This window comes from Lactuca sativa, chromosome 4, assembly GCF_002870075.4.
Source record: "Lactuca sativa cultivar Salinas chromosome 4, Lsat_Salinas_v11, whole genome shotgun sequence".
NCBI classification, from domain to species: Eukaryota; Viridiplantae; Streptophyta; class Magnoliopsida; order Asterales; family Asteraceae; genus Lactuca; species Lactuca sativa.
Window position 1 is genome coordinate 226,053,586 of NC_056626.2, and position 72,089 is coordinate 226,125,674.

A 72,089-nucleotide genomic window follows, 5' to 3' on the forward strand; every position below is an offset into this window, starting at 1 on the left:
ATCAAAGACATCCTCATATATCCGTAAAAGATTTTTTATCCCTTCCTTCATGATGTCCGGTAAGGCCGAACTGATACTCAAATTCTTATCTTCTCTATTATGGTTCAAAGCTAGTTTCTCTTTTATTTTTTGCAGAAGAAGTACCTTGTACCATTGGTATACTTCTTAGGGTGATTATACCATCATCCGATTGGAATTTGAGTAGAATGTGCATTGTCAAAGGCATCACTTGCAATTTCCATAGTATTCTCCTTCCAAGAAGCATGTTTTAAGGAGATGAAGCCTTTATACTGATGAAATTGGTTAGGATGGTCTTGTTCGTGCTGCTCTCGTAATCAATCAATAAGAATCAAAGGGATATTTATTCCTCCAGCCACACCACTTGGCCCACAAATCCTACTATTGATGAGATAGTAGGTTTCACAAAACCTTTTACATATTACGGAAACTGATTCACACAACGTTTGTATATAATGTTTACCAAACTCCTATTATCCACATGCGGTCAATGGATAAGATTCTTTCCCATCGATGCCTAGATTATTAGTGGTTTGCTACCTTTATGTCCCATAGGAACCTAGCTATTATGGTAGAGCTCCAGGATTAACCATTTCCTCTACTTAGACGCTATTACTTTATCCTTGAATCATATCATCAGCACTTCTGTGTGATATACCACATTATCCTTCTTCTCCACCCTCTTTACTATGTGCCACCATGTAGTTCCTTTCTCCTTTCCCTTTCAAGGCTCTCACAATCCGCCATAGAATATGCTTTTCTCTTATGAAAGTCATAAATTGATTCAGGTCTCGGGATTACCTCTTCATACTCCCTGGTGTTGCATCTTTCTTTTTGATCGTTTTGAGGTCGAACGTTATATTTCTCTTGTTTGTACGGAGCGTATCTTGTTTACCTCCCGCAGTCTCTATCTCCTCTTGCATTCACCCTGTACCTCCCTGGGCGGCTCGTCCTTGAAGGGACATACCTTTCTTTCCAATTAGTAATGTATGAACCTCCCTTTTCTATACGGTGCTTCTCTGTACTCTCCCTACCAACTTTCTGAATAACTCTCCTTCTAGCAATCCATATGTAAAGGCCGCAATGATCATCGGATCATCCCGGGTTGGCATTTTTCAGCTGATCTTATTCAACCTCCTAGAATAAGCATCATTAGACTCCCCTTCCCTATTCCTACAAGCGAATATAGTGTGACCTTGTTGCTGAAAGCTTCACTAATTTATGCAGCTATTGCAAAATTTTGTGTTGAGGTCCTCAAAGCTTCCAACACTTTTAGGAGAAGGCTTACCTGCCAATATCGCGATGACCCATCGAGGGTCCCCACAAAATACAAACTCCATAACTTAGGGTCCAATGGGATCATCTTAGTTGCCATATTGAAATTTGCCACATGGTCATTTGTGACCCTTGAGCCATCATAGGATTTCACCCTAACACCTTTTAATCCTACTGGAATCAGGGTGTTCTTTATTTCATCAGTGAATAATGACTTAAAGTTTGATCCTACAGTCACTGCGTGATGTTTGCTGGTATTCTGATGTTTTTGAGAAGCTTTTCTGCCCTGCTCCTCACTCTTCTTTTCTTTCTTCCTTGCTCTGCTTCGACTACCACCATATTCACTTGATTGATTCGTGTGTATGGAAATGTAATCCTATTCCTTTTTTCTTCTGATGCTCTCACTCCTCACATCTCTTTTTCATGGCCTGGAACCGATTGAAACTCTCAAACTCCCACAACTCCATAGCCTTATCTCAATGTTCGTTTGAAGCACTTGCCAAATCATGTTTTTAATCATGTGAATCTTCTTAACCTTAACAAATGTAGTTAAAACATTATAGAAATCCGACTTCTTTTTCAAAGGATATAACCATGTGAATCTTGAGAAGTCGTCAATGAAGAGAACATAATATCTATACCCATCAGTAGATATGACAGGAGATGGCGCCCATAAGTCACAATGAACCAAGTCCAAAACACATGAACATCGTTTTGAATTGAGGGTAAAGGGCAATTTTTTTACTTTTAGATAACTGGAAAGAACTACAAACACTTGGCGATGGCAATAAAGAAGTAAGAGACAAGCAACCAAGTTTATTTAATAATGAAATAATGTCAAAATTAACATGCCCTAAATGACTATGCCATAAATCATAAGATGCTCGTAGTCTTCTTGAAGTAAGATTTGCGAGAAAAGCATGCTTCCCTTGATGAAGTAAAAATAAACCATCCTTACGTCGCCCTCTTGCTAGTTTTTCCTTTGAAAAGCGATTCTGAATAAGAAAGGTTTTATCAGAAAACAAAACATCAACAGGGTTGTCCTCGGTGAGCTTGCTAACCGAGAGCAAACTTTTAGTTAAATTAGGGACTACAAGAACATCGAGTAAATTGTTTTGTGGAGCCATATGAGAACTACCAATATGAGATATGTGAGATGTATGACCCTTACCAAAAGCGACATGATCATTACCCGAGTATGCAGAGGAAGAATCCAAATGAGATGAAGTGGGCGTCATATGAGTTGAGGCTCCAGAGTCAACAAACCAGTCAGGTGTGGAGTCTGAAAGGTTGCATTGGGCATGAAACGATTGAGCCAAATTCGCATCAAGGGCTGGAGATGGACGCGCAAAGGATTGAAGATCAGGACACTGGTTTGCATAATGGCCTTCTTTACGACATAGATGATAGTGGGGTGGCCGCCTACCCCGACCCCGACCACGAGAGAAGGTGCCACGGTTGGAAGATCGACCACGACCTCGATTAGAGGAAGTGGTGGTGTTGAATGCGACAGGGGGTGTACTCGAACCAAACAGAGAGGACACAAATAATTCATGACTTTCAGCTTGTGATACAAGATCACGAAACGAAGGAGGAGGCTTAATGAGGCGTTGTGCAATTGAGAAGGTCTCAAAGGTTGGACCAAGACCACGCAACAACCAATGGGTTTTATCAGCAACATCAAGAGGATGTCCAATGGAAGATAACTGATCACAGATTGCCTTGTACTTTCTTGCATATTCGGTAACAGTAGAAGAACCCTTGGATATGTGTTGAAGAGAATCCCTTAGAGTATGTAGACGATCAGTAGAGTCATTGCTGTAGATTGCTTCCAAAGCAGTCCAGACTTTGTGAGCAGTTTTGTGATCTAAGGTCTCGGCCATATCCTCTTTAGAGAAAGAGGATTGGATGAGGATAAGTGCATGTTGATTAGAGGCTACCCAGGAAATGTAGGCCGGATTTGGTGAAGGACCGCTTGAGCCAGCAACAGTGATAGTTGCAGAGGGAGTGGTAATGGAACCATCAATGTATCCAAGAAGATCTTGATAGCATAAGAGGGGTAGAATCTGCTTCTTCCAAAGGAGATAGTTAGTGGAGGATAGCTTAATGGTAAGCATATGAAGAAGAGTAGAGAGGGGAAGGGTGGAGTCGGACATGGTGTAATCAGAGATGAAGAGGAAAAACGATTAAGAGAATGGCCGGCCAGGAAGAGATTAGTCCGATACCATATTAGGGTTTGTAAATGTTCACTGTGTCTGGTGGGGTTTGTATTGATCTTTATAAATAATACAAAGATTACAAGATAAGGAAATAACAAACTTTCCTACTAATATAAGATGTACAATATAATTGATATACTTATCATGATTCTATCGAATCATGTCTATTACATCACCTGAGGTGTTTCCTCTGGTGCATCAAAATCTCGCATTCTTTGTATCAGACTTCCCTCTTCAGTTGTATTTTCGATTGTTTTGATGGTTGTGACCACTTGTTTCAAGTCCAACGGATGGTGCCACTTGATGAATTTGGTCCTTCGGAGGGTAGGACCTAACACTCAACAAGGTGAATAAGTTTAATCCTGGAGCCTTAATGAAATTTGAAAAGAGGAAGCAAAGTCAATCGTTCACAGGGTGATAAGCCAGGGAGAGATCTTCGATGCTTACGTTAGTTACACGATTTGGGTTGTTATGATCGAATAGTGAATCTATTGTAATTACTGAGGGTGTACCTATTAGTGAGAAGAACTGACTCGTTTTTATACTACTAGTGCATTGAGGATGTGGGGACGAGGACATGCTAAACAGGTACCCGTATCATTATTAATGCACCCAATGCCAAACGTACAAAAGTGATACTTATGAATTATCAGTAGTCTTGTGATTCTTGTTATCTAAGCTGCATAGGACCGTTAGTCCATGGCAGGCTATTCACAGGTTATTCCTGATGACTAATTGAATTGACACTTGTGAATGCTAGTTCATAACATTTCCCACAAGTAAAGTGGTTTGGCTTCGTCCTACGTGACTCAGTATCCCAACATGCATCATTCAGACCGGTATCAAGGTTTGTTCTATCGAGTCACTTCGGTTCAGATGTGACATACCTAATTATACTTCAAATTTTAAATGCTAAATTTTGTCTAAATTTTAGGATGTTACACTCAAACAATAGTTCTATGTGGAAACCCTTTTGACTTCAACTTATCTATGCCATTGTTATCTTTATTATATAAATGACATACATATATTCCAACATCAAGAAATGGATTTTAGAATAAAAAATAACATAGTTTAATTAACATATGCGAATCTTATTTATATATAAATTATTCCTAATGATATTGTAGAGACAATAATTATTAAAGAACTATACATTGTGACATTTGAATTCCTTTTTAATGAATGTCTAGATGCACTACATGATACCTAATGAACTTTGTCAACAACTATAGTTCTTATAAGTATATTTTACATATTAAAACATAATTATGAAACCTTTGGGAAAGTTTTCAAATATTAAGTTGAGATATTATTTTGAAGATTGCGTCTTTTGGGCTCGATAGTATAGTTATCTTGTACTCCGGTTTGGGCCAGTCCAACCGAGAGCCTTTTATGTTTTGTATATAAGTTTATGCTTGCATGCATATTAGGAAAAGGATTAATAACGATTTTAGCGATTATTCTAGAGCTTGACGATAGCATTGCAGGTTTCTTTAATCGTTCTTGTAACCTTCTAATCCTCTATAGTTGATGTTCTTAATCGAGCTCTTCTGAGGATTTTGTTTAATCATTCGACTCGTTTGATTCAATCTTGTCTTGTTCTTATTATTGCGTTCTTATAGTTTTATATTTACATACTTGTTCAAGATCTAATCGATCTTAGTAGATTAAAGTTTTATTAATCTCATCAATTGGTATCAGAGCAGGAGACTGTGTAATCGATACACATCTTTTCTGTGAAAAGGTTACAGTTAGGGTTTTTCCGCAATTAATAATATTTATTGAGCCGTCATCTCATTATTGACGTATCTTGACATTTATTGGTTTGCCCTAATCTGCTTTATTACAAGTCTGATCTTTGAACAGGTTTTTACGATCATAATGGACGCAACGCAATCAAACCCTATTAATATTTCCAACAGCATCTGTTCGACGACAAAGATTCCAATCTTATACACCCATGACTATGAAGTATGGGTGCATCACTTCGAAGACTACATGATTGGATTTGAGGATCATGGGTACCTCATATGGGAAGTTATCATCAATGGACCATTTTCTCATTCTGCAACGTCCAGAATAGTTAAAACTCAAAAGGAGTACAACGATCTGCTGAAGGATGTGAAAGATATTGCACAAGATGAAAAGGACAAATTCCAGTGCAATATCAAGGCGTTAAGGGTGATCAGATTCGCCCTTCAGTCCGACACATTCAGATTCGTCAGCTCATGCACGACGGCAAAGGAAGTTTGGGATAGACTTCGTGAACTGTATTCTACAGACGAGGATCTTGAACATTCTATCCAAACTTTGCTTTTATCTGAGTTTGGAGAATTCAGGCAAGGGGCCAAAGAAATAGTGACCCAGACGTTTGATCCCTTCAATCATCTTCTCAGCAAGATGATCAAACACGATATTGAAAGGAAGCTTATCGAACAGAAGGTTACTTTCTTGAATGGACTAAGGTCTGAATGGAGAGCAGTGGCTTCCACAGTCAAAGCCCATGAGCAGTATAAATCATACTCTTTGGCGAAACTGGTGGGTATTCTCAAGTCCCAAGAGAAGATTGTGCTGCAAGAGAAGAACATCGTTTCGAGTCTTGGTTCGTTGGCCCTCCTATCTAAAAGTAAAGCTGTGATGGAGGATGAAGACCTCAACTTGGAGGAATATGACCTCACGTCTGAGGATTATGCCATGATGGTGTCCAATCCCAAGAGGTTCATAAAGAAGAGATTCCCCAGCAACAAAAACCAAAACTGGCAGGGTAGTTACAGCTCTGAAAAGGTGAACAATGAACCGAAGGCTGCGGAGCCTAAGAAGGAACCGAAGGTGGATGGCGATTCCGGAGTAAGCTGTTTCTACTGTGGTGGGAAAAACCACTATGCTAAGGACCGTGTTCTTAAGAAGATGGCTGAAAAGCATGATGGAAATGATGAGGAAGCTGTGTTGCAGAAGAGACTGGATGAGTTGAGAAAGAAGAAGTCTACCGCTAACCCTTCTATTAATGCTCTTATTGTGCAGGGTTCGGTTAATGATGACGAGTTCGGTAGCACGGAAGTTTGGTCTACCGACTCAGAAGACGATGAAGTGAGGAAGCCTACCCATGGAAAGGCATATGTGGCTAAGGAGGAAAGCAGTGGAGGAAGATGCTTCATGGTGACTGACGTATCTCAAATGAGGGGATACAACACCGATGGTGGAAGCGATGGACCGAAGGTGCATGAGGACATGTGCTTTACGGCCAAACCACTCAGCCAACAATTCAATGAGCTCGATGAACTGATAAAGAAGGTACAATCTGTTTTTATTTCATCTAAAGTACCACCATCCTCATATGAGAAAGAACTAAAAAACGTTAATACAAGAATTTCTCATCTAGATAGTAGCTTAACTCAAACTCGAGTCACCAATTCTAACCTAACTGATCAATTAAGCAGGGTGGCGTCGAAGAGTGAGGAGCGGAGAATATGGATCGAGTTAAAGGAGTCGGAATTAGTTAAAGTTAAAGACGAAAACATTTATTTGCAAAGAGACAATTTAAAATTGTTAAAACAGCGGAATGTTTTTTGTTTAATTGCTAAACGTTTATATTCTAATATTACTCAGCTTCACTTGGATTGTGAAATAGGCCAAAAGATCCATCGCATGATTTTGCCCTTCCTAGAGTTTAAGGAGGATGAAATCGATGCCGAAGCTTATAACTGTGAGTGTGATATCGTCTGATGATGTCAATCCGACCTACATGTATGGACTGGACAAAATTGAGTCCTTCATTAAATCCAAGGACCATAAGGACATGCTTAAAAATCTTTTGGATGAAAATGATAGACTTAAACTGAGAACCGAAACCATACAAAAATTTGACTCTTTAAACGCCAACGTAAGCTCAAAAAACAAAATTGATGTTGAAAATGCATCTGAGCTTAACGAGGACGAAAACATGAGTGAAATTTCTGTAGAGGACACGGTTGACTGCTCAGAATTTATTAAAAGCGAACCTGAAAACCACAAGAATCTTATTTCTAAAAATTCAGTGGAGTTCGCTCGATTGTCCCAACAAAAGTCCCCGATATTAGTTGAGAAAGCAGTTGTGTATCAAAAGGTCAGGACCACTCCAAATCAAGTATACAAGCTGACTGGAGTAACCGAACATCAAACAGCTGAACTCACGGCTATTGTGAACGAAGACAATGCTGATGGTTGTGATGAGTACTTCTGGGAAGCTCCAATAGATAATGCAAATGAAACTGTTGGCTTATCTGAAAGAACCTCCTGGATGAGTAAAGGAAGATACATACCTGAACCCTTGAATAAGCCGGATAATTTCGATGAGCCAAGCACCAGTGGCACGAAAGATGTTCCTCAGAAGGATGAACGTTCAGCAAAAGAAGACATTACCTCTACTCCCTCAGCTCTAAGTGAAACTTCTTCAGACATTCCCTCTGCTCCCTTAGCTCAAAGTAAAATTCCTTCAGTTCAAAAGGAACTAGCCAAGGAAAAACCAAAAACGAAAGCAAATGTTCATCATCAACCAAAGCAGATGAGGAATAGGAAGAGAGAAAGGAACCAAAGATACAGGAAGAACCTTTCTGAAAGGAAACAATTCTGGCAATCCCAGAATGCATACTTCTCACATCAAGACAAGAATTTGAAGTATGAAAACAATCCTGTAGGAAAACCTGAAAGTCACAACAACCGAAAGCCAAGGTTCAGTTCACAAGAAAATACCAACCGAAGGCAAAGGTTCGGTTCTAAAAAAGACTTCAACCGAAACCAAAGGTTCGGTTCCAAGAACAACTCCAACCGAACGCAAAGGTTTGGTTCTGAAGTCAAAAGAGAACAAGACTCTAAGGTCAGTCCCTCCAATGATCAAAAGCAAAAGGGTCACCTAGAGTCTCCGGCCAGGAAGTCCTCTCAATCCAAATCCACTCATTCTAATTCTTCTCGTTATTCTAATTCTTCTACTTCCACCAATTCATCTCCATCTTGCTCTAAAGCTAATTCTGTTTGTTCTCAAAAATCTCATTCGTCAGCTGAACAAAAGGGAAAGCAGAAGGTCAATGAATCCAAACCAGAGTCCAAACCGAAAACACCCAATCCTAACAAAATAAAAGTTTTTACCATTAAAAAGAAAGATGATACAACTCTCATAAAACGAACATATCTAGTTGACATCTCTCTTACTGTTCCCGTTCCCATGAAAAGCTCATGTGGACCCAAGAAACTTTGGGTTCCTAAATCTGCTTAATTTTTGCAGGTTATAAGTGACGAGCAGTTTGACGAAGAATGGTACATCGATAGTGGCTGCTCGCGTCACATGACAGGGATGAAAAGAGGAGCTCAGGGAATACAGATCTCTTGCAAATGGTGGCAACGTCAAGTTTGGAAATAATTCTTTCGGCACCATAAAGGGATACAGGATGATAACAAATGGCGACTTTACTATAAGGAAGGTGGCTTATGTAGAAGGACTCCAACACAACCTCATCAATGTATCTCAGCTTGTTGGAGGTACAGGTCTAAAAGTCTCATTCGATGATGAAGGTTCTGAAATTGTTGAGAAAAAGACAAAGAAGGTGATTCTCAAGTCAGAGCGAAAGGGTGAAATGTTTCCTCTAAACATGAAACCCATCAAAGGAAACCCAGCCATATGCCTGTTATCAAAAGCTCAATCCAACGAAAGCTGGTTGTGGCACCGAAGACTCTCTCCTCTCAACTTTAAAGATATCAACCGACTTGTCACTGGAGGTCATGTTAGGGGTCTTCCATTGCTCAAGTTCGACAGAGAGCATTTGTGTGCTGCATCCGAAATGGGGAAGCAGAGTCGTCAAAGTCACCCATCTGTAATCAACACAAAAGTTGTTGAACCACTCGAATTACTTCATATCGATTTGTGTGGTCCTTCATCTATCGAAAGCATTGGTGGTAGCAAGTATATTCTTGTTATTGTTGATGACTTTTCACGATTTACATGGGTGTTCTTTCTAAAGCTCAAATCTGAAGCGACTCAAAAGCTGAAAGTGTTTATCAAACAAATTGAAGTACAGCTCAAGAAGGTTGTTCGCAACATCAGGAGCGACAATGGTCTTGAATTCAAGAACATGGAGTTTGAAGAGTTTCTTGCAGAAAAGGGAATTAGACACAATTTCTCAGCTCCCTACACACCACAACAGAATGGAATAGTCGAAAGACGAAACCGATCTTTGTGTGAAGTTGCCCGAACTATGCTAAGTTTCGCTTCCTTACCTCTTTATTTTTGGGCTGACGCTATTTCTGCTGCTTGTTTTACACAGAACAGGTCCTATCTCAACAAGCGATTCACGCTCACACCATATGAGATACTAAACAACAGAAAGCCCAATGTGAAATTTTTCCATGTGTTCGGCTCAAGGTGTTTCATCTTTAACTCTAAAGAACACCGCAACAAGTTTGATGTCAAAGCCGACAAGGGAATTTTTCTGGGTTACTCGCTCACATCCAAGGCGTACAGGGTCCTAAACAAGCGTCCGAGAAGGATTGAAGAGACATACTACGTGACCTTTGACGATAGCTATGTCAAAAAGCTACAGGCCAAAGAAGACACCGCTGGGGAAATCTTTCCTCAAACTGGCCAAGTCACAGTCTCTATCGCCAATTTATATGAGAAATTTCTGGAACTCTTTGACGAACCGGAGAAAGCTTCTCTCTCAGAAGCAGGTGCAGCTGACAACAAAGTTGATCATATGAAGCGAATTGTCGAAGCTGCTGCAAGAAGAATGCATGAAGGAGAATCGCCCACTGATGACTCTCCATCCAACAATGCTTTAGTCGAGGAAGAGCCAAGTTCTCATGTCGAGGGGGAGCCAAGTTCTCATGACGAGGGGGAGTCAAGCTCACAAGTCCAGGGGGAGCCAAGTTCTACAACTTCAACCGAAGGTCCTTCATCAACCGAAGGTGCTTCTCCAACCGAAGGTGCTTCAACGCCTGGAAGCTCAGCACCACAAGAAACCCCTGAACCTCATGTTTCTCAGGGCTCATCAGTTGAGGGGGAGCATGATGATATGACGCTTGATTACGATAGCCAATCTGAGTCAGAAGAAATGATCAATGCTAAACTAGACCCAACCTTTGATCCGAATTACCCTCCTCTTACCAAATGGACCAGAGATCATCCTATCTCTCAAGTAGTTGGTGATGTATCTGAAAAGGTTCTGACCCGATCACAACTGAAGGCAAAACAGACATCCTTATTTTCAAAGGTTAAGTTTTGTATGTTTAACTCATTCGTATCAAAAGTTGAACCGAAGACAGTTAACACTGCCCTCGATCACTCTGATTGGGTTCAAGCAACGCAAGAAGAACTGAACGAATTTGAAAGGAACAAAGTCTGGCGCCTCATTCCAACTCCTCTAGATGCTTCGGTTGTTGGTCTCAAATGGGTTTTTAGGAACAAAATGGACAAGGAAGGTAATGTTATAAGGAACAAGGCTCGTCTGGTGGTAAAGGGATACTGTCAGGAGGAAGGGATAGACTATGAAGAGACTTTTGCTCCAGTAGCTAGGCTAGAATCTGTTAGAATATTTCTGGCTTATGCTGCTCACAAAAACTTTGAGGTTTTCCAAATGGACGTCAAGTGTGCATTTCTCAATGGAGAACTCGAAGAAACTGTGTATGTGGAGCAACCTCCTGGGTTCGTGAACGAAAAGTATCCAAATCATTGCTATATTCTATATAAAGCTGTGTACGGCCTCAAACAAGCTCCGAGAGCCTGGTATGAAACGCTTACAAAATTTTTAAAGATGTCTAAATTTAAACAAGGTTCGGTTGACCCAACCTTCTTTCGCAAAAAGGAAGGTAACCACCTTATGATAGTTCAAATTTATGTCGATGACATTATCTTTGGCTCCACGAATCCCAGCTTAACAGCTGAATTCAGAAAGCTGATGGAGACTAAGTTTGAAATGAGCTCAATGGGTCCTATTAGCTTTTTCCTTGGTTTAAACATAAGACAGGGACCCGAAGGCATCTTTCTTAATCAGGAAGCTTACACAAAGACTCTCCTAGCAAAGTTTGGCATGATGGGAGACTCAAAAGTCAAAGTCCCAATGGCATTCGGCACCAAGCTTACCCCATCTCTAGACAAACCGCCTGTCGATATCACTCTCTATCGTCAAATGATTGGCTCACTGATGTATCTAACTGCTAGCAGACCTGATATCATGTTTTCTGTGTGTTATTGTGCTCGATTTCAGGCAAACCCACGCGAACCTCACATGCTTGCAGTGAAGAACATCTTACGCTATCTCAAGCGAACCACCTCCTTAGGTCTATGGTATCCATCCAACTCAGGCTTCTTCGTTCAAGCCTATTCTGATGCTGACCTTGGAGGATGTGGACTCGACAGAAAAAGCACAACTGGTGGCTGTCAATTCCTTGACGGGAAGTTGGTCAGCTGGCAATCCAAGAAACAAACGTGTGTGTCGTTATCTACTGCCGAAGCGGAATATATTGCCGCTGCATCCTGCACATCACAAGTGATTTGGATCCAGAGTCAACTTCGAGACTATGGACTCAATATGAAGAAGATCCCACTATATTGTGACTCTGAAAGTGCAATTAGGATCTGTCATAACCCAGTGCAACACTCTAAAACCAAACACATAGCACTGAGGTATCACTTCATCAAAGATCACGTGGAAGATGGAAACGTCGAAGTTCACTTCGTAAGAACCACTGATCAACTGGCTGACGTCTTTACCAAACCTCTTCCTGAAGCATCATTCAATAAAATATTGCAAGGGCTAGGTATGATGGAATCAGAGTCAGTACCTCACACTACCTCTCAACCTCAAACGTAAGAAGCGAAACCAACCGAACGTTCAGGTTCGGTTCAACCATCTGACTCGCTCATTACTTCAAAGGTAGTTTTTCTCTGTTGTATATTTCTTGCACAATTTTGTTTTTCTTTGTGTTAAAAATATTTTTCACTTGCATGTCTAAATTCCTTGGTTTCTCAAAATATTTCAAAACCGAAACCTACCGAAGGTTCGGGTTCGGTTTTTCAAAATTTTGTTGAACCGAAACCAACCGAAGGTTCGGGTTCGGTTTTTCAAAATTTTCCTAAACCGAAACCAACCGAAGGTTCGGGTTCGGTTTTCAAAATTTTCTAGAACCGAAACCAACCGAACGCTCGGGTTCGGTTTTTCAACTTTTTCCTAACCGAAACCAAACGAACGTTCGGGTTCGGTTTTTCTTCTTACTTATTTTTCTTTTATCTTTTTTTTAATCTCCAAAACTCCAAAAATATTTTTTTTTATTTTTTTTCCTATTTTCTCGTGTGTTCGTTCGCTTATGGGGATATATTTGATGAATTACTTAAGTGTCCCTAGAAGCATGCTGTTGTATGTGTCCCAAGCCTCATAAGATTTTGAATAATAGCCTTCATGACATGGTACACACAAACCTTGTCTTCCCAATAAGGCTAACACATTTATTCTAATCGTGAGCTACCTCAACCTTTTGTCACATGAGTTAAGGGTTTCCTGCTTGGTCCTTATTTTCGCAGCAGAGGTACTATGTTTTCTCAAACCATCTCTATTTCACTTCTCCATTACATTCGTTTCATCATCGTAACCCTTGAGACTCTCAGACGTTACCACTGAGGTTTATGGTTACACAACATCTGTGTTAATGATCTTAGTTTTGTGTCACTACAAGCTGAGTGAAACCCCAAATTCAACACCTAAGGAATTGACGGTGAACAATTAATTTGCTTAAGTTTTCACCAAAGAATTGACGAATGTACCTTCATGAAATCTCAAATTTTATTTTGCGTGATTCCTATGAAATTGTTACACACCATAACATTTCTTCCCAAGGGATCCAATTTTAAATTTTTATCTGAGATTTTATATTAATCCAAGCCAATACAAAATAAATTCCTACCTACTTGTTCAACAGGCTACACTGGTCTCACAAGTACTTTGTTCATTTTCTCTCTTATATCAAGAATATAATTGATGAATCAAAACAAAGCCACCCTTAATTAGCCTAATTAAAAGAAGCCTTTCAACATTTATTAATAAGTGTTTGATCGTAATTCAACGGGATTCCACACTAACACTTTGAGGTCTCTCTTGACCTTGAAGGAAGAGATTCGTGCCCGGGATCATCAGTTTCGTGTCATTATTGACATCACAGAATATCCTTAAAAGAGTTGCTTTATTTCTTTTTCTTTTACATTCTTTGCACGAAAATCCTTGATTTTCCAAAATTCCGTTCTAATTATTTACAGGCTGTATTATTACTTGGTGGTTAATTATGAAGTTGTGGTAAAAAACAATCCACGTGGCTATTTCATTCAAAAGCTGTCATTTAAAAGGATAAGACGAAAAGGTTGTTGACTCGGCGGGAGTTCAAAGGATTAAAATTCAAACGACGGTAAAAAGTAGGCGCGTGTGAATTTGAAACGGCCGTGCTTTTACTGACACTTGTGGACGCGTGTGCGATATCCAAGCATCATCTCTCTGGCAATTAAAGGTGCGTGCGGATTTGAAGCGATTTTCTTCTGAAACGGCGCTTGTTGGGTAGCGTAATCCTAGGATTCTGACAATCTCTCTCCTACGTGATCATCGCATAGAAGATATGAAACGATTTTTCTCTCTCTAATCCCTCACTATAAAAGACAGTCCACAAAACCTTTTACCTCTTTACTGCCTCCGAAATTTCTCAAGCGCAAAAACTCCTAAACAGCTTCACTGCTCATCATCTTCTTCAAACCTTCAACAATGGCTGAATCCTCTTCCGTCCATGCTACTTCACAGATCCTACCCATTCGTCCTTAGCAATGTCTGGTTATTGACCTCAACCCATTGGCGTACGACACCTACATGTCGCCGATAATCGAGTGCCTCAAGTACTCTCAAATAGCCACCGCTCTCTCAAGAATCGAATATGTTCCCATGGTGGCCCTATCGCAGGTTTACGCAACTGCTTATTATGACAAGGCAGTCGAACGGGTGTTCTTTGAAATTGCTGAACACAAAACATCCGTTTCTCGCCAACGGTTCTGCACAATGCTAGGGTTGGCTGTTGACCCTTCAAGAATAAACCCGGAGACGATTCCGGTTTGGTATCTGTTTAACATGTTTTACAACATGGGGTACACGGAGGTTCTCACCTCCGTCGCAAAGTTCAAGAGGTCCTGCTTGCCGCCTCAATGGAACGACATGTTCACAGTCCTCTTCAAGGGCTTGTCGGAACGGAGCTCAGGGTCCGACGGTGCTAGTCGCCTCTTTCTGTCGATAATGTATGCCATCTACAACGGGGTTAATCTGGACTTTGGGATGGTCCTATGGCAACAGCTCGTCCAGAGCCTTTCTTCATCATCACGACACTCCGAGGTGTCGTTGGCCCGGTTTTGGATTTTGGTTACCAAGTGGGCAATGGACAAGTTCGACATTCCCATTTCTGCAGGTGCATCGATGTCTTCTGTTAGTACATTTCATACCAAGAAGATCGTCGTCTCGGATGCATCTAAATTCTCCTTCGTTGGCTCCATCCCGGAGACAATGTATGGTGACGTGCCCTCTGACAGCAGACTGATACGGACGATCAAGGAGTTCAGGTAACTGGTGGTGTTTCGGTTGACTTCGTTCGCTACCCTACGCCAAAACCTAAGCGACGACAACTCGGCCCTTCGTGCCTCCATCGATGCCCGCCTCGCTAAGCTACAAGAGGATCTTGTAGCTGAAAATTCTTTGATGGACGTTTTGGCGAGCAAAACAACCGCCCTCAAGGTCAAGAGCACGCAACTTTCCAACTCCCAACAACAATTGGAAGCTCTTCGATCCGAAAGGGAGGTGATCAAAACTTGTGTTTCGGATGTCCACGCAGCATTATCCAACATCCTGGAAGCACACGATCCCATTCTTAACCATTCGGTGAGGCGTACCCTCGCTGAAAAACTCTCTCCGGCCATGGACCTTCTCAGCAAAATCGAAGGCCTACCGAGTTTCGTGTCCATTCCGAAACAAGGGGGAGATGAGCAACCCGAATCGAAACCACCTCCTTCCTCCAAAGCTACTCAAACAACCGAACCACCTCCGACTGGTCATGCTTCGGGTTCGGGTGTGAAGAACAAAGGCAAAAACATAGCTAAGGAAGAAGATGAAGATGAAGATGAAGACAAGGAGACCATTGCTGACTTGTTGAAACGAAAGAACAGTCGCAATGCTGACGATGATGCCAGTCGTGTGGCGCGAGAGGCTGAAGAAGCCGAACGCAAGCAAAAGGAAGCCCACGATCTCCTTGAGAGCCGAAAGACTCTTTCCCCTGCCTGGACTAGGGAACGTTTAATTAAAGAGGCCATTGAAACTCCCAACATATTATGGCTCGAGCCGGTTATATCATTCGACTGCAACAATACTGTCGACTCGCAGTTCGACATGCCACTGACTCGAAAGGCGTTCATCTTCCACGCCTTCTCTAACATCTTTGAAGTCCCACATCCGAACGCTGAGCTTGACAGGGAGCTCATTGACTTCATTCTGGCGGCTGCTCGTCCTCAATACCTTACATGGAGCGCCCAAAAGATTGTGAACGTTCGGGTGCTGAAGCCTTATGTCGTAGGGAGGTTCACAAACGTCAAGTTCAAGCTCATTCGAGGATCTGCAAGAACTGCTCATCTTATCTCCCTGGCGGATCTACCGAACCTAAATCCTCATGATTGGATTGTCCTGTATAATATCCTTTTGACTGATGAAGCCGAATATGGTCCCATTATAGACCATGTCAAAAGGATGTTAGCCTGCTACATCATGGAGGTTGCCCTAATGGATCAGGAGGTTGCCACAGTCTTCAAGAAGAAACCGAAGATAGCTCCCGTGGGATCGGCCAGTGATCTCAACCAAATGCAAATGGGCAAGATCGACCCGAGACGCAACTCGGTTATGTTTACTAGAGCCGAAGGACAGAAATGTCTCTTTGCTTTAGCTGACAAACACCTTTACACCACAGCTTGTTTGGAGCATGTGTTATCGATCATCAAACGGTGTAAAGAGAATTCGGCTGATGATGTCAAGTATTTTGATGACATGATCCAATGGTACATCCGGTTTAGACAGACCATTCTCTCCATCACCAAATGTCTGTTTAGCACCGTGAAGAAGAAGGTACCTGCTTCAGCTGCTGGCCCAAGTAACAAGTGAAGGTCTCGCTCCAAATTGACGCAAAGGGGGAGATTGTTGGGCTGAAGATTATTTTGAAGATTGCGTCTTTTGGGCTCGATAGTATAGTTATCTTGTACTCCGGTTTGGGCCTGTCCAACCGAGAGCCTTTTATGTTTTGTATATAAGTTTATGCTTGCATGCATATTAGGAAAAGGATTAATAACGATTTTAGCGATTATTCTAGAGCTTGACGATAGCATTGCAGGTTTCTTTAATCGTTCTTGTAACCTTCTAATCCTCTACAGTTGATGTTCTTAATCGAGCTCTTCTGAGGATTTTGTTTAATCATTCGACTCGTTTGATTCAATCTTGTCTTGTTCTTATTATTGCGTTCTTATAGTTTTATATTTACATACTTGTTCAAGATCTAATCAATCTTAGTAGATTAAAGTTTTATTAATCTCATCAACAAACTAGTAGAACCATGTAAAGCCTTATTGATAATAAAGGATGGTCTAAACATTACTAGATATGGTTTAGTTTCTACTCGGTGGAAAACATTTTCCTTTATTCCTTTGAGATTATGAACAAATCATTATCACTGGTATCTGGAATACAAACACCAATAAATTACACTTTATAAAATTTAGTATGGAAAGGCTCCATCGTTATATTACTTAATGCTTTAAGGATTTGAAGCCTATTCTTGACTAAATCTTCTAAACATAACATCCACTAAATACGTATTTGTAGAATACTCTAAAAGGTTGCTTAGATTATATATACAAACCCACCAAGAATAAGTTCTCTTATTCCTTTGAAAGTTGAGTAACCAAGAAAGCAAGCTTGTAATGACAAAGCAAGTGGGAGCCACATGTAAATTGAAGCAACTCAAGAACAATATGTTGATGTAGCAACAGTTGTGTAACAGCCTAAAATTTCGAAATATTGACTTTTAGTCAAATATTGACCAAAATGGCAACATGGTCATTTATGAGAAAAGGATGACAATATGAAGTTGTAACTTCATGAAGATGGTCAAGACAAGTTTTAGTCACTGTGGGAGGTTAGTTGAGTAAGTTCAAGAGAAAGAATTCATGAGAAATGCATTTTCCGCCAACAGGGTAAAATTGGTATTTTTATGCCTTTCGGGTCATCTTATTTATTTAATAGATTAAGAGATGTATTTGTCAATGTTCGATTTCATTTTTACAAAATCGACATACATATTTTGCATTTTGATGTTTACATGCCAATGGGGCTGAAGTAGTTTCATATCTTTCAATTTAACGAAAACGTGATGATGGGAGAGTTACAGGAGGAAGAGGTGGAAAAGCTGAAGGAGGACGATGTTCAATTCCAGCATTACTCAAGGAAGGTAAAATAGTTTGACATTGACTCGAATGTGGAATACCATCTCCAGATGATTGAGGAGAACCATTTACATAAGATCGAGGAAGACCATTATAATCTTGATTAGACATCTAAAATTGGGAAAAGAGAGAATTCAAGTTAGTTGTTTTAATCTTTAATTACTATCCCCAAATTTAAATTAAGTCTAGAATCCATATACTCATTTCGTAATATGAAGAAGGATGTCGTAGTCATATCACAAAACTATTTTTGGTAGGTAAAAATATTTCACTAATTTCAATCACATGAAACTCCTAGATCTTTTGAGATTTCCATTGAAGCATCAATGGCATGTTTAATCTTGAATTATGCTCTTACCAGTTATGAGTATGATGTCGAGGATCACAATTAAGATGTGAATAACCATGCAAACCTGCTCAAACACCCTGATCGATTTACAATCTCTCACTGGGGTGTCGGTTAACCACACACGCTCAACTAACGACTCATAAATAAATGATGTGTGTTTTCATATATTAGCATACAATTTCACATTTTCCTAACATAACTAGTGTGGTATTTTAAAAGAATTTTCTAGTACTTTAAAGATCATACTTTTAATCTCTTATGTCCTATTGAACCCGTTCGGCTAATAACCTCCTATCACGCCAAGGAGCGGTGGGTGAAAAGGACACCCGTTTAACAATCATTTTATAGGCCATTTCCTTATACCCCTCTTATAGCATGGCTCCTTGAATGAAATATACTATTGATTAGAGTGATTCTTAGTTATATATACAGTAATAAACATTTTATACATGTATAGGGTGTATTTTTAATCTTTTTAAAACAAAAGGTTTAAATATTAAGTATCTAAATTAATCATATAATTAGTTTATCAATTTAAACCTATCATGGACTTATAATTATCCTTTTAATTAATCTTATAATTAAATTGACTATTAAATCGGTAAGGATAATTCAATTTAATTAATCTTATAATTAACTATTATCTATTCAAGATTATCTCCTAATATTTAGGGTGTTATTTTAAATAGCTAAGGCATTCAAAATTTGGATTTTGGCAAAATTAAAACCATATAATTATTAAAATTAAGCATACAAATCAGATTGGGCAGAAAATCTCATTTTCATATTGAGCTGGAGTCACGTCGTGATAGGCAGTGTGTCACGACATGACAAATAGATTTTTCAAAAATTTGATCTTGTTCAGATTAAGTCAGACTAGTTTTTGCTATCTTTTAGCACTGTTAAGGGTCTGTTTGAGAGTTTCTTAGCCTAGTGTAATGTGTGAATAGATGCTAGGATATGTTAGCTTGTGTTCAGGAGGATTAAAGCAAACCAGAAAACCACTCTCAAGGTGTTCATGGCCGCAAACTAGGTTCACGTCCGTGAACCACCTCCTATATATATAGGAATGACCTCATTTTCTTCTCATTTCTCCTCCTCCCAACCATGAACACATCCATTCTCTCTCAACTAACTTCAACCGTGAATGCATTAAAGCTCCAAAAACGTAGTTTTTTCATCCTTAATCTTGTCATACTTGAAAGACTACAAGATTCTAACCTTGATTCTAGCCTTGAATTGTCGTTTTTAACATCATCTTCATGAGCTTGAAGGGATCACGGCCGTGAACACTTCATAAGGGCCGTGAACCCTTCATAGATTCTTATGGTCCGTGAATCTCTCATGGACCGTGAACCCTTCTTATATGCAAGGTTGGGCCATGAACACATCATGCGCTCATTGACCGTGAAACCTCCGATGGCTGTGAACATCCCTTTGTTTGTCCGTGAACTCCTTCAGAACAATCATATGTGATTGCAACACTTCAATCCAAGTGTTTCCTAGTCCTTAAGTGTCACACCCCCGAACCAGACGGCGGAAACGTCTGAGGGCTATTGTGACTCAATTGAATACCATCACAATGAATATACATGAAACATAACATCATTCATCACCATGCATTGAAATATTACAACCGGTATTGTTTACATTTAGTACGTTGTTTCAAAACATTACATTTCCAAAACGTAAATTGTTCGATACTAATTAAACAAACAACAACACATCACTGGGTACATTTTTTCCTTCGATTTACCTGTTACCTGAGAATACAAGTATTTTGGAAAAACGTCAACATATGAAATGTTGGTGAGTTCATAAGTAAGGTTTGAATATAAATGATTTGTATAATTTTAAAAACCACCAGAAAATCCGATATTTTCTGAAAAGATTATTGTAAGTAAGTAAAGTGTGAAGATCCGTAAGTATGCTTCTTGATTAATATGAATGTGAGTAATTGTTAAACTTTGTATATATCACATAATTAAGAGCGTTGAATTTCCCAGGAAAACCCGATGTTTTCCCAATACATTAAATTACGAGGCTGAGTTAGTATTATTCCGATACGAAGTTGTTTTCGATAATTCCAGGTGACATTGGATTAATTACGGGTTGTGACTCGTGATAATCACGCATTAATGAAAATGACTAGTTTACAACTATACAAACGATCCCTTAGGCATCGTCCGTACTACTCACTTAATCCAACCACCTTGACTTCTCATAGCCCCACAACCGAGGAGAAAAGAGGGTACAAAGCCCCCGTTATTTCCATGAGTCGTTCAAGGCTATCGTGAATGCGAAAGGCCCTTGGCCCGACTCGCATATGACTTCTTGACTTTGCTAGCAGTACTAAAGGACCTTTGGGGCCCAACAGCACAATAAAGCTATTGAAAGTCCTTTTACACGAAACTAGGTCATATAAGGCCCAATAAAATGTAAGCGCGTTCCCTTCGGGCCTAAAGATCATGTCATTGGGCTAGCTAGGCCCAACAAGTACGATTTGAAACTTTTGAGCCCAAAGATGGTGTATTGACTTCTTGTAAAGTTTCCGTGTGTGTATTGAAGTATCGTTGTTAATAGATTTGTGATTTGTTATTGATTCGCGACCGAATCAATTCGTTTGGTAACGATTTTTGGGTGTTGAGGGTGTATTTGCTAATACGTTTCGCTGGTAGCCGTGGTACTCGAATTTTTACCTTAAGAGACTTATTGTTAAAAAATAGAGTTTTTCTTTTAGAAGCCCCTCCTTGGATAAAATTTATACTTTTAGCCCTTTATATGAAAGAAATTCCATTTTTAGTCCTTAAACCATTTTTCTTGACACTTTAGTACTAAAATCTTTTGAAAAGACATTTTTAGCCCAGGTTTACTTAATAAACAACTTAAGTCCCTCAAAAATGAAATTTTCTCGGTTGAAACCCCCACTTTCGCAACTTTTACAATTTTGGCCCAAAATAGAAATTTTTTGCATCATTGGTCCCTTTTTAATTTGAAAAGCATTTTTAACCCTTGAAATGGACTTGGTACACTAGTAGTCCCCTGTTTTACAGAAATGTGCAGTTTCAGTCCCTCCAAATAAAAAATCTCGCAATTTGGGCTTTATTAGGCCGAAAAGTCCATTTTCGGCCCATTATGTTTAAAATTCACATTTTAACCCTTCAAGAGTGTAAATTTTCAGAAAATACATACTAGAAACTGTTTTGACTCATTTCAACCTTCAGAATTTATATTTTGTCGTTTTGGGCCCTTTAGTTTTGTATTTTTAGCATTTTAAGCCCAAAAATGGGTTTTTAGCCCAAAAATGTTCATATTAGCCAACTTGGTTATTTTTCTAGACTTGATTTGTGTGAAATGATATAAGCTATGTTTATTTCATCCCTCATGTTGTATGTCTCGGTTTTTAGGTATTTTTAGCTAACATAATCATCATATAACACATAAAATCATACACACAATAAAAAAATCACACAAGACATACATGAACTCATAGATCTACACATTTGCTTGTATTCTCCCCCACAAAAACTTATAAATACAGAAAAATAGGGGGGTATGAAGCTCACCTTGAGTTGTGGTTTCGATTTGAAGAAGAAAAGAGAAGAGTTTGTTGCTATTTTTGGCCCTAGCAACCTTTTGTGAAGAATCCTCCTTGCAAAGTCCTTAAATCTCGAAATTTTTGAAGCGAAAGTGAAGGGATTTGTGGTGTGTTCTTGAGAGTATTTAAGTGAATGATTATGTGTGGGTGTGTGATACTCTAGGCCGAGAGTAATAAAAGAAGAAGAGAGAGAGAACTGAGAGGACATGCATGGAAACATGTGAGATATGCTTGGATGTCCCATAGGTATTAAGGAGGTGGCTAATCCTCCTTAATTCTCAATTTATTCTTTTCTTTCCCCTTTTTTTTCTACTTGGACCGAGAGATAGAGGGGAGAGATGGAGACTTGGGCCTTTGGTGCTTAAATCCAAATCATGGGCCCATATTGTTTGTTTTTCGGCCCATTGGACTCCTAGGGTGCCTCATGGCCCAATTTGGTTAATTAGATTTGTTATGGCCCAATAAGGGTATTTTATTTTATTATAGGCCCATTATGGCCCAAAATGTTAGAATAAATGAAAGTGGGTCGAATTAGAGCCCATTTAAGAGTTTTAAGCCCAAGGTAGTCAAATTGGAAGCTTATTGGTCCTAGTCCAAAATGGACCTAAGCAAGAACTTCTAGGGTATCCAATTACTTAATGACTATGTCGAAATGCTTGTATGAAGTGTTTGATTGAAATTATGTTTTTATAGAGTATGCATCATACATGCTCTCATGTCTTTGATTCACAATTTGACTTAGTTGCTGTAGTTTACAAGGCACGAAAATTTCTAGTTGTGACATCATCCCCCCGTTAGAGGGAATTTCGTCCTGAAATTCTTTTTGAAAGCTAGATTTGAGAATGCTAGAATAGATGAGGGTATTTTTGCTTCATTTGGTCTTCGCGTTCCCACATGAATTCTGGCCCACGCTTCGCGTTCCACCATACTTTCACGATCGGGATGCGACTTTGCTTAGTACGCTTCACCTCCCTGTCCATGATTTCGATTGGTTCTTCAACGAACAGGAGATTCTCGTTGATTTCAATCTCGTCAAAGGGAACGAAGAGTGTTTCATCTGATAGGCACTTCTTTAGATTGGAGACATGGAACACGGGGTGTACACCGTTTAGCTCCGCGGGTAGCTGCAGTTTGTACGCCACTACACCTATTCGGGCAACGATCTCAAAAGGTCCTATATATCGTGGGTTCAGTTTTCCCCATTTTCTGAAACGAAGGACTCCTTTCCAAGGTGAGACTTTTAACAGCACTCGATCTTTGACCTGAAACTCTAAGGGCTTTAACCGTTTATCGGCGTAGCTCTTCTGTCGGTCGTGCGATGCTTGTAATCGAGCTCTGATTTGAACTATGTTTTCCGTGGTTTCACGAATGATCTCTGGTCCCGTTAGCTCCTTGTCCGATGCTAGTGTCTTTGCTAGCTGGGTGTCGCCCTCCTCAGTCCAACACAACGGTGATCTACACTTACGTCCATATAGTGCTTCGAAAGGAGCGACTTTGATGCTCGAATGGTAACTGATGTTATAAGAGAATTCAACTAAGGGTAAGTGGATGTCCCAAGACTTCCCAAAGTCTATCAAACATGCGCGAAGCATATCTTCGAGCGTCTGAATGGTTCGTTCGCTTTGACCATCCGTTTGTGGGTGATAAGCGGTGCTCATGTCGAGATGGGTTCCGAGTGCTTTCTGAAGTGATTGCCAAAAACGTGAAGTGAATCTACTGTCTCTATCTGAGATGATAGACACTGGTATCCCATGAAGTCTCACGGTTTCTCGAATGTATAAACGTGTCGGTCTCTCCATCTTGTAGGATTCTTTTATTGGCAGGAAATGGGCGGATTTCGTCAGTCGGTCAACTATTACCCATATAGTGTCTAATCCGTCCGGCGTCTTAGGTAGCTTGGTCACAAAATCCATAGAAATCCGTTCCCATTTCCACTCAGGATTCACCGGTTGCTGTAATAATCCCGAGGGCTTCTGGTACTCCACCTTTACCTTGGCACAAGTAAGGCACTTACCAACATAGGTGGCAATTTCTGCCTTCATGTTAGGCCACCAATAGTGTTGTTTAATATCCAAATACATATTGTCCGAACCGGGATGGATGGAGTATCGCGTTTTGTGAGCTTCCTTCATGACTACCTCCCTAAATCCTCCGAGTTTAGGGACCCAAATACGGTTCATGAAATGGTATACTCCGTCCTCTCTCACCTCTAGGTTCTTTTCCATTCCGACTAATGCTTCGCTTGCTCTGTTTTCTGTCTTCATGGCATCTGACTGGGCTACCCCAATCTGAGTGGTTAGGTGAGATTGGATGGTTATTGAGAGTGTTTTCGCACGACGATTATAGTACTCCTTCCTGCTTAATGCATCAGCTACCACGTTGGCCTTCCCGGGTGGTACTTGATTTCACACTCGTAATCGTTTAATAATTCAACCCATCTTTGTTGCCTCATATTCAACTCTTTCTGATTCAAGATATGCTGGAGGCTTTCATGATCCGTGTAGATGGTGCACTTCGTACCATGAAGGTAATGCCTCCAAATCTTCAAAGCAAAGACCACCACTCCCAATTCCAGATCATGGGTTGTATAATTCACTTCGTGTGTCTTTAGTTGGCGGGATGCGTAAGCTATCACCCTTCCACGTTGCATGAGAACGCAACCTAAGCCCTGATTTGACGTGTCACAGTAGACCACGAAGTCTTCCGTTCCCTCCGGTAGGGATAGTACCGGGGCGCTACAGAGGGCTTGCTTCAGGGTTCGGAATGCAACTTCTTGTTTGTCCGTCCATTTGAATGGTATGCCCTTTTGTGTAAGTGAGGTAAGTGGCTTGGCGATCTTAGAGAAGTTTTGAATGAACCTCCTATAGTAGCCTACTATGCCTAAGAATTAAAGAATTTATGTGGGTGTTGTGGGGACCGCCCATCCTTTGACGACTTTGACCTTGGAAGGATCCACATGAATTCCTTCTTGACTAACAACATGACCTAGAAAGTTCACGCTACAGAGCCAGAACTCACACTTGGAACGTTTGTCGTATATCTTTTCTTATCGCAGAGTTTCTAGGATTTGTCGGAGATGTTGGCCATGCTCTTCTTCGCTTCGGGAATAGACTAGGATGTCGTCAATGAAGACGATAACAAAGTTGTCGAGGAATGGCCGACAGATTCGGTTCATCAGGTCCACAAATGTGGTAAGGGCATTCGTTAGACCGAAGGGCATTACGACAAATTCATAATATCCATAACGAGTTTGGAAAGCGGTTTTAGGAATATCCTCTTCCGGACTTTGAGTTGATGGTATCCGGACCGTAGATCTATCTTAGAAAAGTAACTAGCTCCTTGGAGCTGGTCAAATAGATCGTCGATTCATGGGAGTGGATAGCGATTTTTGACGGTGAGTTTGTTTAATTCTTTGTAATCGATGCACATCCTAAAAGATTTGTCCTTCTTTTTGACAAATAGGACCGGAGCTCCCCAAGGCAAGTAGCTAGGTCGGATGAATGCCTTACCCAGGAGTTCGTTGAGTTGACTGGACAATTCCTGCATTTCAGCAGGAGCTATCCGGTAGGGCGATTTAGCGAGAGGGGTTGCTCCTGGTACGAGGTCAATTCGGAACTCAACTTGCCTCTCTAGGGGTACTCCAGGAAGATCTTCAGGAAATACGTCTGGGAATTCACGTGCTACAGGAATGTCTTGAATGTTAACCTCTTCCTTGGTTTTATCCACTATGTGAGCCAGAAACATCAAATCGTTCTTTCGCAGATGCTTTTGTGCCTGGATGCACGAAATGAGGCGAAGGTTCGTGCTAGGTTTGTCTCCATAAATAGCTAGGGTTTCGTGATTGGGGAGGTGAAGGCGAACGGCCTTCTCGTGACACATAATTTCAGCATGGTGGGGGCTTAACCAATCCATGCCAATAATCACATCGAAAATCCTAATTGAATCAGGCATTAAGTCTATTCGAAAGACGTGTTGATTTAAGGTTAGGGTACATCCGGTGTAGATTTCCCCAGTGGATTCGGTTTTCCCATTGGCCATTTTCACCGTAAAGGTTTCATTGAGCATCTGGGGTTGTTGTTTTAATAAATGTTTAAACTTATTGCTCACAAAACTTTGCTCGGCTCCGGTGTCAAATAGGATGCATGCATAAGTGTAGTTTAGGGGAAACGTACCGGTAACAACAGCGGGATCCTGAATCGCCTCCCCCTGACCCATAGTCAGCACCCTTCATGTTCCTCCATTTCCGGGATTGTTGTTGTTAGGGAAATCTCGGCGGAAATGCCCAGTCCTTCCACACCCATAGCAGGTGTGGCTAGGACCTGCATTGTTGCCGCCGGTGTTGATGTTTTTGTTGTTGCAGTTGTTGTTGTTGTTGTTGTTTCCCTGTTGTTGATTCTGGGGAGGGTAAGTCCTGCAATACCTTGCCGTGTGCCCCTTCCGATTGCAAATGGTGCAGTGCAGCTCCTTGCACTCTCCATTGTGATGGAAACCACATTTGTTGCACTTGGGAAGATTACTGGAATAAGGTCTGGAAGCATTTGGAGCAGCTGAGGCTGGAGCATGTGGTGTAGCTGGAACTTGCGCGGTGGCAGCATTAACCGCCATTGTCTGCTGCTTCTTGGAAGTCTTGGAGCCTTGACGCCCCTTTCTTTTGTTGTTCTTCCCTTTCTTTCCATCACTTTCCTTCATGGCCTCAGTCTCCACTAGCTTCTCACCCTTCTTGTTGTTGTGGTCATACAACTTCTTCGCCAATCTATTAGCACTATCGAAAGTTTCGGGATTTGCAGCTAACACATTTCCTTGGATCGGAGAGGTTAGTCCCCAGATGAATCGCTCGATCTTCTTTCCTTCCAAGGTGATCATGCCAGGACATAACAAAGATAGTTCACTAAATCTTGATATGTAGGCATCGATATCCGTATTCCGCACAGTGAGGTTCCACAACTCTTGCTCCATTTTCTGAATCTCACCTCGAGGGCAGTATTCAGCCATCAACATTTCTTTCATTTCTGCCCACGACATGGAGTTGGCTATGGGGAGTGTCATGGCTTCCACGTGCCCGTTCCACCAAGTGAGCGCTTGGTCAACAAAAGTGCATGCAGCAAACTTTACTTTCATCTCTTCAGGGCAATCGCATATCTCGAACACCGATTCCACCTTCTCGATCCATCGTTTTAGAGTGATCACCCCTCCAGTGCCATTAAAGGTTCGTGGTTTGGCGTTTGTGTAGTCCTTGTAGGTACATGTTTTGGTGGGTCCTTGATTTATTCTGTTGTTCGAACTCCCGACCCCTTGCCCATTGACTCCTCCATTGTTCCCTTGGTGAATTTGTGCCATAGCTGCGGTGACCGCAACAGATACGGCTGCCTGGAATGCAGTGGAGTCAACTTTGGGTGGGGTTGGTCCAGGGCTTCCGCGAGTAGGTCGGCGAGGCATCTGTCTGTCATGAAACGAAAATATGTTGAGTTTTTGTGGGTTGTATGAGCTTGTGATCCTACTGACTAGGTGCATGGTACGAACTTAAGAACTTCTACAAGTTAGCATACAATCATGCATTTGCAACACATAGCAATTTGTAACGTCATAATAAAACACATAAAAGTTCACTAATATTATCTGCATTTGATACATGAAAATTTTGCTCGGAGAGCATAGATAATGTAACAACCCGAAATTTCATATCACTTCTTGTAACTCAAATTGTAATCCAATTCGATCAACCAAACGCCGTTTCCAAATCCATTTCCGATTTCTTCATTTAATTAAGTCATTAATTTGTATTAATCTAAAATGACTTAATGGGTGTCTTAATGCCATTTGAAATCATTCTAACACCCCATAATAGTCATAGGACTAAATCTAGAATCGACCATATCGGGTTACTGCAACTTGGTCGGGTGCGACCAAAAGCCCCGCCTAACGCCGATATCGGGTAGAATTCTGTCGTGTCCAATTCCCGAGCACTGTATAAAGGATTCAAAGCTTCCATTTGATGCTTTTGGCCATCTTTCCTTAATCACTCTCCAACCTCTCTCCTCATCCATAATCAAAGGTCCAAAAACAAAGATTTAAGGCTCCAAATCAAAGAGGTAACATCCCTAACTTGTTATCTAACCTCTTTAGCCTTCAAATTGATGTAAAAACAAGGATTTAGGACCTGGAACATCTGTTTACGGCCAAGGATCAAGCTTGGGCCGTAAACACTTAAAAATGGGGTTTTTAAGCCAATTAACCCTTCCAAATCATTGTTGGGACTTAGATACGACTTTGAGACTTTTAATCTTGAACTTGCAACACCTTAAACATGAATTTTGTGAGACAAAAGAGAGTATACAGCCAAGACATGTGCTTGGGCCGTAAACTCCTCAAACATGGGGAGTAAACACATTTTTACATGTTAGTTTGCCTTGAAACTCAACCAAAAGCCTTGTGGTAAATCCTAGAACCATCTAAAATTAGTTTGGGGGCCTTTAACATAACAAAATGCATCATACAAGAGTTTACGGCCATGGCACATATTCTTGGGCTGTAAACTCCTAAAATTGTGTAAAATGATGCCCTTAAACCACCCCAAAGCATGGAAAAATTACTAGAATCACATGTGATTGCTCTAAGTGCCTCAAATCAATTTCTCTTGACCATAGGAGAGTTTACGGCCGTAAACTCCAAGTTTACAGCCGTGAACTCCCTTTTAAGTGGTATAAATTCAATCAAATTAATCCAAGGCATTTTAGTAATTCATTCCAACAATCCCCAAGTCCAAACAAGCCATTAAACCCTCAAAATCACACCCACATGAGTTCACGGCCGTGAACTCATGTATGTGTGTTTTATTTGGCCGTAAACTCCATAAAATGTTTACTCTTGGGGAGTAAACTCAAATCCCAAGTCCCTAGTATCATTACACGTCTGTAGATGCCACCCGGGTCACTCCAAACGCTCGTTTTAAGGTGTTTAACCTCGTTGGAGTGTAATGTGCCATATAATTAATGATTGTAAATATAATTGGATATGTATGGACATTATTACATTTCACATAGAGACATCGTGAGTAATCAAGCCCCGAACCAACGTCTAGTGTTCGAAACCGTCGCATTTCCGAGTCTGGTGAGTTCATATCCCTACCCTTTTTCACTGTTTTTAACTGTTTTCAGGGGGGAACACAAGCAAAGTATAAGGGTTTCTTGTACTCAAAACTTATTTTAGTGTGTGTGTTTCACATTTCATATGCTTTTAACACTGATATACACAACTGATAACCGTATGTACATGCAGATCACGTAACATATTATTTGTGAAATGGGTTTTATAAACTGTTATCTTTTATATATTTCACAAATGGTTTTCCACATTTTATCAGTTAAAAGCATGACTTTAGAACATATGAACATGAAACTTGTACACTGTTTGTCCTCGGTAACACTCCACAGAGATACGCGAGTGGAGGACTATCATATTATTACTAGTAAATTTGTTATTCCTGTATGATTGGAGACACGTCCTCGACGAACACTCCACAAAGATACGCGAGTGGAGGACTACACCCGTAACCAGAATCTCTGGGATTTAGAGAGTGTGACTTGAGTGTATAGATCTATACGGGGCTGACTACCCCACACTAGGCTGCTAGCTACAGCCGAACCGAAATGGTTCAAGGGTGACGAAAGTCATAAGGATGTGGACTACTTATTGCCACAGGTTCAATCTATAGTATGGTTATGGAACTCGCAATTAGGATAAAAGAGATTCACTTACAGTAATAATGAACAACTTTATACATTTCACAAGATAACCAGGTTTCGGAATACATCTTTTACATTAATAACCAACATTCAAGAAAGTATGGGACTTTCCTGGGAAACCTTGTACATAACCAGGTCTAACCAGAATACATCTTTTACATCTTTTACAAATGATAACCAACATGCAGTGGGGAAAACATTTACATAACTAGAAAAGTGTAACAAACTGGATAACCTTACATCTTTTACAACTGGTAATATTCAATCAGGAAAGTATGGGACTTTCCTGGGGATCCATTGGTACATAACCAGAACAGAATAACAAAACAGATAACCTAAATGTACATTTTCACAAGGGTAAACATGTTTTCAGTGTACAAATTTAGTTTACATAAAGTGAAACAACAACCAACCTTTTTAAGAAAATGTGAGATTTTCTGGGCGTGTGTTACATTTTCAGAAACAGAAAGGAATCATGAACATTTTCACAAAACAAAAACCACTTATGAACTCACCAATGTTATGCTGATTTTCAAACCGCTTGTGTTCTCAGGTCATTGATAGAACAGGTACTCGAAGATCCACTTGATCCAGGTTGGAGTGCGTACAAGACCCGCTCGTTTTGTTTCTATATATATACTATGTATCACAAACTGTACAACTTTACTTTTGAAACAATTGTAAAACTTTTTATATGTAATGTAATGGTTGTTCTACTTTACTTACTATGTACATTGGATTTGATACTCAACGTGAAGTCAACCCCGGAAATGTTTCCGCCTTTGGTTTTCGGGGTGTGACACATAAGTGATATTAGTTCGGTAGCATAACGACTCTATGGGTAGTGTAGTCACTTAATCATAGAGTCGGGGTACATAGCATAGATCCTAATGACCTAGTCAGATAAGCCTATCCCTAATCGCGATGAGCTGTGCGCGGGGTTGGTGATGAGGATGTGGATGCTCCCTGAAGACGAGCCACCTGTCGTTCTGCGTCCTGGAGTCGAGACTCCCACCTCACCTGCCTCATATGGAACTCTCGAAGGACGTCTCGTGTCTCTTGCTCTGCACGCTCGACCCTAGTCCACAGTTGACGTACCTGGTTGGCGGTGCTCTTAGTAAGGTCGCAAGTGTTCCATAACCGTCTCACCATCACCGGAAGGGCTCGATCTGCCGGTCCTCCGTCCCTCAGGTCAATGAACTCGCATGACATGTCGAACGGGGGTCGTTGTCCCTGCTGTCTGCTCCTTCTCCAAAGATCAATACCCCAGGGGGTGTAGGACCAGTGGGGCCCACCCAGTAAGCAGGCACCCTAATAGGGTAAGGGGGTTAATGACTTCGGACTCCGCGTCCGAATCACCCCCTTCGCTGTCTTAAGGTTCCTCCTCAAAGTTTCCTTCATCTTTTTCTAGTTCGGTAGGCTCGCCCTCGACTCCTGCCTCCGGTTCCCCGTCAGATTCCTCCTCGGGGTCTTCCTCAGGCTCTTCTTCAGGATCTTCGTCGATCCATCCATTATTTCCCTGGTTAGGGAAGTAAGGATCTCTGGGATGATGGAAACCAGCCATGCTGTCTGCGAGAGTGTGTAAATATGCTACCATTATTCCTAGAATGCTACAACTACTGTACAGACTAAACAAACGTTCTCTTTTTGGTGATAAAGGGGTTTGTTTTTAGGTTCTCTAGCTATCACGATCTCCTCAGGACGTGTGGTAGTGATACCTTGGTAAGAATGTAGTTGATCAGGCTACATCCATTCCTTGATACAAGTAAGAACAATCCTGGATTAACCGTGATACTAGTATTATCTTGTTTCATTTGGTGTTAGGTTCTGGTTCCTAATACAAGCAAGGGTGTTTTATTGTTATGTTTCACTTGTTTTGTTCAGAGTTGTGTTAGTCCCTCTTTTGGTTTATAGTTGCATATCAATGTGTGGCTAGATATGCTAGTTCACTATAAACAGAGCTCTGATACCAACCTGTCACACCCCCGAACCAGACGGCAGAAACGTCTGAGGGCTATTTTGATTCAATTGAATACCATCACAATGAATATACATGAAACATAACATCATTCATCACTATGCATTGAAATATTACAACCGGTATTGTTTACATTTAGTACGTTGTTTCAAAACATTACATTTCCAAAACGTAAATTGTTCGATACTAATTAAACAAACAACAAGACATCACTGGCTACATTTTTTCCTTCGATTTACCTGTTACCTGAGAATACAAGTATTTTGGAAAAACGTCAACATATGAAATGTTGGTGAGTTCATAAGTAAGGTTTGAATATAAATGATTTGTATAATTTTGAAAACCACCAGAAAATCCGATATTTTCTGAAAAGATTATTGTAAGTAAGAAAAGTGTGAAGATCCGTAAGTATGCTTGTTGATTAATATGAATGTGAGTAATTGTTAAACTTTGTATATATCACATAATTAAGAGCGTTGAATTTCCCAGGAAAACCCGATGTTTTCCCAATACATTAAATTACGAGGCTGAGTTAGTATTATTCCGATATGAAGTTGTTTTCGATAATTCCAGGTGACATTGGATTAATTACGGGTTGTGACTCGTTATAATCACGCATTAATGAAAATGACTAGTTTACAACTATACAAACGATCCCTTAGGTGTCGTCTGTACTACTCACTTAATCCAACCACCCTGACTTCTCATAGCCCCACAACAAAGGAGAAAAGAGGGTACAAAGCCCCCGTTATTTCCTTGAGTCGTTCAAGGCTATCGTGAATGCGAAAGGCCCTTGGCCCGCCTCGCATTTGACTTCTTGACTTTGCTAGCAGTACGAAAGGACCCTTGGGGCCCAACACCACAATAAAGCTATTGAAAGTCCTTTTACACGAAACTAGGTCATATAAGGCCCAATAACATGTAAGCGCGTTCCCTTCTGGCCTAAAGATCATGTCATTGGGCTAGCTAGGCCCAACAAGCACGATTTGAAACTTTTGAGCCCAAAGATGGTGTATTGACTTCTTGTAAAGTTTCCGTGTGTGTATTGAAGTATCGTTGTTAATTGATTTGTGATTTGTTATTGATTCGAGACCGAATCAATTCGTTTGGTAACGATTTTTGGGTGTTGAGGGTGTATTTGCTAATACGTTTCGCTGGTAGCCATGGTACTCGAATTTTTACCTTAAGAGACTTATTGTAAAAAATAAAATAGAGTTTTTCTTTTAGAAGCCCCTCCTTGGATAAAATTTATACTTTTAGCCCTTTATATGAAAGATATTCCATTTTTAGTCCTTGAACCATTTTTCTTGACACTTTAGTACTAAAATTTTTTGAAAAGACATTTTTAGCCCAGGTGTACTTAATAAACAGCTTAAGTTCCTCAAAAATTAAATTTTCTCGATTGAAACCCCCATTTTCGCAACTTTTACAATTTTGGCCGAAAATGGAAATTTTTTGCATCTTTGGTCCCTTTTTAATTTGAAAAGCATTTTTAACCTTTGAAATGGACTTGGTACACTATTAGTCCCCTGTTTTACTGAAATGTGGAGTTTCAGCCCCTCCAAATCAAAAATCTCGCAATTTGGGGCTTTATTGGGCCGAAAAGTCCATTTTTGGCCCATTATGTTTAAAATTCACATTTTAACCCTTCAAGAGTGTAAATTTTCAGAAAATACATACTAGAAACTGTTTTGACTCATTTCGACCTTCAAAATTTATATTTTGTCGTTTTGGGCCCTTTAGTTTTGTATTTTTAGCATTTTAAGCCCAAAAATGGAATATCTTTCATCCCTCATGTTGTATGTCTCGGTTTTTAGGTATTTTTAGCTAACATAATCATCACATAACACATAAAATCATACACACAATAAAAAAATCACACAAGACATACATGAACTCATAGATCTACACATTTGCTTGTATTCTCCCCCACAAAAACTTATAAAAACAGAAAAATAGGGGGGTATGAAGCTCACCTTGAGTTGTGGTTTCGATTTGAAGAAGAAAAGAGAAGAGTTTGTTGCTATTTTTGGCCCTAGCAACCTTTTCTTGGATGATGTCGAATTTAGGGGTTCTAAGATACAAGATCATGATTTCATATGAGTTAAGAAGAGATTTTTGATAGAACAAGGAGTCTAGAGTGTGGATCCAAGCATCAACTTACTTAAGATGATGATTTTTGTGAAGAATCCTCCTTGCAAAGTCCTTAAATCTCGAAAATTTTGAAGCGAAAGTGAAGGGATTTGTGGTGTGTTCTTGAGAGTATTTAAGTGAATGATTATGTGTGGGTGTGTGATACTCTAGGCCGAGAGTAATAAAAGAAGAAGAGAGAGAGAACTGAGAGGACATGCATGGAAACATGTGAGATATGCTTGGATGTCCCATAGGTATTAAGGAGGTGGCTAATCCTCCTTAATTCTCAATTTATTCTTTTCTTTCCCCTTTTTTTTCTACTTGGACCGAGAGATAGAGGGGAGAGATGGAGACTTGGGCCTTTGGTGCTTAAATCCAAATCATGGGCCCATATTGTTTGTTTTTCGGCCCATTGGACTCCTAGGGTGCCTCATGGCCCAATTTGGTTAATTAGATTTGTTATGGCCCAATAAGGGTATTTTATTTTATTCTAGGCCCATTATGGCCCAAAATGTTAAAATAAATGAAAGTGGGTCGAATTAGAGCCCATTTAAGAGTTTTAAGCCCAAGGTAGTCAAATTGGAAGCTTATTGGTCCATTGTGCCCAATAAGGAAGTCCTAGTCCAAAATGGACCTAAGCAAGAACTTCTAGGGTATCCAATTACTTAATGACTATGTCTAAATGCTTGTATGAAGTGTTTGATTGAAATTATGTTTTTATAGAGTATGCATCATACATGCTCTCATGTCTTTGATTCACAATTTGACTTAGTTGCTGTAGTTTACAAGGCACGAAAATTTCTAGTTGTGACATCATCCCCCCGTTAGAGGGAATTTCGTCCTGAAATTCTTTTTGAAAGCTAGATTTGAGAATGCTAGAATAGATGAGGGTATTTTTGCTTCATTTGGTCTTCGCGTTCCCACATGAATTCTGGCCCACGCTTCGCGTTCCACCATACTTTCACGATCGGGATGCGACTTTGCTTAGTACGCTTCACCTCCCTGTCCATGATTTCGATTGGTTCTTCAACGAACAGGAGATTCTCGTTGATTTCAATCTCGTCAAAGGGAACGAAGAGTGTTTCATCTGATAGGCACTTCTTTAGATTGGAGACATGGAACACGGGGTGTACACCGTTTAGCTCCGCGGGTAGCTGCAGTTTGTACGCCACTACACCTATTCGGGCAACGATCTCAAAAGGTCCTATATATCGTGGGTTCAGTTTTCCCCATTTTCTGAAACGAAGGACTCCTTTCCAAGGTGAGACTTTTAACAGCACTCGATCTTTGACCTGAAACTCTAAGGGCTTTAACCGTTTATCGGCGTAGCTCTTCTGTCGGTCGTGCGATGCTTGTAATCGAGCTCTGATTTGAACTATCTTTTCCGTGGTTTCACGAATGATCTCTGGTCCCGTTAGCTCCTTGTCCGATGCTAGTGTCTTTGCTAGCTGGGTGTCGCCCTCCTCAGTCCAACACAACGGTGATCTACACTTACGTCCATATAGTGCTTCGAAAGGAGCGACTTTGATGCTCGAATGGTAACTGATGTTATAAGAGAATTCAACTAAGGGTAAGTGGATGTCCCAAGACTTCCCAAAGTCTATCAAACATGCGCGAAGCATATCTTCGAGCGTCTGAATGGTTCGTTCGCTTTGACCATCCGTTTGTGGGTGATAAGCGGTGCTCATGTCGAGATGGGTTCCGAGTGCTTTCTGAAGTGATTGCCAAAAACGTGAAGTGAATCTACTGTCTCTATCTGAGATGATAGACACTGGTATCCCATGAAGTCTCACGGTTTCTCGAATGTATAAACGTGTCGGTCTCTCCATCTTGTAGGATTCTTTTATTGGCAGGAAATGGGCGGATTTCGTCAGTCGGTCAACTATTACCCATATAGTGTCTAATCCGTCCGGCGTCTTAGGTAGCTTGGTCACAAAATCCATAGAAATCCGTTCCCATTTCCACTCAGGATTCACCGGTTGCTGTAATAATCCCGAGGGCTTCTGGTACTCCACCTTTACCTTGGCACAAGTAAGGCACTTACCAACATAGGTGGCAATTTCTGCCTTCATGTTAGGCCACCAATAGTGTTGTTTAATATCCAAATACATATTGTCCGAACCGGGATGGATGGAGTATCGCGTTTTGTGAGCTTCCTTCATGACTACCTCCCTAAATCCTCCGAGTTTAGGGACCCAAATACGGTTCATGAAATGGTATACTCCGTCCTCTCTCACCTCTAGGTTCTTTTCCATTCCGACTAATGCTTCGCTTGCTCTGTTTTCTGTCTTCATGGCATCTGACTGGGCTACCCCAATCTGAGTGGCTAGGTGAGATTGGATGGTTATTGAGAGTGTTTTCGCACGACGATTATAGTACTCCTTCCTGCTTAATGCATCAGCTACCACGTTGGCCTTCCCGGGTGGTACTTGATTTCACACTCGTAATCGTTTAATAATTCAACCCATCTTTGTTGCCTCATATTCAACTCTTTCTGATTCAAGATATGCTGGAGGCTTTCATGATCCGTGTAGATGGTGCACTTCGTACCATGAAGGTAATGCCTCCAAATCTTCAAAGCAAAGACCACCACTCCCAATTCCAGATCATGGGTTGTATAATTCACTTCGTGTGTCTTTAGTTGGCGGGATGCGTAAGCTATCACCCTTCCACGTTGCATGAGAACGCAACCTAAGCCCTGATTTGACGTGTCACAGTAGACCACGAAGTCTTCCGTTCCCTCCGGTAGGGATAGTACCGGGGCGCTACAGAGGGCTTGCTTCAGGGTTCGGAATGCAACTTCTTGTTTGTCCGTCCATTTGAATGGTATGCCCTTTTGTGTAAGTGAGGTAAGTGGCTTGGCGATCTTAGAGAAGTTTTGAATGAACCTCCTATAGTAGCCTACTATGCCTAAGAATTAAAGAATTTATGTGGGTGTTGTCGGGACCGCCCATCCTTTGACGACTTTGACCTTGGAAGGATCCACATGAATTCCTTCTTGACTAACAACATGACCTAGGAAGTTCACGCTACGGAGCCAGAACTCACACTTGGAACGTTTGTCGTATATCTTTTCTTATCGCAGAGTTTCTAGGATTTGTCGGAGATGTTGGCCATGCTCTTCTTCGCTTCGGGAATAGACTAGGATGTCGTCAATGAAGACGATAACAAAGTTGTCGAGGAATGGCCGACATATTCGGTTCATCAGGTCCACAAATGTGGTAAGGGCATTCGTTAGACCGAAGGGCATTACGACAAATTCATAATATCCATAACGAGTTTGGAAAGCGGTTTTAGGAATATCCTCTTCCGGACTTTGAGTTGATGGTATCCGGACCGTAGATCTATCTTAGAAAAGTAACTAGCTCCTTGGAGCTGGTCAAATAGATCGTCGATTCATGGGAGTGGATAGCGATTTTTGACGGTGAGTTTGTTTAATTCTTTGTAATCGATGCACATCCGAAAAGATTTGTCCTTCTTTTTGACAAATAGGACCGGAGCTCCCCATGGCGAGTAGCTAGGTCGGATGAATCCCTTACCCAGGAGTTCGCTGAGTTGACTGGACAATTCCTGCATTTCAGCAGGAGCTATCCGGTAGGGCGATTTAGCGAGAGGGGTTGCTCCTGGTACGAGGTCAATTCGGAACTCAACTTGCCTCTCTAGGGGTACTCCAGGAAGATCTTCAGGAAATACGTCTGGGAATTCACGTGCTACAGGAATGTCTTGAATGTTAACCTCTTCCTTGGTTTTATCCACTATGTGAGCCAGAAACATCAAATCGTTCTTTCGTAGATGCTTTTGTGCCTGGATGCACGAAATGAGGCGAAGGTTCGTGCTAGGTTTGTCTCCATAAATAGCTAGGGTTTCGTGATTGGGGAGGTGAAGGCGAACGGCCTTCTCGTGACACATAATTTCAGCATGGTGGGGGCTTAACCAATCCATGCCAATAATCACATCGAAAATCCTAATTGAATCAGGCATTAAGTCTATTCGAAAGACGTGTTGATTTAAGGTTAGGGTACATCCGGTGTAGATTTCCCCAGTGGATTCGGTTTTCCCATTGGCCATTTTCACCGTAAAGGTTTCATTGAGCATCTGGGGTTGTTGTTTTAATAAATGTTTAAACTTATTGCTCACAAAACTTTGCTCGGCTCCAGTGTCAAATAGGATGCATGCATAAGTGTAGTTTAGGGGAAACGTACCGGTAACAACAGCGGGATCCTGAATCGCCTCCCCCTGACCCATAGTCAGCACCCTTCATGTTCCTCCATTTCCGGGATTGTTGTTGTTAGGGAAATCTCGGCGGAAATGCCCAGTCCTTCCACACCCATAGCAGGTGTGGCTAGGACCTGCATTGTTGCCGCCGGTGTTGATGTTTTTGTTGTTGCAGTTGTTGTTGTTGTTGTTGTTTCCCTGTTGTTGTTTCTGGGGAGGGTAAGTCCTGCAATACCTTGTCGTGTGCCCCTTCTGATTGCAAATGGTGCAGTGCAGCTCCTTGCACTCTCCATTGTGATGGAAACCACATTTGTTGCACTTGGGAAGATTACTGGAATAAGGTCTGGAAGCATTTGGAGCAGCTGAGGCTGGAGCATGTGGTGTAGCTGGAACATGCGCGGTGGCAGCATTAACCGCCATTGTCTGCTGCTTCTTGGAAGTCTTGGAGCCTTGACGCCCCTTTCTTTTGTTGTTCTTCCCTTTCTTTCCATCACTTTCCTTCTTGGCCTCAGTCTCCGCTAGCTTCTCACCCTTCTTGTTGTTGTGGTCATACAACTTCTTCGCCAATCTCTTAGCACTATCGAAAGTTTCGGGATTTGCAGCTATCACATTTCCTTGGATCGGAGAGGTTAGTCCCCAGATGAATCGCTCGATCTTCTTTCCTTCCAAGGTGATCATGCCAGGACATAACAAAGATAGTTCACTAAATCTTGATATGTAGGCATCGATATCCGTATTCCGCACAGTGAGGTTCCACAACTCTTGCTCCATTTTCTGAATCTCACCTCGAGGGCAGTATTCAGCCATCAGCATTTCTTTCATTTCTGCCCACGACATGGAGTTGGCTATGGGGAGTGTCATGGCTTCCACGTGCCCGTTCCACCAAGTGAGCGCTTGGTCAACAAAAGTGCATGCAGCAAACTTTACTTTCATCTCTTCAGGGCAATCGCATATCTCGAACACCGATTCCACCTTCTCGATCCATCGTTTCAGAGCGATCACCCCTCCAGTGCCATTAAAGGTTCGTGGTTTGGCGTTTGTGTAGTCCTTGTAGGTACATGTTTTGGTCGGTCCTTGATTTATTCTGTTGTTCGAACTCCCGACCCCTTGCCCATTGACTAGGTGCATGGTACGAACTTAAGAACTTCTACAAGTTAGCATACAATCATGCATTTGCAACACATAGCAATTTGTAACGTCATAATAAAACACATAAAAGTTCACTAATATTATCTGCCTTTGATACATGAAAATTTTGCTCGGAGAGCATACATAATGTAACAACCCGAAATTTCATATCACTTCTTGTAACTCAAATTGTAATCCAATTCGATCAACCAAACGCTGTTTCCAAATCCGTTTCCGATTTCTTCATTTAATTAAGTCATTAATTTGTATTAATCTAAAATGACTTAATGGGTGTCTTAATGCCATTTGAAATCATTCTAACACCCCATAATAGTCATAGGACTAAATCTAGAATCGACCATATCGGGTTACTGCAACTTGGTCGGGTGCGACCAAAAGCCCCGCTTAACGCCGATATCGGGTAGAATTCTGTCGTGTCCAATTCCTGAGCACTATATAAAGGATTCAAAGCTTCCATTTGATGGTTTTGGCCATCTTTCCTTAATCACTCTCCAACCTCTCTCCTCATCCATAATCAAAGGTCCAAAAACAAAGATTTAAGGCTCCAAATCAAAGAGGTAACATCCCTAACTTGTTATCTAACCTCTTTAGCCTTCAAATTGATGTAAAAAAAAGGATTTAGGACCTGGAACATGTGTTTACGGCCAAGGATCAAACTTGGGCCGTAAACACTTAAAAATGGGGTTTTTAAGCTAAATAACCCTTCCAAATCGTTGTTGGGACTTAGATACGACTTTGAGACTTTTAATCTTGAACTTGCAACACCTTAAACATGAATTTTGTGAGACAAAAGAGAGTTTACGGCCAAGACATGTGCTTGGGCGGTAAACTCCTCAAACATGGGGAGTAAACACATTTTTACATGTTAGTTTGCCTTGAAACTCAACCAAAAGCCTTGTGGTAAATCCTAGAACCATCTAAAATTAGTTTGGGGGCCTTTAACATAACAAAATGCATCATACAAGAGTTTACGGCCATGGCACATATTCTTGGGCCGTAAACTCCTAAATTTGTGTCAAATGATGCCCTTAAATCACCCCAAAGCATGGAAAAATTACTAGAATCACATGTGATTGCTCTAAGTGCCTCAAATCAATTTCTCTTGACCATAGAAGAGTTTACGGCCGTAAACTCCAAGTTTACAGCCGTGAACTCCATTTTAAGTGGTATAAATTCAATCAAATTAATCCAAGGCATTTTAGTAATTCATTCCAACAATCCCCAAGTCCAAACAAGCCATTAAACCCTCAAAATCACACCCACATGAGTTCACGGCCGTGAAATCATGTATGTGTGTGTTATTTGGCCGTAAACTCCATAAAATTTTTACTCTTGGGGAGTAAACTCAAATCCTAAGTCCCTAGTATCATTACACGTCCGTAGATGCCACCCGGGTCACTCCAAACGCTCGTTTTGAGGTGTTTAACCTCGTTGGAGTGTAATGTTCCATATAATTAATGATTGTAAATCTAATTAGATATATATGGACATTATTACATTTTACATAGGGACATTGCGAGTAATCAAGCCCCGAACCAACATCTAGTGTCCGAAACCGTTGCATTTCCGAGTCTGGTGAGTTCATACCCCTACCCTTTTTCACTGTTTTTAACTGTTTTCAGGGGGGGGGGGGGGGAACACAAGCAAAGTATAAGGGTTTCTTGTACTCAAAACTTATTTTAATGTGTGTGTTTCACATTTCATATGCTTTTAACACTGATATACACAACTGATAACCGTATGAACATGCAGATCACGTAACATATTATTTGTGAAATGGGTTTTATAAACTGTTATGTTTTATATATTTCACAAATGGTTTTCCACATTTTATCAGTTAAAAGCATGACTTTAGAACATATGAACATGAAACTTGTACACTGTTTGTCCTCGGTAACACTCCACAGAGATACGCGAGTGGAGGACTATCATATTATTGCTAGTAAATTTGTTATTCCTGTATGATTGGAGATACGTCCTCCGCGAACACTCCACAGAGATACACGAGTGGAGGACTACACCCGTAACCAAAATCTTTGGGATTTAGAGAGCGTGACTTGAGTGTATAGATCTATACGGGGCTGACTACCCCACACCTGGCTGCTAGCTACAGCCGAACCGAAATGGTTCAAGGGTGTCGAAAGTCATAAGGATGTGGACTACTTATTGACACAGGTTCAGTCTATAGTATGTTTATGGAACTCGCAATTAGGATAACAAAGATTTACTTACAGTAATAATGAATAACTTTATACATTTCACAAGACAACCAGGTTTCGGAATACATCTTTTACATTAATAACCAACATTCAGGAAAGTATGGGACTTTCCTGGGAAACCTTATACATAACCAGGTCTAACCAGAATACATCTTTTACATCTTTTACAAATGTTAACCAACATTCAGGAAAGCATGGGGCTTTCCTGGGGAGAACATTTACATAACTAGAAAAGTGTAACAAACTGGATAACCTTACATCTTTTACAATTGGTAATATACAATCAGGAAAGTATGGGACTTTCCTGGGGATTTATTGGTACATAACCAGAACAGAATAACAAAACAGATAACCTAAATGTACATTTTCACAAGGGTAAACATGTTTTCAGTGTACAACTTTACTGTACATAAAGTGAAACAACAACCAACCTTTATAAGAAAATGTGAGATTTTCTTGGCGTGTGTTACATTTTCAGAAACAGAAAGGAATCATGAACATTTTCACAAAACAAAAACCACTTATGAACTCACCAGCGTTATGCTGATTTTCAAACCGCTTGTGTTCTCAGGTCATTGATAGAACAGGTACCCGAAGATCCACTTGATCTAGGTTGGAGTGCGTACAAGACCCGTTCGTTTTGTTTCTATATATATACTATGTATCACAAAATGTACAACTTTACTTTTGAAACAATTGTAAAACTTTTTATATGTAATGTAATGGTTGTTCTACTTTACTTACTATGTACATTGGATTTGATACTCAACGTGGAGTCAACCCTAGAAATGTTTCCGCCTTCGGTTTTCGGGGTATGACAGATTGGTATTAGAGCTCTTGTTTATAGTGAATAAAGTATACCAAACCTTACATGGTATAAAACTATAAACACTAAAGGTCCTAAGTGCTCTGAAATAAAAGTATCTTCAAACTATAAGTATTTTCAAAAAGTATATAAGTATACTGAGCCGTCGAGATCCGTAACTACAAGTAGAACAAAACATAAATAAATGGGTGTTGTATACTGCGGTTAAACCTGGGCAGTTATGTAGTCGTGTCTAGGATCAATATAGCCTGGCCAACTATATTCATTCGAGACACGGCCAACATGTTCTTGGGAGTGACTGTGGTATGCGGCATGCCTAAAACTTACCCTAATACCACAAACATTGCGCCAGTGTAGTATCGAATCATGAAATACTATGGGAGTATTTCTCGAACCAATTCTTCATAAGAATCCTCGTTCACGTATAGATCCTTAATCAATCCATTAGCGATAATTTACCTGCTTTGATAACTCTTTCCTACTTTATCACTTATTTGGAATAAATATCTGTCATATTTCTCGATTCAATTCAGAGGACTTATCATCCTCTCTTTCTTGATCTTATTAGATCAAGATGCCTCCCAGAAAGAGACCCAACTCAAAGACCAACAACCCTCCGCCACCACCTCCTCCTGAAATTGATTCCGCGTTATTCCAAACAGCTGTTATCGCCACGGTGGCAGCTGCCATGTCCCAATTGAACACCGGTGGTTCCAGTGGTTCAGGGGGTAGCAATAAGAATCAAGAAAGTAATCAGGAACACCGAAAGGAGGGTTCCTACAAGGACTTCATGAATGCAAAGCCTTCATCCTTCGATGGCACTGGTGGTGTCATTTCCTTGTCCCGATGGTTCGAGAAAATCGAATCCATTTTTGAAATATGTGTCTGTGCTGAGTCCGATAAGGTCAAATTTGCAGCCTGTACCTTCAGTGATAAACCCTTGACTTGGTGGAATGGCCGAGTCAAATCCTTGACCCTACCCATAGCCAATGCCATGGGCTGGGATGCCATGAAACAACTCCTCCTTGCCGAATACTGTCCCCGTGATGAAATGCAGAAGCTAGAGCACGAGCTCTGGAACCTGAAGATGAAAGGTTCCGACATTGCTGCATACACTTCCCGATTCGATGATCTCGCACTTCTCTGCCTTGGGCTAGTCACTCCTGAAAGTAAAAAGATCGAGAGGTTTATTTGGGGGCCAACCAATCCAACAAAAGGTCATGTCTTAGATGCTCGCCCGGACACATATCATAGTGCTAAGACTTTAGCCCAAGCCATAATCGACCACAGTGATGATGTCGAGGAAACCACTACCGCTCCTAAATCGACTAAAAGCAGTGGTGAGAAGAGAAAGTTCTAGAAGAAGAAGAAGGGTCAATCTTCCCAAGGATCCTCTAAAAGACAGCAAACTGTAGCAGTCCATGCTGCTACTACCCCCGTTGCTGCTGCTTCTGTTGTGGGATCCACATCTCCAACTCCTACCAACCGGTATGCTGGTAATCTTCCTCTCTGTGACAAGTGCAAATATCACCACAACCCTGGCCCCTGTCGAGAACTTTCCTGTACCAATTGTGGTAAGAAGGGGCACACAATTCGATTTTGCAAAGCACCGGTCCAATCGGTCAATCAATCTTCTGGAGCAGGCGTTGGTCAAGCCTATTACAACTGTGGTGAAACTGGGCACTTTAAAAGGAACTGCCCCAAAAAGTCTACTGCTGATAACACCGGAAGAGTCCTCGCCATGGGACGGGAGGAAGCGGTCGCCGATCCTACTATTGTCTCAAGTACATTCCTTCTCGACAACTCATATGCTAATATTCTTTTCGACTCAGGTGCTGAGAGGAGCTTTATTAGGCATGCATTCAAACATAAACAAAAACCTAACTCTCGACCTTTAACCGAAACGTTTACCATCGAGATGGCGAACGGTGAGAAAGAAAGCGCGAGCGAAGTGTTCGTAGGTTGTACTCTTACCCTGAACAACCATTCGTTTCCTATCGATCTCATGCCGGTATCTATAAAGAGCTTTGATGTCATCATTGGCATGGATTGGTTGAGTCACAATCATGCGGACATCCTTGGTTTCAAAAAAGCAATCCGTCTCAACCTTCATTCGGGTCAAACTCTAGTAATCTATGGCGATAAACTCAGTTCCAACCTTCGTATCATTTCTCAGAAGCTCCTGCGAAAGGAGTGTATTGCATTCTTGGCCCATGTAATCAACGAGAAGCAGGAAGTTAAAGACCTCGTGAGCATCCCCGAAGTTTGTAACTTTCCTGACGTATTTCCCAGAGAGCTTCGAGGAATTCCTCCCGAACGTCAGGTCGAGTTCCGGATTGACCTAATTCCTGGAGCTACTCCTGTAGCGAAGTCTCCGTATCACTTAGCTCTAGCAGAAATGTAGGAGTTGTCCAGTCACCTCAACGAGTTGCTCAGTAAAGGATTCATTAGACCGAGTTCCTCACCCTGGGGAGCTCCGGTATTGTTTGTCAAGAAGAAAGATGGATCCTTTTGGATGTGTATCGATTATCGCGAACTGAACAAGTTGACTGTCAAAAACCGATATCCTCTTCCGCGAATAGATGACCTTTTCGATCAACTCCAGGGAGCCAGTTACTTCTCCAAGATAGACCTTCTATCAGGGTACCATCAGCTATGAGTTCATGAGAGTGATGTTTCCAAAACAGCTTTCAGGACTCGATATGGACACTACGAGTTCGTAGTGATGCCCTTTGGTCTAACCAACGCACCGGCGGTGTTCATGGACCTGATGAACCGGGTGTGTCGTCCTTATCTGGACAAGTTTGTCATTGTGTTCATTGATGACATACTTGTCTATTCCCGAAGTGAAGAAGACCACAAGCAACACTTGAGGCTAGTATCGGAAACCCTGCGATCCGAGAAGTTGTACGCGAAATTTTCCAAATGCGAGTTTTGGATTCGGAAGGTAACTTTCCTTGGTCATGTAGTAAGCGAGGAGGGTATTCATGTAGATCCTTCCAAGATAAAGGCGGTAGAGAATTAGTCAGCACCGAAGGCACCCACAGAAATCCGGCAATTCTTGGGTCTCGCTGGCTATTATCGAAGATTCATCCAGAACTTTTCTAAAATTGCCAAACCCTTAACCACTCTAACACAGAAAGGGGTACCCTTTTGTTGGAGTGATAAGCAAGAAACCGCATTCCAGACGCTGAAGAAAGCCTTGTGCAGCGCGCCTGTTCTGTCCCTACCCGAAGGGACAGAGGACTTCGTTGTCTACTGCGATACGTCTAATCAAGGCTTAGGCTGTGTGCTTATGCAAAGGGGAAAAGTAATTGCCTATGCTTCTAGACAATTGAAACCACACGAGGTCAATTATACCACACACGACTTGGAGCTAGGAGCCATAGTCTTTGCGTTGACAATTTGGAGACATTACCTCTACGGAACCAAGTGCACGATCTTCACCGATCACAAGAGCTTGCAACACATCTTTGACCAGAAAGACTTAAACATGAGACAAAGGCGATGGGTAGAACTACTCAGTGACTATGAGTGTGAAATTTGTTACCATCCCGGCAAGGCCAATGTGGTAGCAGATGCCCTTAGCCAAAAGGAGAGTGCAGGCCGCAAAGTGAAGAACCAGACGATGACCATCCATTCCAATCTACCCATGCAAATCCGAGAAGCCGAGTTAGAAGCCCTCAAACCCGAGAATGTGTCAACTGAAGCCTTGAGAGGAATGGAAAAGAAATTGGAGATCAGAGGTGACGGAGTCCATTGTTTCATGGATCGGTTTTGGATTCCCAAGTTCGGAGGATTCAAAGAGATAGTTATGGAGGAAGCGCACAGAACCAGATAATCTGTTCATCCGGGCTCTGACAAGATATACTTAGATCTCAAGAAACAATATTGGTGGCCAAACATGAAGGCTGAGATAGCTACATTTATGGGCAAGTGCCTGACTTGCGCCAAGGTAAAAGTTGAGCACCAGAAACCCTCGGGTCTGCTCCAGCAACCTGAGATACCCGAATGGAAATGGGAGATGATTACCATGGATTTCATCACCAAACTACCCAGGTGTCCGAGTGGGTATGATACCATTTGGGTAATTGTCGATCGTTTAACAAAGTCCGCTCACTTCATTCCGATCAAAGAATCATTCAAGATGGAAACACTTACGCGGATTTACATCGAAGAGGTAGTCCGACTGCACGGTGTACCTGCGTCCATTCTCTCTGATCGGGACAGCAGGTTTACATCCCGATTTTGGCAGTCTCTTCAGAAAGCTCTTGGAACCAAACTAGATATGAGCACGGCGTATCATCCTCAGACCGATGGACAAAGTGAGAGAACAATCCAAACCCTAGAGGACATGCTTAGGGAATGATTCATTGACTTTGGAAAGTCGTGGGACACACATCTACCCTTGATCGAGTTCTCGTACAACAATAGTTACCACACCAGCATTAGGGCTGCCCCGTTCGAAGCCCTTTACGGTCGCAAGTGCAGATACCCTCTGTGCTGTGCCGAAATGGGGGATACACAGTTAGCCAAGAGTAGAGTCCCCGACAGTGCTCTCACTGGTCCTGAAATCATCCATGAAACAACCGAGAAAATTATCCAAATCCGAGAACGACTGAAAGCTTCACGTGATCGCCAAAAGAGTTACGCTGATAACCGTCGAAAACCATTGGAATTCCAGGTTGGAGACCATGTCCTGTTGAAGGTCTCGCCTTGGAAAGGCACAGTACGCTTTGGTAAGCATGGGAAACTTAATCCGAGGTACATTGGACCTTTTGAGATCCTCGCCAGGATTGGTCCGGTAGCCTATAAACTTCTTTTACCTCACGAGCTCAGTAACATCCATCCTGTCTTCCATGTTTCAAATCTCAAGAAGTGCCTATCCGATGAAACCCTAGTGATTCCTTTAGACAAGATCGAGATCGATGAAAACCTCAACTTCGTGGAGGAACCGATCGAAATCATGGATCGAGAAGTCAAACGTACGAAACAAAGTCACATCCCATTAGTGAAGGTTCGCTGGAGTGCCAAGCGGGGACCGGAGTTCACTTGGGAGCGGGAAGACTCGATGAGACAGAAGTATCCGCAACTCTTTCCAGATCCATGATTTGTATTTTGTCTTATATATTGTCTTGAATTTCGACACGAAATTCCCTCTAACGGGGGGATAATGTAACAACTCGAAATTTCATATCACTTCTTGTAACTCAAATTGTAATCCAATTCGATCAACCAAACGCCGTTTCCAAATCCGTTTCCGATTTCGTCATTTAATTAAGTCATTAATTTGTATTAATCTAAAATGACTTAATGGGTGTCTTAATACCATTTGAAATCATTCTAACACCCCATAATAGTCATAGGAATAAATCTAGAATCGACCATATCGGGTTACGGCAACTTGGTCGGGTGCGACCAAAAGACACGCCTAACGCCGGTATCGGGTAGAATTCCGTCGTGTCCAATTCCCGAGCACTATATAAAGGATTCAAAGCTTCCATTTGAAGCTTTTGGCCATCTTTCCTTAATCACTCTCCAACCTCTCTCCTCATCCATAATCAAAGGTCCAAAAACAAAGATTTAAGGCTCCAAATCAAAGAGGTAACATCCCTAACTTGTTATCTAACCTCTTTAGCCTTCAAATTGACGTAAAAACAAAGATTTAGGACCTGGAACATGTGTTTACGGCCAAGGATCAAGCTTGGGCCGTAAACACTTAAAAATGGGGGGTTTTAAGCCAATTAACCCTTCCAAATCATTGTTAGGACTTAGATACGACTTTGAGACTTTTAATCTTGAACTTGTAACACATTAAACATGAATTTTGTGAGACAAAAGAGAGTTTACAGCCAAGACATGTGCTTGGGCCGTAAACTCCTCAAACATGGGGAGTAAACACATTTTTACATGTTAGTTTGCCTTGAAACTCAACCAAAAGCCTTGTGGTAAATCCTAGAACCATCTAAAATTAGTTTGGGGGCCTTTAACATAACAAAATGCATCATACAAGAGTTTACGGCCATGGCACATATTCTTGGGCCGTAAACTCCTAAAATTGTGTCAAATGATGCCCTTAAAACACCCCAAAGCATGGAAAAATTACTAGAATCACATGTGATTGCTCTAAGTGCCTCAAATCAATTTCTCTTGACCATAGGAGAGTTTACGGCCGTAAACTCCAAGTTTACAGCCGTGAACTCCCTTTTAAGTGGTATAAATTCAATCAAATTAATCCAAGGCATTTTAGTAATTCATTCCAACAATCCCCAAGTCCAAACAAGCCATTAAACCCTTAAAATCACACCCACATGAGTTCACGGCCGTGAACTCATGTATGTGTGTGTTATTTGGCCGTAAACTCCATAAAATGTTTACTCTTGGGGATTAAACTCAAATCCCAAGTCCCTAGTATCATTACACGTCCGTAGATGCCACCCGGGTCACTCCAAACGCTTGTTTTAAGGTGTTTAACCTCGTTGGAGTGTAATGTGCCATATAATTAATGATTGTAAATAGAATTGGATATATATGGACATTATTACATTTTACATAGAGACATCGTGAGTAATCAAGCCCTGAACCAACGTCTAGTGTTCGAAACCGTCGCATTTCCGAGTCTGGTGAGTTCATATCCCTACCCTTTTTCACTGTTTTTAACTGTTTTCAGGGGGGAACACAAGCAAAGTATAAGGGTTTCTTGTACTCAAAACTTATTTTAGTGTGTGTGTTTCACATTTCATATGCTTTTAACACTGATATACACAACTGATAACCGTATGTACATGCAGATCACGTAACATATTATTTGTGAAATGGGTTTTATAAACTGTTATGTTTTATATATTTCACAAATGGTTTTCCACATTTTATCAGTTAAAAGCATGACTTTAGAACATATGAACATGAAACTTGTACACTGTTTGTCCTCGGTAACACTCCACAGAGATACGCGAGTGGAGGACTATCATATTATTACTAGTAAATTTGTTATTCCTGTATGATTGGAGACACGTCCTCGGCGAACACTCCACAGAGATACGCGAGTGGAGGACTACACCCGTAACCAGAATCTCTGGGATTTAGAGAGTGTGACTTGAGTGTATAGATCTATACGGGGCTGACTACCCCACACTAGGCTGCTAGCTACAGCCGAACCGAAATGGTTCAAGGGTGACGAAAGTCATAAGGATGTGGACTACGTATTGCCACAGGTTCAATCTATAGTATGGTTATGGAACTCGCAATTAGGATAAAAGAGATTCACTTACAGTAATAATGAACAACTTTATACATTTCACAAGATAACCAGGTTTCGTATTACATCTTTTACATTAATAACCAACATTCAAGAAAGTATGGGACTTTCCTGGGAAACCTTGTACATAACCAGGTCTAACCAGAATACATCTTTTACATCTTTTACAAATGATAACCAACATTCAGTGGGGAAAACATTTACATAACTAGAAAAGTGTAACAAACTGGATAACCTTACATCTTTTACAACTGGTAATATACAATCAGGAAAGTATGGGACTTTCCTGGGGATCCATTGGTACATAACCAGAACAGAATAACAAAACAGATAACCTAAATGTACATTTTCACAAGGGTAAACATGTTTTCAGTGTACAAATTTAGTTTACATAAAGTGAAACAACAACTAACCTTTTTAAGAAAATGTGAGATTTTCTTGGCGTGTGTTACATTTTCAGAAACAGAAAGGAATCATGAACATTTTCACAAAACAAAAACCACTTATGAACTCACCAATGTTATGCTGATTTTCAAACCGCTTGTGTTCTCAGGTCATTGAGAGAACAGGTACCTGAAGATCCACTTGATCCAGGTTGGAGTGCGTACAAGACCCGCTCGTTTTGTTTCTATATATATACTATGTATCACAAACTATACAACTTTACTTTTGAAACAATTGTAAAACTTCTTATATGTAATGTAATGGTTGTTCTACATTACTCACTATGTACATTGGATTTGATACTCAACGTGGAGTCAACCCCGGAAATGTTTCCGCCTTTGGTTTTCGGGGTGTGACACATAAGTGATATTAGTTCGGTAGCATAACGACTCTATGGGTAGTGTAGTCACTTAATCATAGAGTCGGGGTACATAGCATAGATCCTAATGACCTAGTCAGATAAGCCTATCCCTAATCGCGATGAGCTGTGCGCGGGGTTGGTGCTGAGGATGTGGATGCTCCCTGAATACGAGCCACCTGTCGTTCTGCGTCCTGGAGTCGAGACTCCCACCTCACCTGCCTCATATGGAACTCTCAAAGGACGTCTCGTGTCTCTTGCTTTGCACGCTCGACCCTAGTCCACAGTTGACGTACCTGGTTGGCGGTGCTCTGAGTAAGGTCGCAAGTGTTCCATAACCGTCTCATCATCACCGGAAGGGCTCGATCTGCCGGTCCTCCGTCCCTCAGGTCAAAGAACTCGCATGACATGTCGAACGGGGGTCGTTGTCCCTGCTGTCTGCTCCTTCTCCAAAGATCAATACCCCAGGGGGTGTAGGACCAGTGGGGCCCACCCAGTAAGCAGGCACCCTAATAGGGTAAGGGGGTTGATAACTTCGGACTCCGCGTCCGAATCACCCCCTTCGCTGTCTTAAGGTTCCTCCTCATTGTTTCCTTCATCTTTTTCTGATTCGGTAGGCTCGCCCTCGGCTCCTGCCTCCGGTTCCCCGTCAGATTCCTCCTCGGGGTCTTCCTCAGGCTCTTCTTCAGGATCTTCGTCGATCCATCCATTATTTCCCTGGTTAGGGAAGTAAGGATCTCTGGGATGATGGAAACCAGCCATGCTGTCTGCGAGAGTGTGTAAATATGCTACCATCATTCCTAGAATGCTACAACTACTGTACAGACTAAACAAACGTTCTCTTTTTCGTGATAAAGGGGTTTGTTTTTAGGTTCTCTAGCTATCACGATCTCCTCAGGACGTGTGGTAGTGATAACTTGGTAAGAATGTAGTTGATCAGGCTACATCCATTCCTTGATACAACTAAGAACAATCCTGGATTAATCGTGATACTAGTATTATCTTGTTTCATTTGGTGTTAGGTTCTGGTTCCTAATACAAGCAAGGGTGTTTTATTGTTATGTTTCACTTGTTTTGTTCAGAGTTGTGTTAGTCCCTCTTTTGGTTTATAGTTGCATATCAATGTGTGGCTAGATATGCTAGTTCACTATAAACAGAGCTCTGATACCAACCTGTCACACCCCCGAACCAGACGGCAGAAATGTCTGAGGGCTATTTTGATTCAATTGAATACCATCACAATGAATATACATTAAACATAACATCATTCATCACTATGCATTGAAATATTACAACCGGTATTGTTTACATTTAGTATGTTGTTTCAAAACATTACATTTCCAAAACGTAAATTGTTCGATACTAATTAAACAAACAACAAGACATCACTGGGTACATTTTTTCCTTCGATTTACCTGTTACCTGAGAATACAAGTATTTTGGAAAAACGTCAACATATGAAATGTTGGTGAGTTCATAAGTAAGGTTTGAATATAAATGATTTGTATAATTTTGAAAACCACCAGAAAATCCGATATTTTCTGAAAAGATTATTGTAAGTAAGAAAAGTGTGAAGATCCGTAAGTATGCTTGTTGATTAATATGAATGTGAGTAATTGTTAAACTTTGTATATATCACATAATTAAGAGTGTTGAATTTCCCAGGAAAACCCGATGTTTTCCCAATACATTAAATTACGAGGCTGAGTTAGTATTATTCCGATATGAAGTTGTTTTCGATAATTCCAGGTGACATTGGATTAATTACGGGTTGTGACTCGTTATAATCACGCATTAATGAAAATGACTAGTTTACAACTATACAAACGATCCCTTAGGTGTCGTCTGTACTACTCACTTAATCCAACCACCCTGACTTCTCATAGCCCCACAACAAAGGAGAAAAGAGGGTACAAAGCCCCCGTTATTTCCTTGAGTCGTTCAAGGCTATCGTGAATGCGAAAGGCCCTTGGCCCGCCTCGCATTTGACTTCTTGACTTTGCTAGCAGTACCAAAGGACCCTTGGGGCCCAACACCACAATAAAGCTATTGAAAGTCCTTTTACACGAAACTAGGTCATATAAGGCCCAATAACATGTAAGCGCGTTCCCTTCTGGCCTAAAGATCATGTCATTGGGCTAGCTAGGCCCAACAAGCACGATTTGAAACTTTTGAGCCCAAAGATGGTGTATTGACTTCTCGTAAAGTTTCCGTGTGTGTATTGAAGTATCGTTGTTAATTGATTTGTGATTTGTTATTGATTCGAGACCGAATCAATTCGTTTGGTAACGATTTTTGGGTGTTGAGGGTGTATTTGCTAATACGTTTCGCTGGTAGCCATGGTACTCGAATTTTTACCTTAAGAGACTTATTGTAAAAAAAAAATAGAGTTTTTCTTTTAGAAGCCCCTCCTTGGATAAAATTTATACTTTTAGCCCTTTATATGAAAGATATTCCATTTTTAGTCCTTGAACCATTTTTCTTGACACTTTAGTACTAAAAATTTTTGAAAAGACATTTTTAGCCCAGGTTTACTTAATAAATAGCTTAAGTCCCTCAAAAATTAAATTTTCTCGGTTGAAACCCCCATTTTCGCAACTTTTACAATTTTGGCCGAAAATGGAAATTTTTTGCATCTTTGGTCCCTTTTTAATTTGAAAAGCATTTTTAACCTTTGAAATGGACTTGGTACACTATTAGTCCCCTGTTTTACTAAAATGTGGAGTTTCAGCCCCTCCAAATCAAAAATCTCGCAATTTGGGGCTTTATTGGGCCGAAAAGTCCCTTTTTGGCCCATTATGTTTGAATATCACATTTTAACCCTTCAAGAGTGTAAATTTTCAGAAAATACATACTAGAAACTGTTTTGACTCATTTCAACCTTCAGAATTTATATTTTGTCGTTTTCGGCCCTTTAGTTTTGTATTTTTAGCATTTTAAGCCCAAAAATGGGTTTTTAGCCCAAAAATGTTCATATTAGCCAACTTGGTTATTTTTCTAGACTTGATTTGTGTGAAATGATATAAGCTATGTTTATTTCATCCCTCATGTTGTATGTCTCGGTTTTTAGGTATTTTTAGCTAACATAATCATCACATAACACATAAAATCATACACACATGCAAAAAATCACACAAGACATACATGAACTCATAGATCTACACATTTGCTTGTATTCCCCCCCACAAAAACTTATAAAAACAGAAAAATAGGGGGTATGAAGCTCACCTTGAGTTGTGGTTTCGATTTGAAGAAGAAAAGAGAAGAGTTTGTTGCTATTTTCGGCCCTAGCAACCTTTTCTTGGATGATGTCGAATTTAGGGGTTCTAAGATACAAGATGATGATTTCATATGAGTTAAGAAGAGATTTTTGATAGAACAAGGAGTCTAGAGTGTGGATCCAAGCATCAACTTACCTAAGATGATGATTTTTGTGAAGAATCCTCTTTGCGAAGTCCTTAAATCTCGAAATTTTTGAAGGGAAAGTGAAGGGATTTGTGGTGTGTTCTTGAGAGTGTTTAAGTGAATGATTATGCGTGGGTGTGTGATACTCTCGGCCGAGAGTAATAGAAGAAGTAGAGAGAGAGAACTGAGAGGACATGCATGGAAACATGTGAGATATGCTTGGATGTCCCATAGGTATTAAGGAGGTGGCTAATCCTCCTTAATTCTCAATTTATTCTTTTCTTTCCCCTTTTTTTTCTACTTGGGCCGAGAGATAGAGGGGAGAGATGGAGACTTGGGCCTTTGGTGCTTAAATCCAAATCATGGGCCCATATTGTTTGTTTTTCGGCCCATTTGACTCCTAGGGTGCCTCATGGCCCAATTTGGTTAATTAGATTTGTTATGGCCCAATAAGGGTATTTTATTTTATTCTAGGCCCATTATCGCCCAAAATGTTAAAATAAATGAAAGTGGGTCCAATTAGAGCCCATTTAAGAGTTCTAAGCCCAAGGTAGTCAAATTGGAAGCTTATTGGTCCATTGGGCCCAATAAGGAAGTGCTAGTCCAAAATGGACCTAAACAAGAACTTCTAGAGTTTCCAATTGCTTAATGACTATGTCGAAATGCTTGTATGAAGTGTTTGATTGAAATTCTGTTGTTATAGAATATGCATCATACATGCTCTCATCTCTTTGATTCACAATTTGACTTAGTTGCTGTAGTTTACAAGGCACGAAAATTTCTAGTTGTGACATTAAGGTGTTTCCCTATCATGTTTAGTTGGTTTTTATTGTAATTATATACATATATGTGTCATTATTGATGGGTTTTGGTCCTAAGAACATCCTATGTGCTCATACAAACCCTAATGCTTGGATCTAGGTTTCTCTATTGTATATGCAAGTTATCCAAGACTATAAACCCTAATTCTAACATTCAAGTAATCATATTAACATAAGAATAGGTTTAAATCATACCTTGATTGCTATGTAGCAATAACAATCCCAAATCTCCTTGTATTGACTTTAGGAAGCTTAGAGTCACAATTGTCACTCCTCTAATGGTTCACAAACACCATAAGCAAGAGGATGAAGAGGAGAGAGGATGGAGGCTGCCCAAAAACGTCTACAAACCCTAGAGGAGTCTTGTCCACGTTTTTGGTCATAAGGGATCCATATATATAGGAGGCAATTAGGGTTTTCTAACAAGGAAACCCTAATTTGGATGCTTAAGCCCTAAGCAACGCATGGAGCCCTTTCCTTAAGGCCTTGGACGATTTCATATGGGCTTCCCCCATAGAATTCGTCCACCTTATAATAAAAGGCAATCCATTGCCCAAATTGCAATTATCTTATAATTACACTTCCAGTCCCTTAAGTTTAATTAATCTCTTTTAGTCACAAAACTAATTACCAATTAATTATTGACTAATATTAATTAAACAATATGATTTCTCCTTTAATATATTATTCACATAATATATTAATAAATCATATTTAATCCTTTCTCTCCATAATTCATCCTATCAAGTTGCTTTGGTGAAGGCAACCCAAAAGGACCATGCACCATCGGGTCAAGTACATACCAAAATTGTTATGGACTTAGACACTAATCCAACAATCTCCCACTTGAATAAGTCTAATAACTATTATGCGTCTGACTTCAGATCCTGATCTGTAATCGTAGCTTTCCAAAGCCGTTGTCAACTCTAATCCTATCAGATACGCATGTCCTTTAGATAAGGGATCATATATTCCTCCATTCTAGATATCATATGAGACATGATTTCAAATCATTCTCTTTGTACTATATCTCGATTCCCGATTTATGACGACTGACTAATTGAACAAATCAAATTAGCCCTAGCCCGGCCGAGCATTTACGTTTGTCATCACTAAATCATCGAGGGGCCCAAAGATATCGCTTTTATCCTACTTTGGATAAAAGGAATGGATAAACTTTGATACAATTCTCGCTTGCACTCTCGCACCGAATCATACACAACAATATGTTTTATAACACCAAGTTACTAGTGCATTTACATATTATCAATGTGCAACCGATTTGCAAGATACAACTCACACATCTCGGTTTCAAGAATATAAGATGTTATCGTCTCACTAATCACTCGTGATACAATTCATGGAGTGATCCAAGTGAGCGTGGGTTTAATCCAATGCTCAAATCATATTCATAAGCACTCATGAACGTTGCAACAAACATTTACTTATGTCTAATACTCTTTAGACAATCCACACACCAATTCACAATAGTCTTTATTCATATCTACTTCCAACATATGAACGACTGTGGCCCGTTCGAATAATTCGATTATTCTTAATAAATTCAATTATTCCGGAAGTCAAAACATGCAAATGTGAAACACAAGAATAATACTAATCCCATATGGCCTCACCATATCGATTACTCATTATTTGTCGTTTCAGTTAATCAACTTCTTACTTGAATTTCAACACTTGTCCCATGCTCCTAGCATGCACACAATGTTTACCTATGGTTCTTACTTTGTGAAATCGATCAAATTGATCACATTTCCAATCTTTCTCATTTCACAACTCCAAATCCTTTTTCATAAGTGTAAGAATATGAAATTCTTGCCACTTATAGAATATGCTTGATACTAACATTTTATGCAATCATCCTTTCGTAATGTCACTGCACCAAAGTCACAAAGACTATTGCCAATGATATTACAAAGTCCTCTATTGGAGATTGTTACAATACAATTCCTTTGAACATCCTTTTGCATAAAAGTTTCTAATCTAGGCATAGATTTTCAATATTCAATTCCCAATATGGACACGCTTCCATATTTTCCATATGACAACTCATTCTTAATAGAATCTTATCTATTCGTAATGATGTCAATATGGTCCATCCAATATGGAAACATTTCCTTAATTTCCATATGACAACTCATTCTTAATAGAATCTTTTCTATTCATAATAATGTCGATATGGTCCATCCAATACCATGCTTCCAACTACTCACAAGCAACCAATCCTCGTCGAACTTTGGATTGTCCTTTGATAGTTGTTTAATTATTTTAGTCAAAACTGATTCTTGTCCTTTTTCCCTCTAAATGCGCTAGACATTTGGAAAATTTTAGGATGGTGAAACATTAAAGCATTTGCAATCGATCCTATACCCGAAGCGTATGGGACACGACGCATAATGTTTTATTTGCTATGTTCTCAAAATTCGAATTGTGAAGAGGAATGCCGTAATCATAATCAAAATTTTAAGAACACACTATGTACCCTTGACTAAAATTATTAACATTTCTCAACCTAATCCTTTAGATTTGAAATGAAGCATAATATTCTCCCCCTTAATTATAGCAAAACAACTTTACAACCCTTACGACTTTGCAAGGTATAACTCTTGTTTTCTATAATTAATATTGCCAACTTGCAATACGTGCCTTAATAATCATACAATCATAACATTTATGCTCCCACTATCATGATGATTATTATAAAACATAACACTTATGCTCCCACTAGCTTTGTCATTTATTCAGAACCAGCTTAATTTTCAGAAAAACAATGCTTATTGAATTTCTTAAGTTCATGTTTCTAATACTTAGTGCTTTGATAATATTTTATAAAGGCTTCTTGAACTTATACACCTTTGCCTTAGATAGTTGATATGTGTGTCTAAGAAATTAAGACTAATTGGCAAACCTCACAACTCAAATTATGGAAAGGGATACCGTAACCAAAATCGAATTTGAGAATGCAATTTTACAATCACTATCTTCTTAAAATCTTTCTTAGTGAAAGCATTTCCTCACAATAATTTTCAAGAAGGAGGAAATCTTATGGCACTTAGATTTAAATGGTGTATTTGTTCCTATCAATGTGAATTTGTCAAAACCAAAGTTTATGACAAATTCAAACTCTTATGGATCGAACTTTCTTAATCTTGATTTCTTGCTTTATGGTAGCACAGCTGCCCACCATGTCTTCCAAGTAGTTAAGCAGCTCACCTTTTCTTATCAATGTACCTTTCATTGATTAAGGTTCCTTGCCTTTTATTCGTTCAAAATGAGAACTCATAGGACTCACGTGCATAATTAACTCGATTGGATAGGTTGTAAACCTTAACTCGTGTGCTAGTGATGATCGATAAGGTTTATTTGATTTGTTCTTGAAACCTTTCAAGACCATTAAGACTCCCACTGACTCCTTGACATATAAGATTCTCTTGTCAAAACATTTATTGACAAACAAATATTCAAGAGTTAGTGTAGCTTTTATCAAAACTCTTCATAAATTGGTCCTAGTTGGTCTTTGTCTTATCCAAAACATCACAACTTTCCACATTTGATGAATGTTATAAACCTTCTTAATACTTGTCACTCATTGTCATAATCTTAACTTTAAGACTTGTTATTGGAATGAAGTATGATTGACTTCTTGATTTAACCATTTCTTCAATCCTTGATTCCTCTTCTTAGACATACAATTGTACTAAGACTCACTTAGAGGGTCAATTGAGATATGGTTCTTAATCATTAAGACCTATCATAAAGCATAAAAGGTACTCTCCCTTCTTCTTAGAATGGAGAAACTTTTATCTTTCTGCCTACTTGATTCTTGTTATTCGTTCTGCTATTGATTTAAACCTTTTCAATCAATTCAGAATTACACTTAATCTTATAAGTATAATCATATTTACTAAACCTTTAGTAAATCATGATAAATATCTTTGTTACTCTTATGGTGGACTTGATCAACACGCAACTTTGTGTGCTCAATCTCCTAGTCCTTCACTTGACATTTTGTCAATGAATTAGTCTAATTTTCAGAATATGAAATTTCTCATTCATCGTGCAACCAAGTTGCATGATTCCATGTTTCTGTCCAATTGAAACTTGGGCGATGAGAAACTCTCCCTATTTGGTAAATTCTCGACTTTCCATAAATAACATAATAAGAACCAAATCCATTATTGCTAATATTCAAACATCAATTTTTCATATACGCCATTGCAAGGATAAATAAATAATATAAAATTAAAATTTATTTTATTGCGGAAAATTTCTCCTTACAATGCAATTCATTGAAAAACTATGCTAATACATCTTTCTTAGCAATCTTATTCTAACTCTAAGTAGTAGCTCAAGAATCTAATCTTCAAGTAATGCGATCGAAATCCATTTCTTCATGGTTAGATTCTGGTCACTTCTTCCCTTAAGCTTCCTTTCTTTTCTTCGATCCTACAAAACATCAATTGTAATCTTATCACATTATGTATTAAGAATCTAGAATAGAAGCTTAAAAGAGTTAGTTAATGGATTTTACCTATATTAGAGCCATACGTTTCGACTCTCCCATCTCTTAGATCTCTTAGGTAAATGGGGCAGCTTCGTCTCCAATGCCCCTTCTCTTGGCAATAAAAGCAAATTGACTCTTTTGGAACATGACATGGAACTACTTCAGACATTGCCTTTCTCTTATGATCAAACTTTTAGATCATAGCATGTCTTTCGTTGCCATTGTCTATATCCATAGAGGTATTGAAGGCATATTCACCAATCAACTTTGCTTTTCTATAGAGGTCTTGAAGGCATATAGGTGGGATCTATAAGGGTCACGTCGTGGTTCATCATATATTACTCTCTTACGAACTCACTATATGACTTAGGAAGTGACTGAAGAACCCAATCAACAACCATTTCCTTACAGACAACGGATCCCAACATTCTTAATTTATCAATGTGTGACTTCATCCCTAGGACGTGTGCACACACCGACTTTCCTTCTTTATGTTTACTTGCCAAAAGGGTTTGAGTGATCTTGAACTTTTCAAGCCTTCGAACTTGTTGGTTAGGGAGAATAATTGGAGGAGGTGGAGGAAGTGAAGCATGATCTCTTGTTCCTCGATCGAATCGTGGAATATCATCTTCATGCGGAAAGCTTGTTCCACGGGATTTAGGAAGACCATAGTTGTCGAACTTTGACATCTACAAAACGGGAGAAAATAAATTCAAGTTAGTTGATTGAATTAGTCCTTAGTAAATCACCCAAATAAGATACTAAGGCTAGGACCCAACACAATATTCTACAACTCGGGAGAGGGATGCCGTAACCCAAATTGCAGAACATTTGAAGGTAAGTGAATGACGATTCACTAATTTCCACCATGAAAAACGAAAAAGAAATTTATGTTTTAAATCTATGAAAACTCCTAGATCCTTTGAGATTCATTGAACTTTCAATGGCATGTTTAAATCTCGATATGCCCCTCTTGTTTGTGACTGGGATGTCGAGGATCACAAAGCGGGTGTGAATAACCATGCAAACTTACATGGTGCCTTCACATGTTACAGTCACCTATTCGATGTGCCGGTAAACCACACACGCTCCACCGAACTATGAAAAACATTGAGTCACCCTTTGCTACCTTCGCTTAGAGCCATTTAGTGTGCCGGTAAACCACACACGCTCCACTAACGTCTTTGCAAGGGTACAAAGTGTAATTTCATGGAATTGCATCAATTCACTTTTGCCTAAGTAACTAAGATTGGGAATTTGTAAAACATTTAGTTACTTTTGTACTTCATTATACTTATAATGGAAGGTTTTTTTTCTATCCTACCCGTTCGGCTAACAACCCTCCACTAGTCAAGAGTGCGGTGGGTAAGAGTGGACACCCATTCAATCGCCATTTTATAGGCAATTTCCTTAAACACCCCTTATAGACCAGCTTCGTGAATGAGGCCTACTAACGGTAAGACTAACTTTTACTTATACATACATATATATATATATATATATATATATATATATATACATACATATATATATATATATATATATATATATATATATATATATATATATATATATATATATATATATATATATACATATATATATATATATATATATATAAATACTAGTTGGTCAAATATAACAATTATACTTTTAATTGTAAACCAAGACTTTTATGGATTTATTAAACTTCTTTTAATTATACACCTTAATTAATTAATAAAACCATAAGGGAGTGATTTGAACTTTTCAAAACAATACTAGAGTTTTAGAATTCAACATTGCTAAATTAAACCTTTAATGAACTTTTATATTCCAAAACGTGAGGGCAAGTTTTGAACCATTTCAAAACATTAGGGTTTAGAATTTAAATATACATCAAAATTAAACAATTAATCAAAATCTAAATTCCAAAACTTGAGGGCAAGTTTTGAAACCTTTTTCAAAACATTAGGGTTTCAACTATTTAAATTTCAAAACAACAAAACTTTTGAGGTCAAATTTAAACTATAAAACCTAAAAGGGAAAATATGAAACATTTCATAACACAAGGAACAAATAACAAATAATCTAAATTAACATTTAATCACATAATTATCCATATTTGATTTATTTAATGATTTCTTGCAAAACAATTTATCAAATTAATCAAAATAATTAATCAATTATCACATAAGGAAACAAATATTTTATTAATTGATAAATATCTTCAATTAGATCAAGAATACAGTCATATATATCAAAAAATCGGATTTATATTGATCTAATATGATATGGCAAGTATCCTCAAGCAAAAATGGCAAGAAATCCCGGTTTTCCCTCACTCTGACTAGCCGACTCGTCGAGTCAGGCATGGACTCGTCGAGTTCATCATGAACTCGGCGAGTTCATCTAAAAAACTCGACGAGTTCAGCCCCCAGAAACACAAAAATCGAATTTTTCAACATACAAAGCATCAATACAATAGAAACCAATCTAGGCTCTGATACCACTGATGGGTTTTGGTCCTAAGAACATCCTATGTGCTCATACAAATCCTAATGCTTGGATCTAGGTTTCTCTATTGTATATGCAAGTTATCCAAGACTACAAACCCTAATTCTAACATTCAAATAATCATATTAACATAAGAATAGGTTTAAATCATAACTCGATTGTTATGTAGCAATAACAATCCCAAGTCTCCTTGTATTGACTTTAGAAAGCTTAGAGTCACAATTGTCACTCCTCTAATGGATCACAAACACCATAAGCAAGAGGATGACGAGGAGAGAGGATGGAGGCTGCCCAAAAACGTCTACAAACCCTAGCGGAGTCTTTTCCACGTTTTTGGTCATAAGGGATCCATATATATAGGAGGCAATTAGGGTTATCTAACAAGGAAACCCTAATTTGGATGCTTAACCCCTAAGCAACCCATGGAGCCCTTTCCTTAAGGCCTTGGACGATTTCATATGGGCTTCCCCCATAGAATTCGTCCACCTTATAATAAAAGGCAATCCATGGCCCAAATTGCAATTATCTTATAATTACAATTCCAGTCCCTTAAGTTTAATTAATCTCTTTTAGTCACAAAACTAATTACCAATTCATTATTGACTAATATTAATTAAACAATATGATTTCTCCTTTAATATATTATTCCCATAATATATTAATAAATCATATTTAATCCTTTCTCTCCATAATTCATCCTATCAAATTGCTTTGGTGAAGGCAACCGAAAAGGACCATGCACCATCGGGTCAAGTACATACCAAAATAGTTATGGACTTAGACACTAATCCAACAATTATATGCTTAACAGGATCCGTTTGTGCTCGACGCTTCACTTGACACTTAGCATCCTTTATAGATCTTACATTCGTATCACTCACAATCAGGTGAGTTCATACCCCTTAACTTATCTTCTAAATGATTTTAAATGTTTTTATGGGGGGAATACAAGTTGAAACATTATAGTTATTATATTAATCACATGTGATTAATAACTATCAAACAAGTGTATTTCTTATACTTCAAATTGTTTTATCAAGCAAATTATTTCAAAATATTTTATAAACTGACATCAAGTCATCAATAGCCACTCAAATGGTTAAAACTCCTTTATATGCTAAACTCTTTATCAGACTCTTTTAAACTGATATATTTTCAAAATAATGTCTATATGAATATAGTTATATAAATAAGGTTGAAAGGGCTTAGGACCGATGACTCACTTTATTTCATGTTCCTTGTTTGGTTGTGCACTTAGGGTATTCGGTTGTTTGTCCGAGTTTCATTTGAATCTTAGTTATATATTATGTATATATGTATAGATACAAAAGTTCTTACATCAGTTCAACACCTTTGGGTAGCAATGGTGTACAAACATACTTAGTCATTCAAACAACATTGCTAGTAAAATATAATAGGTATAGTTTACAGGATTACTACTCACTATTTCTAGAACAATGAAACATATGAAAGTCAGTTCATACATGAGTCAGTTCAAATTTACTACAATGAGAAACAGAAAGAACATACTATAATGAGAAACAGAAAGAACATACTATAATGAGAAACAGGGAGGAACATATTATATATTAGAAAAGAGAGAACATACAATACACTAGAGCATACATTACAAACACAAGAATACTATAACATTAATCTGAGGCACTACTTCGTGGCATGTCAATATACTCTTATGTCACGTTTTGTAACCAGAGTCTCCTGGAGGGAGAGTTTGAGTTTGTGTATAGATCTATACAGGATTGACCATCCTACACCTTGATGCTAGCTACAATGGGACCTACAGGTCTATGGGCGACGAATGTCATACCATTTAGATGTCTTCGAACATCATGTTTTACTAGTCAATCAAGTATGGGTACAATCATATCACATTTTACCATAATTAAACAATTGGTTTAAGGAAGTTAGTACAACGGTGGTTACTATATACAATACTATAATACATATTTATTTTCCTATTACATTCACATTGTGATCTTCTCAAATAAAAGGTAATGTAAACTATATTTTGGTAATGATAGTCATATTTGGGAAAAATACTCACTTTTACAAAAGAAAAAACATACAAAACAGTCGAGTCTTGGTAGAAGACTACATTTCATAATAAAGTAGAAAATAAAGGATTTTATAGGAGATACAACATTTACATCAAACATTTATAACAAACATTTACAAGCACTTTCATACAAAACAATGAAACTAAAATACTTATGAACTCACCAACTTTAATGTTGATCTACTCTTTCAAAATAACTTTTTTCTCAGGTCACCAGTAGAAAGGTACACTGGACCATGTTTTGAAAAGACGGAGCTTATTCAAGACCCGTCTTTTATTTTGATTCATATTTTGGTGTCTTACAAACTATACACAGAACACACTTGTATTAAATTATACTATTAATGCAATGGATGATGTTGTTGCTTGTTTAATATTATACATTAATATGATACTGTAGATGACATCGTCCGCTCCCTAACGTTTCTGCCATTCTTGTTTGGGGGTGTGACAAATTGGTATCATCGCTTTGTTTATAGTGAATTAAGTATATCAACCCATAAAAGATATACAACTATAAACACATCGGGATTAAAATACTCTAGGTGATTTTGATGAGTGATGAGGAAGTTTCCAAGTCCAAAACTGGGAAGATTCTTAAATCTCTAAATGATTCTAAGAATAATTTATGTTTAAATATAGTGAAATCTTAGAATAATGTAAAGAATTATTATTCAAAACGGATAAAATACTCACCAAATAAATATGGGAATTTCCTTTATAAGGATGAACTTGAAGCTTGAAGGTGTTGAGACGATATCTTAGGAGTTTGCTGAGTATGGAAGTGAGATGTGTAATGTGGGGGAGGAAATTCATGTATCTAGGGGAAGGATAAGGGTGACTTGACATTTGCATGGAAAGTTAGTGGATAAAGCTTATTTTCATATGGATAATGTGTGTTTATTTGGGATTTTAATGGGAAATGAGGAATTAGCATCAAATCATAACGTCAAAGCCCTTTATCCTCTTAAAATCTATTTAAAATCTTGGGTATTATTTTATATGTATATGTACTAAAATAATTAATTTTGGCATAAAACAGGGGTTTAATGGGTTTAGGATATGAAAAATACGAGTTTGGTGTGATTTCCGGCGTCAAAATCTCTTAAAATGAGAAAAAGGTCCGAAAATGATGAAAATCCATAGTGGAGTGTTGTTCTTGCGAGGGTCCGAAGGGTGTAGGAGGTTTCTGGAGTCATTCTCCAAGGATCCGAAGTCAACTGGCAACTTCCGAATGTGACAACCCCATATTTTCCAAAAGCGATGTAACACTCAAAAGTCAAATACAATGAAAACTATTTGGAATCAACGAAATTAACCTCAAAAATAAAGTTTTCAAATATCAAAATTGGGATGCATCAAATATTAGATATCGTGCCAAGGTTTCCAAAAACATAAAGAACATTTGAAACCAAGTTATATTAAAGAAATTATAACCACACGAATATTTACGACACACCGATAAAATATTATTTAACGTAAAAAGTGAAATTACAATAAAATGCCTTTTAGCCTTAAGTATCTAAACAAAAGTTGTAGAGTTTGCTAAACTTTAAACGTAAATAAAAAGATTCCCCAAATTGGACCTCGTATGAAGAAGTTACGAATTTTCTATGTTTCGTAACAATAGTAGAGGGCTAAAAACTCGAATTAAAGATCGAGCGTTATTTAGCTATCGCAACCTAAAAGAAATTTGAAGACCTCCACAATAGGAGTAAAATGATAAAAAGACAAACGAAAACCGACGTCGAATACAGAAGCTATGAAATTTTAACGAACTTTATCAGTCCTGGCCTATTAAAAACATATCATTAAAAATAAAGTCAAAAATAGCCGACGGAGTCTAAATGAAAGTTGTAGAGCATAATCTCACCTACGCGTGGATATAAAGAACGCGAAAAACGGAGCCCGTACGTGAAAGTTACGGAATTTAGAAGACGGAAGTTGGGATTACGCCTAGCGTAATATAGGAGTACGCCCAGCGTACTTAGGAGCAGGGTCGAGTTCCATCGGCTACAGCTCTACGCCTAGCTAGACTCGAGTCGTAAGCCATGACGCAAAGTTATGCCCAGCGTAACCGAAGTACGCCCAGCGTACTCCGGTGGTACGCCCAGCGTACTCCGGTGGTACGCCCAGCGTACTCGACTTTCCAGCACTATAAATAGAAGGCATGAGCTACGGGTTTTAGCACACCTTCTCTAAACTCTCAATCACCCTCTCATACTTTCAAGCTCCAGAAGCTGTCCCGACGCCCTCGGTTTCCGCACCTGAGCCCCCGACGAAGATTCTACGCTACCGAGATCCCCGAAGAGCTCGAAGACGCAGCTTTCCGCAGTTGAAGTTCTCCTCGACTCTAGCCCCACTCTCTTCAAACCAAACAAGTGAGTTCATACCCTACCTTTCAAGTCTTTTCATGTTTTAAGGGGGAAATACAAGTACAATACAAGCAAAAGTATCGTTTTATAAACATAAATGTAACATCTATCTTATGAATTATCGATACCAACATCTTTACGTATAAAGGGCTAGTATATCATCAAGTTACTTTCACTAAATGGAACATACCTTCTGAAAAATTATAATAAGTATAGTTAGCAAGTCATTCATACAGTTTTACATATACATCTTGAAAAACGAAATACTTTCAAATAAAGTAAAGTCTTTCTTATCGTAAATCTATTTATACTAAGCAATGTAAGATATTCAAACTTCAACGTACTCTTATGTATGCATTTCAAGTCCTGTATTGTATACCTTAATCTCTTGGAGGGAGAGTGTGATACTTGTGTATAGATCTATACGGGATTGCCAACCCCGCACCTAAACTGTTAGCTACAGTTAGATTGGCAGGTCTGGGGTGACAAATGTCATAACACTACAACACCTGAAGAATGTTGCTACAGGCAGTCAGTGTCATTAGTATGGTTATAAAACTCACATGAAAGTATAAAAACAAGTTTGATTTACGAGATTCATACATGCATTCAGTATTTACATTATTTTGGAACATGAAGTTTATCTTTATCATTTAAGTACGAAAAATACTAATGCACTTCAAATTTTAGGAACTTTTCGAACTATATATAGAAAATATTGGATTTTCTGAAAAACCACGCTCATCGATTTTCTACCAAAAGGACATACTTTTCAATACTAAACACTTATGAACTCACCAACTTAATTGTTGACACTTTTTTGAAACCACTTGTATTTCTCAGGGAATCAGTAATACAGGTAACCACCAGCTTTTGAAGAAGGAACGCTAAGGACGTTTATCATTAAACATTTATATCATCATATTGTAATATTCTTTTGCAAATATGTATAACGCAACAATATACGTTTTTATTATATATATGATGGTTGTGTTACTTTCTTTACAATATTCAATTGTTGTGATACTACGTGAAGTCATCCACCCCCGAATGTTTCCGCCATTCTGGTTTGGGGGTGTGACACCGAAGCTCTTCCTTTTGATCTAGAGCATGGTGCTAAGTCTGGAGGTCCGGACCGAGGTGTGAGCTGGCTAGGGATTCAGAAGCACTTGCGAGACCTTCCAGAGCGAGGTTCCGAAGCAAACCCTAGACCTTCCGGAGCGAGGTTCCGAAGATGAACTCCTCTTGGTTCCTTAGAAGGCATTCCGGACCAAGAGGTTTAGGACCAAGAGGGTTCCGGACCAAGACGTTCAGGACCAAGAGGGTTCCGAACCAAGAGGGTCCTTTTGGGTTCTCTCCTCCGGTTTTGGGTTCTTTTCGACTAAGGAAGGTGTGTAAATAGATTTGGGAGAGATTTTACATACTTGGAGAGATTTGGGAGAGATTTCACACACATGGAGAGATTTGGGAGAGATCTCACATACCTACAGAGATTTCATATTCTTTGAGAGATTTGGGAGAGATTTCACATACTTGGATAGATTTGGGAGAGATTTCACATACTTAGAGGGATTTTATATTCTTGGAGAAATGTGAGAGAGATTTCACATACTTAGAGAGATTTGGGGGAGAGTGAGATATATGGGAGAGATTGAGAGAGACTTCGCTGGGAGCCCTTATTAATATTTTTCTTCATAGAGTAAGGACTTTAGGCTTAGTTACGTTCCATTTTGAGTGTTATACACACCCAAAGGGCACTCAATAGTACTTTATAGAGCTGTTACTTCCCTAACTCAGATTAGGGTTTTAAATTTTAAACATTTGGGACTCTCAAGTGTTACTTTGCATTATGATTTATAGTTATACAATAGTAAACATAAGGAAATCCCTAACATATAACACTAGTTGAGTTGACCAAGATGACTCGTTGACCTTGACTCGACTCTGACTTGACCAAAAGCTTGCAGGTTGTCACAACTGGTATGTACTACGCAAGTATTGAAGTAACTGATAAGGATCATCCTATATTTATCTTAAGTAGTACGTCTATTAACTACCTCCTTCATCCCTTTTCTCGCTTAGATAAAATCGTTGGATTCAATCTCTCCGGCGACCCGTACTTTCCCAACCAAAGCAACGGAGGATGGCTCGATGTAGAGCCAGAAGAGTATCATGCAATTCCATTGGATGAAAACTTCGCAGAGAACTTCCTGGAGGATTCTGACTCTGAGCCAAAAGTCAATGATCTACCCCTTGTAGCTCCCATCCCAAATCCTAACCCTCGTCCGGCTTTTCAAGGCTCAATGCCTCTGTAGGCGGAAAACTTGGGTAGATGGAGTCAAGAACAGGGCCAACCCATACCATACAACGGAGACAGAAGCTTCTACAACCTGAGTGAGGGAGGCTCATCAGACAGAGTCCTGCCTATTATACTCCGTAGGCTTGCTCGAAATAAAGAGTAGGGTAGGACAACCATAAACCGAATCATGGAAGTTGATGAAAATGTGGGAGTTAATACAGTCTGCATTTGCCATCTTGAAGATGCTCGTGGGAGATCTATGAGAGACAATGAGACTCTGCAGCAAGAATTAGCTGCCACTCAAGCTGAAGTCATAGAGCTCCGAGCACGCCAAAGAGTATTTGAAAGACACCTTCTTGACATGGAGCATCAGCTGGCAGGTTTGAGGGTTCACCCGAGAGGTACCCGTCGCCGGTAGAAGATGCTCTACTTGTCCTCTCTTTTGGTTTAAGGAATAGCCTTCTTATCTATGCTCTATGTACCACTTTTCCCTATAAATATTCCTGTCTTTCTAGTACTGTGGCTAGGTCTTTATGTTGTCAAAATTTTCTTATTCTAGATTGATGTAATACCTACTTCTAGGTCATTTTCCCGAACTTGTTACATCTTTAATGCCAATATTATTGACAGACATCTAACCTTTTTTGAAATCTTTATCAATGTGCTTTCATAGCAGATCTCCATTTTAATCATACTCTCATCTGTTTTGTTGGGCTATTGTGATTTAGTCCATGGACCACTCTAAATATACTCACAATTGATTCTTACTATCATCTTCATCTTTTTGAACTTATAGTTGAATGATGCCTCCACCTCGAACACCGAGACACAATCCTCCGATAACTCCTACTCAGCCACCACCTCCTCTACAATACAATCCGATAACTATCCAAGCTGCAGTGGCTGCGGCAGTTTTGGCAGCCTTAGCTCAGTTCAGTGCTAGTGGTACTAGTGGAAGTGGAACAACAGTTCATTCCACTCAAGGTGCTGTTCCAATGTCCTTTAGAGAGTGCTCGTATAAGGACATCACCAACTGCAAGCCTAGGTCCTTCAACGGGACTAGCGGAATCATTTCCTTCTCGCAATGGTTTGAGAAAACAGAATCGATCTTTGAGATCTATTCCCGTCCGGAAGGGAGCAAAGTTAAATTTGATGCCTGCACCTTTGTGGACAGAGCCCTGACATGGTGGAATAGCCATGTCAAGTCACTAACTCTAATAGTGGCTAATGCTATTAGTTGGGAAGCTTTGAAGGAGCTCATGATCGAGGAGTACTACCCGAGGGGGGAAGTTTAGAAACTTAAACAGGAACTCTGGAGCCTAACTGTAATGACGTAAAATTTTCAAACAAATTTTACTCATTTTAAAACAAAATATATCTCAATTCATCATTCTCAAAATCACATATGTCTAAAATGTCAATAATAAAACATAAATCCTAGAATCATAAAAGAATTTCTTACCAGTATGTACAATCATGTTGGTGCCTTGCCGCGATCATCGGAACTACCTGAAACACATAACACATAACACGGTAAGCGTAAAGCTTATTGAGTTGCCCAAAATACCACATAGAACTCGTTAGCCACTCGAGGCTATAACTCAATAAGACCCTCCGGTCAACATGTCTGAGTGGGATCCTCCGGTCCCACAACTCAGATGGACCCTCCGGCCCCTCAACTCAACATCTCAATATAACACACAGAAAGCATAACACAAAGCAAATAGCAGGATATCTCATTACACATCTCATACACATAAGAACCTCTGGTCATACATAAAAATTACCACTCAAGGTAAGTTTAGTGAGAAGACTCACCTCGTAAACTAATGAGTGAAAATCTCGCACTCGGGATCTGGATCTCTTCCTACTGATCAAGCCTCCACCTAACACATAAGAATTATCCCTAATTAATATTGGCCCTCAAGAAGCTATGCTAACCCTTCTACAACTCACAGAAGGGTAAAAGACCATTTTACCCCTCCAAGGCTTAATAGTCCTCAATCTTGACCAAACCCTAAAAGTCACAAAAAGTCAACAGTAGGGAGTACGCTGCACGTTCCAACTCCCTACGTTGGAAGTACTCGACTGTTATATAGAATCGGGGGTGCTCGACCCCTACGTTGCGTGTACTGGGGTTACGCCCAGCGTACGCCCCAGTTTCACTCTTCTCACATTTATGGTCTTAGTCAGTTAAGACATAAGCTTATATCTCAGATCTGGACCTTCTAATGCCTCTTAATCCATAATGTCATCGACTTTAAGCCTTTGCATGGCTGGAAAGTCACCATCCTCCAAAAATACACACTCTTTTGTGGAGTGATTTCACCAACCAAGATTGGATTTTTATGGAATAACACTACTCATACACTCAAAAGGGGTTGGACCTAGACTTTGGAGTTCAAGATCTCATCAAGACTCCACCTTTATGGGAAAAAACCCTAAAATGCTAAACACAACATGCTTATATGAAGGAAAGACAAAGTCCAAAGCTTTATACCTCAAAGAGAAGCTTCCCACCCATATTTGGTCAGATCTAGAAGCCTGGACTCCAACTCTCCTTCTTGAAGGCCTTCTACTCTCTTCAAAACCTCACAGACACTCTCTCAAAGCTCAAACACACACACACACACACAAGCTCTAGAATAGATATTGGGGAACTCTTATGGTTTTATCTCTGTAAATGGTGGCCAAAAATGAGGCCATCGTGTTCCTTATATAGGGGACTCACCCCAAATTAGGGTTGCATTCTGGGCCTAGTACGCCCGATGTACTCGTGGGTATGCCCACCGTATTGGGTGGTCTCCGCATTGTATGCACACTAACGAGTACGCTAAGTGTACCCTTGGGTACGCCTCGCATTCTCGTTGTTCACTCTATTATAAATAAGGCCAAAAATGACAATAGCTCAAAAGACTCAGGATGTTAGAATTCTCCCCCACTAGGTTCAGACTTCGCCCTCGAAGTCATGCTCCTTAAATAGCTCCGGATGCTGCTCCCACATCTCGGATCTAGCTCCCAAGTCATCTCGGACCCCTTCCGATGTTGCCACTGAACCTGAACCAAGGGCACCTCTTTGTTCCTTAACACTTTCACCTTTCAACCCATAATCGCGATAGATCTCTCGATATAGTTCAGGCTTGCATCCACCTTAATGTCCTCTAGTGGTACCACTGCCGTCTCAGCAGCCACACACTTCCTCAAATGGGACACATGGAAAGTGTCATGGATCTGGCTCAACTCCACAGGTAGCTCCAAGCGGTAGGCTAACTCACCTACTCTAGCAATCACCCTTAAAGGGCCGATGTATCGGCACCCCAACTTGCCACTCTTCCTGAATCGTATTACCCCATTCCATGGGGATACCTCAGGAGAACGAAATCTCCAACCTGAAACTCAAGTTAGGACCGTCGCCTGTCCGCATAACTCTTCTGGAAACTCTGAGTCGTCCGTAATCTCTGTTTGACCTGCTGAATCTCCTTCCATAAAGGAGCTCAAAAAGAGGCACGCCGATACTGGAATGGTGGCTGTTGTTGTAAGAAAACTCAGCCATGGCTAGGTATGTGTCCCAACTTCCACTGAAGTCCATAACACACACTCGAAGCATGTTCTCGAGCGTCTGAATCTTCTGCTTACTCTGTCCGTCTATCTGTGGGTGGTAGGTTGTGCTGAAATGCAATCGCATACCCAACTACTCATGAAAATTCTTCCAAAATCTGGAAGTAAACCGCACATCCCGATCTGACACTATGGATATCGGCACCTCATGCCGAGCCACCACCTCTCTCA